The sequence below is a fragment of the Nicotiana tomentosiformis genome, chromosome 9 (assembly GCF_000390325.3).
Source record: "Nicotiana tomentosiformis chromosome 9, ASM39032v3, whole genome shotgun sequence".
Lineage (NCBI taxonomy): Eukaryota > Viridiplantae > Streptophyta > Magnoliopsida > Solanales > Solanaceae > Nicotiana > Nicotiana tomentosiformis.
In genome coordinates, this window is record NC_090820.1 from 12,135,120 (window position 1) to 12,207,208 (window position 72,089).

The 72,089-nt window shown below is 39.6% G+C and overlaps 2 long non-coding RNA genes across 2 annotated transcripts; both read right to left on the reverse strand.

Moving 5' to 3' along the window:
- Positions 1-2,612: 2,612 nt before the first annotated feature.
- On the reverse strand, positions 2,613-11,734 carry LOC138899485 (uncharacterized). Its single transcript, XR_011411156.1, has 3 exons — positions 11,642-11,734; positions 10,702-10,823; positions 2,613-2,982 (listed from the first exon to the last, which is right to left on the reverse strand). It is a non-coding gene; the product is annotated as an uncharacterized lncRNA (long non-coding RNA).
- Positions 11,735-14,592: 2,858 nt separating this feature from the next.
- LOC104088834 (uncharacterized) lies at positions 14,593-16,826 on the reverse strand. Its single transcript, XR_011411155.1, has 2 exons — positions 16,668-16,826; positions 14,593-15,300 (listed from the first exon to the last, which is right to left on the reverse strand). It is a non-coding gene; the product is annotated as an uncharacterized lncRNA (long non-coding RNA).
- Positions 16,827-72,089: the final 55,263 nt, after the last annotated feature.

Here is a 72,089-nt window from a genome sequence, read left to right on the forward strand (position 1 = left end):
ATCGCCTCTAGGTCTTCTAGTTTTGAAATTTTTGAAAGAGTGGCAAAATCCCGTAATTGGGACTGTTTTAAGTCACTGGCGTCAGGTGTTCATCGCGTTCGCGTGAAACCTGATGCATTCGCGAAGAGCATGACCCAACTGGCTTACGTAATCACGAGTAACTCCACACGTTCGCGAAGGTCTAGCCCGCCTCACCTCCGCGTTCGCGAGACTGGGCTCACGTTCGCGTAGAGCTACCTCAACTCCCCTGCCCCGGCTATCTAACGCTACGCGTTCGCTTGTGCCTGGTCGCGTTCGCGTAGAGCAGGCCCTCCAATGCTCCGCGTTCGCGACCAAGCTTTCGCGTACAACAAAACCTCCCCCAACCCATTTTACCCTTCGCGATCGCGAGAGTATATTCGTGACCGCGAAGAAGGAAACACCAGAAACCAGCAGAAGTGAAAACCAGCAAACTTTCTAAGTTCAAATCATCCCATAGCCTATCCGAAACTCACCCGAGCCCTCGGAGCTCTAAACCAAAAGTGCACACAAGTACAAAAATATCATACGAACTTGCTCGCGCGATCAAATCGTCAAATAACACCTAGAGCTACGAATCAGACACCAAATCAAATAAAATTTTCAAGAAAACTTTAAAACTTCTATTTTCACATCCGAATCACGTCAAATCAACTCTGTTTCTCACCAAATTCGACAGACAAGTCATAAATATTATAGTGGACCTGTATCGGGCTCCAAAACTAAAATACGGACCTTGTATCAACAAAACCAAACATCAGTAAATTCATAAAATCATTAAACTTTCAACTTTTAATTTTTCATCAAAATTTCATATCTCGAGCTAGGGACCTCGGAATTCGATTTCGGGCATACGCCCAGATCCCAAATTATGATACGGACCTACCGGGACCGTCAAAATACGGATCTGGGTCTGTTTACTCAAAATGTTGACCAAAGTCAACTCAAATAGTTTTCAAAGCAATATTTCATATTTTTCACAGTTTTTAACATAAAAGCTTTCCGAAAACACGTTCGGATCGTGCACGTAACTCGAGGTGGGTAAAAATGAGATTTTTAAGGCTTCAGATCACAAAATTAGATTTTAAAATATAAGATGATCTATCGGGTCATCACAATGAGTGCGACAATTATTAGAGCATATTATAAATGATTCACTAACGGCATATCAAAACAAATAAATAATACAATTAATTAAAGCAAGATGATATGCAAGATCTCATAGTTTATTTTCGATTGAAATAGATGTATGTAGTTAAATTTTAAGAGAGAACTCATGCAATGAAGAAAATTATCTGTAGAAAATTTGATAACCCAACAATAGATGCGGCAATTTAAACAAAAACGTGATCCGTCATATAAAGGGAATAGGAGGTGTGTATGGCTACAAAACTTTAAATTTCTTACAAAAGGACAATATTTTCAAAGAATTAGAAGTTTGAAAGGTATTAGAAGTTCTTGCTAATTCGTATAAGGCAAGGGATTTATATAAGTAATATTTTGGTGGATTCTAAATTACTTAATATTAGAAGTTTTTACATTTTTTAAATAAGGAAAGATATTATGGTCAAATTTTTTAATTAATTTGAAAGTCTTAAATATTAAAAACATTAAATAAGAAAAAATTTAATAGCGATAATTGTAGTTGATTTAAAACTCCTAAATATTAGGAAATAATAATTAAAAGACTATTTTGTCTAGCATGAAATCTATTTTTAAAGGGTAAAAAAAGGCGAACGATATTTCGCTAATTAAGGATTTTCGTGCTTTTAGTATAGTATAAATATAGAAGATAGATAGATATTCTACCTATATCACTAAACTTAAGCACTAATATTTGCGAGACTTCTAAAAATGGTCGGCGTGGTGGATAGTAAAACCTGCTGAAATTATTGCCGGTTATTGCTGATATTTGGTAAAACAATGGATGAAAGAGATATTAAGAATTAAGTAATGTGAATTAATAAATTGTGAAAATGATTGTACATATTAGGCGATAAGAAGAATTCCAATGTAGTCTATGTCAAATATAACTATGTACAATATAGGCGAAAAGCCTGAGTTATGTGGCTAACTTCGAGAAGAAAAGTTCAAGCTATGACTGCTTCTGGGTTCAAGTCACACCGGAAGGGAAGTGTGAAAACACTATAATTTTTTTTAATTTTGTAAAGGATTTTAAAAAAAAAATCTGCTTCATAGGATGTTCATTTGAAACCTTTGTCCAATCAATACGAGGAATCTTGGAGACAACTTTTATAGAAACATAATGATGACATTTGACAAACAAAAATATGGTAGGCAATTCACCTCACTACCATAGACGGATGGATTTACATGAAGAGGTATGGTTTCACTTAAACCTATGCTTCCGTCTTTAGATTGTGTATATCACCGTAATTCTTCTGATCTAATACTTAAATATATTTGGGCGAATTCATGTACAAGACACCACTTTGGTCCATTGTAATTTCTGATTATTCAAGCACATTAGTAATTATTTGCATATATAGTTAACGAGAAAGAGGGAAGTATTCTAGTGCAAGTAAATGTCATTACGAAAAAGTGCATGCAGTTTTAAATGGGAAACACCAATCTGGTTAAAGATCTTGAAAACAATTTTTATCCAATTAACATGAAGATGATGAAATTTGGCAATCAAAATTTGAAGGTGGTTAATGGTTTACCTCACTGAACGTAGAGGATGGGGCTTAAGCATCTAAACATTTTTTCCCAATAAATAATCAAAAAGTAATCCTTACACAGTGAAATCCCACAAGTAGGTTTGGAGAAGATAGTATGTCCCTCGGCTCAAGAACAAAATCGATCGATGAAAGTATCTTGAGTTAATCTTATTCATCTTCTTTTTCCTTTTTAACATTTACCGGAGAATCTTTCAAATTGATCAGCTGGGAGGCCTTCACATAGATCCCCATACTCTCAATATCATTATATGTACCCCCAAGACTGCAGGAGGAAGCATCTAGAGAATATTAAAAGCTTAATTTAAAGATTTTCAATCCTTTTGCTCCAAAAAAAGGAATATCTTAGGAGTGAATGAACTAAGATTGGGAATCTAGGAATATATAGATGCTATTAGAACATTTTTCTTTCACTGGTTTACACAAAGTTAGCCATTTTAGATATTCGAAAATGGATTAGAACATTACGTCAGGATTTTAAATAAAAAAATTAATATATATATATATATATATATATATATATATATATATAGTAGGTTAGTCAAACTGCGAAGGATCTAAAACAGCTCAAACTAAATATGGGAGAGCTCTCTCATAGAGTTTGATATCTAAACCAAAGAGCTTAATTATGCATTGCCTGCAATTAATCCACAATCTATAAAACAATTCCAAATACTCTGTCGTTTATGTGCAAGTTCTGTGTTAGTTTTAACTTTTAACAGTGTTTTTGGGTGGTTTCTGTTACTTGACAAATAATGCTCAGAGGACAAAGTTAAAACTTCTTTAGAGATTACTTTGGCCAATAACTGTTAAAATGCTATAAAAACCAGTTTGACTAAATTAAACGATCTTGAAGACAGTTTTTCTCGAAACATGAAGATGAAATTTTGGCAATCAAAATTGGAGGTGATGTACCTCACTATCATAGTGGAAGGGGGTGTAGCATCTTAACTAATTTTAATAAAAAACTTAGAAGTTAATGTTGAGTTTAGTAATTGTACTGATGTGAGCTAGTTAGTATACTTAGTGTATTTGGGCTTGGCCCACATTTTATTTATAGCTTTAGTGGACTGAGTCGGGTCATATAAATAGTGGCCCACATTCTATTTTGTATAGAAAGAAACATTTTATTTTTACAGAGATAAAAAATAAAAGATCGGCTCGTTCTTTCTCTTTCTCTATGAAACTTCAAGCCCTAGTTAGCCTATTCTCAAATCCATGTCGATTCCAGCTTGTAACATGGTATCAGAGCTTGGATTATGATAGAGCTCGTCCTTGGCTATCGTCCGATGTTACCCCTATAATTTCTCGCTGGAGTTTTGTTTGAGTTCTCTCATCAGAGGCATTTTCTGATTCCTAGGGTGCTTCTCTCTCTTGTTCCTTATCTGGTTCCGACCAGTGACTTGGAAGCAAGCTACCCCCGCTATATAAAGGGAAAAGAGTAGCAGGATTGAAGAAGCTGGTTCAAAGCTAAGGTAGCAGGAGTTAACATAAATCACTCTATGGAAGTCCTCTCCCACTTGAAAGTTAAATAAGGAGAAGAAGTGCCCCAAATTTTCGGTGTTTGGTACTTCAAATTTTTCATCTGTTCGTTGATATCTCGTCTTATCCTTCTGATTCCTACAAGCGATTGAGACAGTAAGGACTTATCAGTTGGACTCTCATCGGATTCTAGGGTTTTGGCTTCCGCTTGGTATTTCCTTCGTTTTTTTATCTCAAGGCCGTGTCTTTCCAGTTGCGAAAGAATTGGTAACATCGTTTCATCTCTATTTTTGTTTTCATTGTCAGATTCTATGATCTCACTTGCATGTCTATCTAGTTGATATTGTTCGAGTAAAATGACAATTGGTACTGTTACTCTTGTTGCAACCAAAAGTGTTTCCGAGTCCTCATTTGTTCCAATTAACTCCTCTGCTCGCTACACTGCTTTTCATCCTGATGATTTTACTCATCCCTGTCACCCTCTCTATGTACATCCCTCAGATACCTTAGGAGCTTATTTAGTCTCTATTCCTTTCGATAGTACCTGTTATGGTAATTGGCGAAGGAATATACTGGTTGCCTTATCTGTGCGCAATAAACTAGATTTTATAAATCGGACTACTGAGAGACCTCATGTTAGTTCTCCTTTTGCCAGACAGTGGCAACGTTGTAATGACTTGGTGGTATCCTGGCTAACCAATTCTCTCACTAAGGAAATCTCTCGTAGTGTTGAATACTCAGAACTTGCCAAAGATATCTGGAATGAATTAGAAGAGAGATATGGGAAAGCTGATGGTGCTAGAATTTTTGAATTAAAGAAAGATCTAGCACATACTTCCCAGGGATCCTTGGATATTGCCTCCTATTTTAATAAAATCAAACAGCTATGGGATGAAATAGCCTCTATCTTTGTCAACCATCCGAGTGTTTTACTTGTGGAGGAAATAAAAAGGCTGAAGAGGAGCAAAAGGTGCATCAATTCTTGATAGGACACAATGAGACCTACCTTAAAATTAGGAGCAACTTCATTATGTTAAAGCCTCTTCCTTCCATAAACATTGTATACAGCATATTGCTGAGTGATGAAAAGCAGAGACAAGTTTCTTCTGCCTCTCACTTTTCCTCAAGTTCTGCCTTATTTAATGTTGGTGTCTCCAAGCAGAATTTTCATTCAAAAGTCAGCTTTGATCCTCCTAAACCTTCTCTTATCTGCAAATACTGTAAAAAGCCTGGCTATACTATTGAAAAGTGCTACAAATTGCATGGTTTTCCTCCAAACTTCAAATTCTCCAAAACTGCTTGTCCAAGGAAAATGGTTGCCAATACTGAAGTGGACAGATCTGGTTTACTTGGTGCTTCTGGGGGTTCTGTTGACCAGCCCAAATCTCAATCTGAATAATTGTCTGCAGTGCATGGTTTGACTAAAGAGAAGTATTCCCAATTAATGATGTTGTTGCAGCAGTCACACCTGTCTAGTTCAAGCTCCACTCTAAATCTCTTGGCTTCAGCCAACTTTGCCGGTGAGTTAATGCCTGAAAGTAGTCTGTTCAAAACCTGTTTGCTTACTAAAATAGAGAACATAGTATGGATTATAGATTCTGACAAATCTCTTCTTTTCAATATTCAAACTCTTCCAATTCCTTATCTTGTCTCACTTCCCAATGGGTATAAAGTTAAGGTCACTAATATTGGTTCTTTGACTTTGTCCCCTGATTTAATACTCCACAATGTCCTATATGTTCTGTCATTCCATTATAATCTAATTTCTGTTTACAAATTAGTTGCTAGACTTGGTCATCTTGTTCAGTTTACCAATGTTGGCTGCACTTTTCAGGGCCCTTCACTGAAGAAGCCAGTGGTACTTGGTAGACCAGAAAATGAACTTTACAAGCTCTTTCAACTTCCTGCAACATCCTTCTCTTGTGATTCTTCTACTTCTTGTATAATCCTTTGTTCCATTCCTTGTAATGTTTCTCCTGTTGAATGTTCCAATGTTTCTCCTGTTGATGCAAATATGTTTTATGATGCACATGTACATAGTGATCATGCACTACTGAATAAAGTCAATAAAAAGGATGTTGTTTGGCATTATAGACTTGGTCACTTGCCTTTATCTAAGATGAAATGTATTTCTGATTGTAATGCCAAATTGTCTTCTAAACAATCTTTTACTTGCCCTGTTTGTCCACTGGCTAAGCAAACCAGATTATCATTCCCTGATAGTTTAATACAAACTGTTGCACCATTTCAATTAATCCACATTGATACCCGAGGCCCTTACCATGCCCCCACTTATGATGGATCAAAATATTTCGTGACCATTGTTAATGACTATACTAGAGCTACTTGGACTCACTTACCGGGTGCCAGGAACAATGCTTTTGGACTTTTAAAGGCTTTCATTACCATGGTAGAAACCCATTTTCTTTCTAAGGTGCAAACTGTTAAGAGTGATAATGCATTGGAGTTACGGTCTAGTTTATCTGGATCTCAACTTTTCTCTGCTAAAGGCATTATGCATCAAACTTCTTGTCCGCACACTACACAATAAAATGGAGTGGTGGAAAGAAAACATAGGCATTTGCTTGAAACTGCCAGGGTCCTACTCTTTCAATCCTACCTACCTATTAAATTTTGGGGAGATTGTGTCTCGACTGCTACTTATTTGATCAACAGGTTCCCCTCTCCCTTACTAAATCACAAAAGCACTTATGAACTCTTATATGGTAAACCTCCTAGTTATTCTCACCTTAGGGTATTTGGGTGTCTTTGCTACTCTACTGTTCCTAAAACATATAAGGACAAGTTTCAGCCTAGAGCTTTGTCTTGTGTATACTTGGGGTACCTTTTTGCTAAGAAAGGCTACAAACTGTATAACCTGGAAACTAACTCTTGCCTTGTATCTAGAGATGTTGTTTTTCATGAGCACATTTTCCCATTTCTTCAATCTTCTTCTGGTACTCCCAGCATTTGTCCTTTTCCTTTTTCTGCATGTTCTGATGATTTTCCCTCTACTTCATCTTATGTTCCTTCTTCATCTCCTACTTCATCACCCACTGGTCATGGTTCTCCCTTGCTTACTCTTGTTTATACTTCTTCTTCTTCTCCTATCTCTCCCCTTTCATCCTCTTCTGTCTCTTTAGCTTTTCCTTCTTCATTTGTTTCTGCTCCTTCCTCTTCTCCTCCTCTACCTCCATGTCCCCATTCTCCTCCTACACTCAGAAGATCTACTAGGGTGCATAAGCAGCCTTTTTACCTTAAGAGTTATGTATGTCACTCTTCATCCTTAGACTCCAGTTTTGTTTCCTCTAATTCTCATTTTAGTCAGCAGTATGTTCCCAAGCCTTTCACTTATTCTCAGGCAGCTCTTGTCCCTGAGTGGCATGATGCCATGAGGAAAGAGTTTGAGGCTTTAGAAGCAAATCAAACTTGAAAAATTGTTGAATTGCCCCATTGTAAGAAACTCATAGGCTGCAAATAGATGTACAAGGTTAAATATAAAGGTGATGGCACTAATGAGAGGTACAAGGCTAGGTTGGTGGTTAGGGGCGATACTCAGGTTGAGGGGGTTAATTTTCAAGAAACTTTCTCTCTTGTTGTGAAAATGCCTATTGTTAAGGCTCTTATTGCTATAGCAGTCAAAAGGAAGTGGCATCTTTTTCAACTAGATGTCAACAATGCATTCTTGCATGGTGATTTGGATGAGGAAGTGTAGATGAAACTTCCTCTTGGTTTATTTGTTCCCTCCACTTCTTCATGTGATACCCTTGTGTGTAAGTTGCAGAAATCTCTCTATGGGCTAAGGCAAGCTTCCAGGCAGTGGTATGCCAAACTTTCCCATGCTTTACAGTCTAGAGGTTATGCTCACTCCTTAAATGATTGCTTTTTGTTTACTAAAGGGTTCGGGGATTCTCTTGTTATCTTGGTTGTTTATGTAGATGACATAGTTCTTACTGGGACTTATTTAGATGAAATTTATTCTTTGAAAGACTTCTTGCATAATCAGATCAAAATCAAATACTTAGGATTGTTGAATTATTTTCTTGGTATTGAGGTTTTGTACACTCCATCAGGTGTCTTACTCTATCAGAGAAAGTTCCTTCATGATCTCCTGAGAGAATTTTATTCTGATATATCTTCTCATGTGGTTTGCCATCTTGAGCTATATGAAAAATTGAAGGCTAGTGTGGGTGATCCTTTACCCAGTCGTAAGTTGTATAGGAGTTTGATTGGCAAGTTAAATTGTTTAACACATACCAGACCAGATTTGTCATTTTCTGTACAACATCTGAGCCAATTCATGCAACATCCTTGTGTTCCTCATATGAAAGTTGCCTTGCACCTCTTGAGGTACTTGAAAGGGGCTTCTGATTTTGGGTTGTTCTTTAACAACTCCTCTGATCTTTCTCTTCAAGTTTATTATGACAGTGATTGTGGTTTTTGTCATGATAGTAGACGGTCAGTGACTGGTTTTTGTATCATCCTGGGTGGCAGTTTGGTCAGCTGGAAGTCCAAGAAACAACCTGTTGTATCCCTATCCTCAGCTGAGGCTGAGTATAGGTCCTTGAGCAAAGTTGTGGCTGAGGTTACCTGGCTCTCTAAACTCTTATCTGACTTTGGGCTTACTAATCTTTCTTCTATTCCTGTTTACTGTGATAACCAGACTGCCATATACATTGCTAAGAATCTTGTTTTCCATGAGCGGACCAAGCATATAGAGTTGGATTGTCACTTTGTGCGCACCAAGCTGGGTGATGGCTTGATCTCTCTACTGCACACTTCCAACTCTACTCAAATGGCTGATATTCTCACCAAACCTCTACCTCGGACAGTCCATCATCTACATATCAGCAAGTTGGGTGTGTTACCACCTTCCAATTTGAAGGGGGTGTTGAGTTTAGTAATTGTACTGATGTGGGCTAGTTAGTGTACTTAGTATATTTGGTCTTGGCCCATGTTTTATTTATAGCTTTAGTGGACTGAGTCGGGTCATATAAATAATGGCCCACATTCTATTTTGTATAGAAAGAAACGTTTTATTTTTGTAGAGATAAGAAATAAAAGATCGGCTCATTCTTTCTCTTTCTCTATGAAACTTCAAGCCCTAGTTAGCCTCTTTTCAAATCCATGTCGATTCCAGTTTGTAACAGTTAATCCTTACATAATAACTATGCACCAATCAGTAGATCGACTGTGCAAAAGTAAAACCAAATAAGCAGAGTAAAATAAGACACTAGAAAGTGTTCCGAGTCTCCCCCACAGTCCTTACTCGAGTCTTAGCTCCATCATACATGTTCTTGATCACCCTAGTGCAAGCTACATTAACACATCTAGCTTCCAAACATCCCCATAAGATCTCCCTTGGGACTTTCTCGTAGACTTTTGCTAGGTCAATGAACACCAGAACTATATCAGTTGGAAACTAATAACTAGAAGATGAGTTTATATCATGAGTTAATCTTCTTCCTTTTCAACCTTCACTCATGGATTCTCAAGTTGATCATGGAGGGTATGATGGGCTTCACATAGATCCCAATACTCTCAACACCATAGCCATTCTCGCTGCCATGAAAACCACCAAAAAGACGACGGTTTTCCATCTGAAAGTTGAAGTCCCTGGCATCAGTTGAAGGTCGGGTACACCCAAATGGTCCATAGGAACCCTTATTGGTGCTAAATTTTATAGCTTTCAAAACTCTAGGGTCGTGGCTCAATTTTCCGTGGTAACCACTTATCGAAGTAAGAAACTCTGATGGATAATCAAAGACAACTGCATAGTATGATTCAAAAATGACTTATTCAATTGGCAGTATTCTTGACAGTTGGTAAAAGGATTCACAGTTTTGTTGGATAAAGCATTCTACACGACTCAGGGCAAGTTTTCATTTTTTTCATCTCCACTCAACCCAACAACGACACACATAAAAGGGAGCACTCATTTTTCATTTTTTATATGATAGAAAACAACCTCATGTCCACACATTGAGCACTCATTGATGTTACTACTCATTAAGTGAACGCTGTCTTCACTCTAATTTCCAGGGATCATGTATTAGTTATCCATTCAGTCTTCTTTCTACTGTTTTGAACTACTACTCCATCCGTTCCAGTTTATGTGAACCTATTTCTTTTTTGGTCCGTTCCAAAAAGAATGACTCATTTCTAAATTTGGAAACACTTTAGCTTAAACTCTCAATTCTGCCCTTAGTGAAAAGCTTTTAAAACCACACAAATACTCTAGACCCCTTTTTGACTTGTTTAGGACCACAAATTTCAAAAGTCTTTATTTTTTCTTAAACTCCGTGCCCAGTTAAACAGGTTCACATAAACTGGAACAGAGGGAGTACTATATATGCAAAAAAGACCCTTTTTTGTGTTGCTCCCTAAAGAAAGAAAAAAGTACTAATACAGTAAAGTTTTTTTGAGTGTGATAAAAAACACCATGTTTGTTTGACAGAACTAAGTTTCCACTCTCATAGAATAGGAACTGAAGTGACTCAACTGCGTTTTTGTTGTAGGAAACAAAAATCCCAGCAACTTGGTCTCGTCCCTTTTCATCCCAAAATGATCCAGCTTGTCCGCCCACTGGGCCAACTTTGATCAAATCCATATTCTCTCTTCTTTCTGAGTAGTCATAATTGGAAGATCAAGTCAAACAGATAAAGAAGTTCATTTCAACTTCTAAAAGTTTTTGAGAACTCGGACACCATTCGGAAAGATTCAAGAGTGCAGGATGGAGCTTAAAGAGAAGTTTAAAGCTAATTTAATTTATTTTTTAGTTTATGTTCTGTACGCACTGCTACAAAGTTAAAAAAAACTTTTATAATATTAGATTAAGTTGACCTACAATAACATACAACATTTCATATCAAACATGATATAAGTTGCTATAGCTATAAGTTGCTATAGCTAGTAAGACTATAAGCATATATAGCTTAAAACTCTTTATTTAACGACCAAAATTAAGTTCCCAAATAGCTTACATTTCAAAAATGGTAGTTACACTAGGGTACTAATTGAATCGTTGGCATCGGGAATTCATTTAATTTTCTCCATCAAATAGTTCTTAATTAGGAATGAATGCAACTGAATTGGGACGATATATGAATCTAGGATTTGGATATTCTGCGTGCCAACTACTTTGAATGTTGACATTTAGCTATTTACATGGTCCAAATAGGATATACAAGAACTAGAAACACTTTACTACAAGTTATAAGTTCAATTGAATTCGGATGACATGCACATTTTCAAGTAGAAATTTGAATTAAATTTGAAAATTTAAACTTCAAATGAACACCCATCAACAACAATCACAGAGCAACAAAAAGCTTTAAAAGCTTATTTTGATCATGAAAGAAGTAAAGTTTTGATTTTTAAGAGAAACCCAAGTACGAAGATTTTGAATTAAACAAAGAGAAAGAATTAGAAGAGAGACTTACAGTTACAGTGATTGGTGGCTGCTGCAGCCAGCAGCGGCAAGGCGATGGGGAAAGTAAGAAAGGGGAGGGGCTTCTCTTTTACGGGAGAGAGATGATTTTGGGGAAAGTAAGAAACTTTGTTATACTATTTAAAGTAAGGGGCTATTTGGCTGAACAAACTTTTTCATTTTTTTTAAAGAATAAATTCACTTTTTCTAAATCAGTACCATAAAATTTTTAATTTTCGCTTGAAGATGAATTTCGAAATTTTTTCAAAAATTTGAAAAACTCCAAAGGATGTTTTTCAAACTTTTCACTTCAAATCATACACAAAAATTCAAAAATAACCCAAAATTGTATTCATGTCCAAACACAACTTTAACTTTCAAATACAATTTTCACTTAAAAATATTTTTTACTTTTATCCGGATTTTACAATTCTTATGTCCAAACGCCTGCTAAGTCAGCAAGAAGCAATAAAAGAATTAAATAATGAAAAAAAGGAGAAAGGTGAACTATCGTCCCCACTCCCCATTAATTGTTCAGTGCAACAAATAAAATTAGAAATTTCTTTTGTTTGAATTTTAAAGGTTAATTATAACTAATAAGCCATCCACGGAGATCGCTTAAACGATTTTAAATAATATATGAACGATTTTTATAAAACACATAGGCCATTTATGATTTCATCGGGATCTCAAACTTTATAAAAAAAATAATCCTGGTAATGATTAATGAGAGATCAATCGGACATTACTTAGATGATTATAAATAATATATAAACGATTTTTAAGGTAATATGTAGACATTTTATGATCTCATCAGGATCTCCATCACTCTATAAAAAAAAATGATCCAATCAATCGATGAAAATAGCACGGGCAAGTCAGTTTTCGGACTGGTAATTGGAAAATAGCCAGCGTTTGCAAAGTCATTAAAAAATAATCACTATTTTGCTGCAACACGGAAAGTTCCAGCATAATATACTGGAGATTGATGCACATGTGTATTAACTTCCAGCATATTATGCTGGAATTCCAACACACGAAAAGTTCCAACATAATATACTGGAGATTGGAGCATCTGTTTATGAACTTCCAGCATATTATGCTGGACCAATATATTATGCTGCTTAGGGCGACTAATATTCGGTAAAATATGATGGATGAAATAAATACTACCAAGAATTAAAAAATGTGAATTGCTGGAATAAATTGTGATAAAAGACATCGTACACTACCCTTTTTTTTTCTTTGTAATAACAAAACTGGATCTAGGAAATAAAGCGTACATAATAACCAAACACCAATCAGATGCTCTATTACGTAAACGTAAAACCAAATGAGTAAACAATACGAACATAGTTAATCTTCTTCATCTTTTTCCTTTTTAACATTCACTGTAGAATCTTTCAAATTGATAATAGAGGATGGGATGGCTTTGACATAGAAACCAATACTCTCAATACTATCGTCATTCTGACTTCCATAAAAACCACCAAAAAGACGATAATTTCCTATCTGAAAGTTGAAGAAATCAGTCTTATCCACATTTTCAGTAGAAGGTGTACCAAATGGTCCATAAGAACCTTTGTTGGTGCCAAATTTAATTGAACTCAAAACTGTAAGCTTTTTATTCATTTGTTCGAAGGAACCACCGATCGAAATAAGAAATTCTGATGGATAATCAAAGACAATTGCGCAATAGTCTCCGCGCTGATTATGGGATCTACTACCATGTTTTCCAGGCATAATTAAGTCGCCATTCTCATAGAACATGAACTGAAGTGAAAAAACTATGTCTTCGGCGTAGGAAATAAAAATTCCAGCAATTTGGTCACGTCCCTTTTCGTCCCAAATGTGTCTACCACATTTTCCCACTGGGCTAACTTTGATCATATCCATATTCTCTTGTAATAATATCTGAATTGGAATAGTTGGAAGATCTTGTAGTACTTTTTATGTTCATATATAAGATCAAGTTATATATATAGAAGAGTTTCAACTCCTACTTAAGAAGTTTTTGAGTCGTATTAATTAGCACTCAGAGCCTTTTCATTTGTCACACGTTAGGACTTTTGTTCTTCTATATATCTCGAAATAATAGGAGTACTTTGACGCTTTGTTTCTTTTTCACTTTAATTTTGGAAGTTCAATGAATTTCAGTTTTCATTATCTTAAATTCTTCTTTTGATAATTAATATCATTATGTACCCCCAAGACTGCAGGAGGAAGCATCTAGAGAATTTTAAAAGCTTATTTTAAAGATTTTCGGTCCTTTTGCTCCAAAAAAAAAAGGAATATCTTAGGAGTGAATGGGCTAAGATTGGGAATCTGGGAATAGATGCTATTAGAACATTTTTCTTTCACTAGTTTACACAAATTTAGCCATTTTAGAAATTTGAAAATGGAATAGAACATTATGTCAAGATTTGAAATTGAACACACACACACATATATATATTAGATTAGTCCAACTGCGGAGGATCTAAGGGCTCTTTGGCCGTAAAACAAATTTCCTTTTTTTCGAAACTTTTTCCATTATTTTTCGAAATCAGTGTTTGGCTATGAAATTTTCGATTTTTACTTGAAAATAAATTTTAAAAAAAATTGAAAAAAAATTCCAAAAAGCTATTTTTCAAAATTTTCACTTCATATCACTCACAAAAATACAAAAACATCCCAAAGTTATATTCATGTCCAAACACAACTTTAATTTTCAAATATCATTTTATCTTGAAAAAAAACTTATATTTTCGAAATTTTACAATTCTTATGTCTAAACGCCCACTAAAACAGCTCAAACTGAATATGGGAGAGCTCTCCCATAGAATTTGATACCTAAACCAAAAGGGCTTAGCATTACAACAGAATTGACTAAATTAAAAGATCTTGAGGACAGTTTTTATCGAAACATGGAGATGACATTCTGCAATCAAAATTGCAGGTGATGTACCTCACTGACATAGAGGATGGGGCTTTACCATCTTAACTTTTTTAATAAAATACTTAAAAGATAATCCTTACATAATAACCATGCACCAATCAGTAGATCAATAGTGCAAAGGTAAAACCAAATAAGCAGAGAGTAATTAAATAAGACTAATTATTTCAGTTGGAAATTAATTACCAGAAGGTGAGTTTATATCATGAGTTAATCTTCTTCCCTTTTCAACCTTCACTTCTGGATTCTCAATTTTTTCATGGAGGGTATGATGGGCTTCACATATATCCCAATACTCTCAACGCCACAGCTATTGTTGTGGCCATGAAAACCACCAAAAAAACGATGATTTCCTATCTCAAAGTTGAAGTTCATGGCACCATTTGAAGGCAGGGTACGCCCAAATGGTCCATAGGAACCCTTGTTGGTGCAAAATTTTATAGTTTCCAAAACTGTAGCGTACCCCGTGTATATGTAGGAACCACTTAAGGAAGTAAGAAACTCTGATGGATAATCAAAGACAACTGCATAAAAGTTTTGACATTGATCAACACCATGCTTGTTTGACTGAACTAAGTTGCCATTTTCATGGAAAAAGAACTGAAGTGACAGAACTTTGTCTTTGCTGTAGGAAACAATAATCCCACCAACTTGGTCTCGTCCCTTTTCATCCCAAATGGTTCCACAATTTCCTCCCGCTGGGCCAACTTTGATCATATCCATATTCTCTCTTCTTTCTGCGTAGTAGTTGAAAAATCAAGTTATATACAAATAGAGTAGTCAATTACAACTTCTAAAAGTTTTTGAGTCAGATATATTAGCACTCGGATCCTTTTTATTGTCACTCGTTGGTACATTCGTTCTTCTATCTCAAAATAGGAGTCTGATGCCTAGTTTCTCTCTTTCAATTTAGTTTTGGTGGTTGAATTACAGTTTTCAATATTGAATGCATCCCTATTGATTTAATAAAAACAATATCTAGTCCAAGAGTGAAGCTGATAAAAAGGTCCAAGACTGCAGGAGGGAGCTCGAAGAGAAGTTTAAACCTAATTTTAATTTTTATAAGTTTATGTTCTGTATGCACGGTTTCAAAGTTAAAAACAATTTTACACTATTAGGTTATAGGTTAAGTCGACCTACAATAACAGACAACATTTCATATCAAACATGATATAACTTGCTATAACTAGTCAGATTCCGCTGATTGTGTAAAAACTATAAGCATATATAGCTTAAACTCTTTATTTAACGACCAAAATTAAGTTCCCAAATAGTCTTACATGTCAAAATGGTAGTTACACTAGGGTACTAATTGAATCATAGGCATCATATTGAGCGTTTCGCCTCGCTTAACGGACGCTTCAGTGTTGTCATCAACGCTCTAAGGTATACTTTTCCTTGCTAACGAGCGTAATCCGGAAGACGCAGCACTAAACAGTTGATATTTCACTTTATCGTAAATTTTCTTCAATTTCTTGGTCCATATATTTGGTATTCTCATGCTTATAGATATTAGCCTTGGACTACGCATTAATATTTGTAGCTTTTCTCCAATTGCGCCTTTCTTCATTAAAGTACATGCTTCATTTGCGCTTAAAGCCCCCAAAGACCTTAGAGCTTTTTTGCATTTTTTTGCCTTTGATAACACTAATTTACAAGGACTAGAAACACTTTCCTCCAAGTCAATCCAACTCGGATGTCATACATATTTTCAGTAGAAATTTGAATAAAGCTTGAAAAATTAAACTTCAAATGAACACCATCAACAACAAACATAAAGCAACAAAAAGCTTATTTTGACCATGAAAGACCGCTCTAGCACACATTTAAACAAAAATAACAAAAAAAGGCTAACACAAATATAATCATTTCAGAGATACAACAGAACAATCTTCGGATTAACACAATAAAGCATTAATAAAAAATCGCAAAAATAAAAGAAAAATCAAATTTGAATTGAATAAAGGAAAATAAAAAGGATACTAATAGTCTATAATTTACCTGCAGAAAGTTTAGATTTTCAGAGAAACCCAAATACCAAAATTTTCAAATAAACAAAAAGAGAAAGAAATAGCAGCAGAAAATAAACAAGAGAGAGACTTACAGTTACAGTGAAGGACTGAAGATGAAGTGGTTATCGGTGAGCAGCAGGGGAGGGTTTTCTCTTTTACGGGAGAGATGAATTTGGGAAAGGTAAGAATCTTTGTCACTCCATTTAAATTTAAGACAAAAAGGGAGCAAAACAAGGTCAGCAAGAATCAATTAAAAAAATGCACTTTCCCTGTCTCAAATTATCCGTCTTAATTTCTAAAAATAGTTTTCTCAAATTATTTTATTTGACATTTTAGATGTTCAAGATTAAATTAATTATTTTTTTCTATTTTTTCCTTGATATTAATTATTCTCGAAGACTGCAAATATCTCAATTATGAATAAATATTAAATAAAAAGAAATTATATCTAAGACATAAATAAGAGTAAAACAATCAAAAATCTCTCGTATTTAATATTTTCTTAAGAGAAGTATAAAAGGAAAACACGACAGATAATATGCTAACTTGTACTCAAATATATCTTGTAACAATATTCTAATGTCTTATCATGATTTTGACATATAAATTGTGCATTTGCTTTAGTTGCTCGACATGACAGATAATATGCTAACTCGTACTCAAATATATCTTGTAGCAATATTATATTCTTCATGTCTTTAAAGAATAAATTCTATTTGCTCAAATACATAATATAATTTCGTCTTATTCCTTACTGGAAAACAAACTGAACAATACAAAAAATAAAAACCAAGACTCCATATTATTAGGTTTAACTATCATACGAACACTTTTATCGGATGGGTATTGTTTAAACCCAACTACATGTGTTTCTGAAAAAAAATAAAATGATTGTCATAAAAATTAAGGTAAAAAATTAATATTTATTATTATTATTATTATTATTATTATTATTATTTTAACTAACATGAAGGTATCGTTATGCAATATAATTCTCAAAAGGTATAAAAATTATATTAACATTTCATGCAATGTGCATTCAGATAAACTATTATAATAGTGTTTGTAATATCTATTTTTATCTGCATATAATTTTAATATTTTGAATTATAAGAGCGAATTATAGTTAACTAATTAAAAGCTATTCATTGATAATATTTAGTGATGGTACTTGAATTCAACAGATTGGATATTACCTCTTCACGAATAATTTTGCTGACATACGATCTCTTTTATTATTTCGATGGCTTTATCATGAGAATCTTACTATTAATACTGATATTTTTCACAGAGTTTCATAGTTATATTAATAATTAAATATAATCATGAGTCAGAATATACACGAAGTATGACAACAAAAATTTAAAATCAAGGAATTCTTTTTAAAAATTTCAAAACTAATTCTATCAAAATTAAATTCAAAATAAAATACATAACTAATTGCTTTTGGATCTTTTGATTCGAAATTTTGAATAATAAACCTACTCTTTGTCCCTCAAGTGAGTTCCACGCCCATCAAAAAATATAATTTATATTATCTCAATATGAAAAGTATGTTAATTCAAATGAGGAAATAATTTAAATAAGGTAAAAATTTTATTACGTTTAAAGTTCTAAATATTAAGAGTCTTATATATTTTAAATAAGGAAAGATTTCTAGTAATATTAAATGACTATTTTAAATATTAAAACAATAATTAAAATGACTATTTTGTCAAGTGAGAACTCTATTCTTAAAGGGTAAAAAGGGCGAATTAAATTTCGCTAAGAGTGTTCGTGTTTTTAATATAGTACTAGTTTTAGGGTACGCGCTTTGCACGTGTACCTCATACCAATAAATATAATTTTTTTTTTAAATCATACAAACATATATTATTAAAATAGATTTGAGTTATAAAATATATTAAAGATATTAAAAGAATCGGAAAAGTAAGGGATCAAGAGTTTCTTGTTTATTGAGCCTAAAATATCAGTTCTTTCTTAACTCTTTATATTAGAAAAATTATTATTTAATGTGAAATCTATTTTTAATGATAAAAAAAGTCGATCAATATTTTAAATTGGAGAGATATGTTTATATTTTATGATAGAATTATTGTTCAGTAATTAACGATAGCTATTTGATACTGAAATATCTTATTAACATTGATGAATTATCTTCAATGGAGGTTAAAATTGTAAGTCTGTTTTATTTTATCATTATCGGCCATTTATGCGCAAGGGAATCATCCATTTATTTTTCGTCAAATTCCTTACTTTCACATGCAGCATATGATTATGCATAGAGAATCTTTTTTAAAATAATAAAGCATATGTAAACGACAATTAAAAAAAATTTATCCGAAAAGGAAAAATGAATGGGTCTGACCTTGGACGAAATAATTACTCGTATCCGCAAAGCCACGTGGATAAATTCCTATTGGCATGTAACGACCCATCCAGTCGTTTTAAAAGTTGTAGCCTCGTTTCCCTATTTAATGCTCATTCTGTACTTTATAACTGTTATATGACTTGCTGGGGCAATTGGTTCGGGTCCGATGAGATTTTTAGAATAAAGTGGAACACTTAGTTCTAAAGTTTAAAACTTAAGTTGAAAAAGGTAGGCTGGATGTCGACCGATGTGTAAACAATCACGGAATAAAATTTTGATGATTCCAATAGCTCCATATGGTGATTTTGGACTTAGGAGCATGTCCGAAAAATTATTTGGAGGCCCGTAGTTAAATTAGACTTGAAATGGCTAAAATAAGAATTTAAGTTTGGAAGTTTGACCGGGGAGTTGACTTTTTGATATCGCGGTCGGAATCCAGTTCTAAAAATTTTCATAGCTCTGTTATGTCATTTATGACTTGCGTGCAAAATTTGAGGTCAATCGGACTTCATTTGATAGGTTCAGACGTCGTTTGTAGAAATTGAAAGTTTCAAAGTTCATTAGGCTTGAATCTATGTGTGATTCGTGTTTTAGTGTTGTTGGATGTGATTTGAAGACTCGACTAAGTTCGTATGATGCATTAGGATTTGTTGATATATTTGGGTTGAGGTCTCGAGGGGCTCGGGCGTGTTGCGGATGGTTAACGGATCAAATTTGGACTTAGAACAATTGAAACTTCTTGTTGTCTACTGATACAACTGCACCTGCGAAATTCGGCTCGCAGAAGTGAGCGTGGGAGCGCAGAAGCGGAAAAAGGAGGAGTGGAGCAGCGGCCGCAGATGCGAAGGAAAATACCGCATATGTGGGACCGCAGATGCGGACGAGGGATCGCAGAAGCGAAGCTAGCCGCAGAAGCGAGGGAGGCCTTAGCATTTGCGAAAGCACAGATGCGGTCACGTGCATCGCAGGTGCGAATGCTCTGACAGATTGCAAAACAGAGGGGTTCCAACATTTTTGTCATTTTGGACATTTTCAACACGATTTTGGGCGATTTTTCAAAGAGAATTCATTAAGAAACTTAAGGTAAGTCACATGTGATTATTGTTAGTCAATTATATTGGATTATTATTGAATATTTCTAATAGATTACATGTTTTTGAGGTGAAATTAGAGGATTTGGGCCTAGGGATTTCAAAATGAGAATTTGAGATTTGGAGGTCAAGTTGATGTCGAATTTTAGTAAAAATGTATGGTTGGACTCGTGGTTGAATGGGCGTTCATATTTCGTAACTTTCGCCGGATTCCGAGATGTGGGCCCCACAAGCGATTTTTGAGTAAATTTCAGATTTTATTAAAAAATATAGTATTTTCTTATGGAATTGATTATGTAATTTTTGTTGACTATATCGAATTAATTATGACTAGATATGAGTCGATCGGAGTCGGAAAGTCGAGGAAAAGTCATACTACTTGATTAAATTGGAGCAAGTCGAGGTAAGTGACTTGTCTAACTTTGTGTGGAAAAAAATTTCCTTAGGATTGGTATTGATGTGATAATTTTAATGTGTTGAAAATCCTGTACACAAGGTGACGAGTGTATACACGGGCTAAATATGAAAAATTATGTTTTTAAATTATGTAGATCGTTGTTGCGCATTAATGAAATTATTTTATTTTGTTATATTCTTCATCATTGATTTGATTTATATACTTTAAATTTGCTTGACCTTCTCCTGCTAATTGTTTTTACCTGTTAGCTGAAACTTGATTTCTTTTATTCGGTTAATTATTTGAAGGTGAAATTTTTTTAATTTTAAATATTATTAAAAAATAAAGTATTTTACATTTAAAAATTTGATAGTTAAAACAAGGTAGTAAATTTGTGAATTATTATATTTGTTGAATATTTTGTGAGATTTTCGTACTAATTGTGATGGAGCCGTGAGCTCTTTATTGTGGAAAAATATTATCGTGAATTATTTTGGCATGATTCGTGAGTTCTTTATTATGGAAAAATATTGTTGTAGATTTATTTTGGCAAATTAAAATATTTGGGCACTTGAGGTGCAAATTATGATATATTGTGATATTGTTACGCATGTGGTGGTATAAGGTTTGGGTGTTGAAACGCATGCGCTGAGATAAGGGTGGCTTGATACGCGTGGCTAGTAGGGAAAACTACTAGAAGTCATGCGGTGTGATAAGTGTGGCTTGATACGCGTGGCTAGTAGGAGAAACTACTAGAAGTCATGCGGTGTGATAAGGGTGGCTACAATGCGGGATGTTATTTCGGGAAAAAATATTTTCTTTAAAATTAAATGTCAAGGCTCCAGTAGTGATATAAGGAAATAAGATATTGTGAACTTATTTATGACTTGGTACAACGAGGCGTTACCTCGGGAGTGCCCTTGTTGATATTGATTTATGGCCGCAATTGCGTTTGGTTATTGTTGTGATTTTCTTAAAGTTGAAATGAATTCTGTTTTGTTTCCACGAGGTATTAATTACCATTATTTGGTGTAATTAAATAGTGACATACTACTTGATTCATTTCCATTGTCATTTAATCTTATTATATTGTTAAATATTTTACCATGTCATTATTTATTTTCCAGTAGGGTCTGACCTGACCTCGTCACTACTCTATCGAGGTTAGGCTTGGCACTTACTGGGTACCGTTGTGGTGTACTCATACTACGCTTCTGCATATCTTTTTGTGCAGATCCATATACATCTTACCAGTCCAGACATCAATGAGTTATATGTGTACGAAGATTTCGAGGTATATTTGCTAGTGTCCGCAGACTCGGGAGTCCCCTTATGTCATTATCATGTTGCTTCTATATTTTTCTTAAACCTTGATATATAGAGACATTGAGGATAAATTCTTAGAAGCTTGTGACTTATTTCTACCGGATTTTAGGAGTTGTAATTATGTGAATTTGAAGATTATTTATTTCAGATTTCTATTGTTATTCCGCATTGATAGGCTTACCTAATATTAGCGACTAGGTGCCATCACGACTTCTTACGGAGGGAATTTGGGGTCGTGACAAGTTGGTATCAGAGTTATAGGTTCATAGGTGTTATGAGTCACAAGCAGGTTTAGTAGAGTCTTGCGGATTGGTACGGAGATATATGTACTTATCTTCGGGAGGCTATGGAACTGTTAGGAAAATATCCACTTCTTTGATTCCTTATCGTGCGCAATTGTTGACTTCAAAGTTCTAAACCATTATCTTTCTATTCTCTCACAAATGGTGAGGACAAGCACAACTGGATCCGATGATCAGACACCCGTGCCCCCTGTTGGAGCTGCAAGAGGCCGGGGTCGGGGCAGAGGCCGAGCCAGAGGCCGAGTAAAACCATGTGGTGTGGCTAGAGCACCTGCACGAGCTGCTGCACCAGAGCCACCAGTAGCTCCAATTGGAGAGCAGGCACCTGAGACGCATGTTACTACTCCTGCACTTTAGGAGACTCTTGCCTAGTTTTTGAGCATGTTTGGCACTATAGCTCAAGCGGGGTTAATTCCACTTGCTCCTGCCACATCTCAGGCTGGGGGAGGAGTATAGACTCCCGCCGCCCGTACTCCAGAGCGACGGGCCCAAGTTGACCATGCCCAAGAGGTTATACCAGTGCAGCTAGTTGTCCTAGTTCGGCTTGATATTAGGACAACAGTTTCATGGAGGAGGGGGGCAGCTCAGGCTCGAGAGGTACAAGAAGTACCACCCTCCCACTTTCAACGTTTTAGCTTCAGAGGATGCTCAGGGTTTTCTGGAGGAATGTCATTGTATCCTTCATAATATGGGTATTGTGGATTCCAGTGAGGTTTCTTTCACGGAATTCCAGTTTAGAGGAGCAACCTACCAGTGGTGGCGAGCATATGAGTTGGATAGTCCTGCTGAGGCATCTTCACTCACTTGGACTCAAGTTTCAGATATGTTCTTAAGGGAGTATGTTCCTCAAAGTCTTAGAGATGCATGGCGCGCAGATTTTGAGCAGCTGCACCAGGGTTCTATGACCGTGTCAAAGTATGCGATCCGATTTAGTGAGTTGGCTAGGCATGCGCCAGCCTTAGTTTCTACTGTTCGAGAGCGGGTTCGTAGATTTATTAAGGGTCTCCACCTTAGTATCAGATTCAGTATGGCCCGAGAGCTAGAGATGGACATCACATACCAACGGGTGGTGTCAATTGCTAGGAGATTGGAAGGTATGCAGACTCGGGAGAGGGAAGAGAAGGAAGCTAAGAGACCCCGAGATTCTGGCATATATAATAATTCTCGTGCCCTAGTTACAGCCCGTCATGGTAAAGGTTATGTAAGTCATCCTATTCATTCAGCACTTCCAGCATCCAGTGGTATTCCGGCTACTCCCAGACCTCAGGTTCCATATTATGCACCGCCAGTGTCTACTGTACCTCCTGTATGGGGTGCTTTCAGTAGGTAGTCTAGTTGATCAGGCCCGAGCCAGCCCCAGTAGCCATGTCCTCTGAGGGCTTATTTTGAGTGTGGTGACACTCATCATATCATGAGAGATTGCCCCAGATTTAGGAGGGGTGCACCTCCACAGATTTCTCAGGCCCCACCCATTCCACAGGGCCCTCAGGCTTCTCATGCCATGATTACTGCACCAGTTGCCACTCCACCTGCACAGCCAGCCAGAGGTGGAGGTCGGACAGGTAGAGGTCTCCCTAGAGGGGGAGACCATGCCAGATATTATGCCCTTCCTACTAGGACAGAGGCTGTTGCATCCGATTCTGTTATCACAAGTATTATTCATATTTGTCATAGAGATGCATCAGTCTTATTTGATCCAGGCTCCACTTATTCTTATGTGTCATCTTATTTTGCCCCGTATTTGAGCGTAACCCGTGATTCCTTGAGTTCTTCTATTTATATATTTACACCCGTGGGTGAATCTATTATTGTGGACCGCGTGTATCATTCGTGTTTAATTATTATCAGTGGTTTTGAGACCAGAGCTGATTTATTGTTGCTTAGTATGGTGGATTTCAATTTTATTTTGGGCATGTACTAGTTGTTGCCCTATCACGCTATTCTTGATTGTTACGCCAAGACGGTGACGTTAGCTATGCTAGGTCTACCGCGGCTAGAGTGGAGAGGTACCTCGGAACATGTTCCTAACAGGTTTATTTCATTTCTTAAAGCTCAACGAATGGTTGAGAAGGGGTGTGATGCGTATTTGGACTATGTGAGAGATGTTAGTATTGATACTTCTATCGTGAAGTCATTTTTTGTAGTAAGGGATTTTCCTGATGTATTTCCAGTGGATCTTCCAAGTATGCCACCCGACAGGGATATTGACTTTGGCATTAATTTGTTATCGGGCACTTAGCTCATTTCTATTCCACCATATCGTATGGCCCCAGCAGAGTTAAAAGAATTAAAAGAACAGTTACAGGAGTTGCTTGATAAGGGCTTCATTCAGCCCAGTGTATTGCCTTAGGGTGTTCCTGTCTTATTTGTAAAGAAGAAGGATGGTTCTATAAAGATATGTATTAATTACCGCCGGCTGAACAAGGTTACAGTGAAGAACAGGTATCCATTGCCATGTATCGATGACCTATTTGATCAGCTTCAAGGTGCCAGAGTGTTCTCTAAGATCGACTTACGTTCAGGCTATTATCAGTTGAAGATTCGGGAGCCAAATATCCCGAAGACTGCTTTCAAGACTTGGTAGGGTCATTACGAGTTCATTGTGATGTCATTTGGGCTAACCAACGCCCCAACAACATTTATGCACTTAATGAATAGTGTATTTCAGCCCTATCTTGATTCTTTCGTCATTGTGTTTATTGACGACATTCTGGTGTATTCCCAGAGTTGGGAAGATCATGAGGACTGTGCTTCAGACTTTAAGAGAAAAGAAGTTATATGCAAAATTTTCAAAGTGTGAATTTTGGCTTGATTCAGTGGGAATTTTGGGTCACATAGTTTCATGCGAAGGGATCAAGGTAGATCCGAAGAAGATTAAAGCAGTGCAGAGTTGGTCCAGACTATCCTCAGCTACGGAAATCCGGAGTTTCCTTGGTTTTCAGGGTATTATCGCCTATTTGTAGAGGTTTTCTCTTCTATTGCTGCATCTATGATCAAATTGGCCCAGAAGGGTGCTCCGTTCATGTGGACCGAGGAATGTGAGGGGAGCTTCCAAAATCTCAAGACAGCTTTGACTACATCCCTAGTATTGGTATTACCTATAGGCTCAGGGTCTTATACCGTGTATTGTGATGCGTTGCATATTAGTCTCGGCGTAATGCTGATGCAAGACGGTAGGGTGATTGCCTACGCGTCCACACAGTTAAAGGTACATAAGAAGAATTATCCGGTCCACGACCTTGAGTTAGCAGCTATTGTTCATGCCTTGAAGATTTGGCGGCATTATTTGTACGGTGTCCATTGTGAGGTCTACACCGATCACTGGAGTCTACAACATCTGTTTAAATAGAAGGATCTTAATTTGCGGCAGCGGAGATGGTTAGAGTTGCTTAAGGATTATGATATTGCCATTCTTTATCATCCTGGAAAGGCCAATGTAGTAGCCGATGCCTTGAGTCGTAAGACCAAGAGTTTGGGCAGCTTAGCATATTTACCGGTAGCAGAAAGGCCTTTAGCCTTGGATGTTCAGGCCTTGGCCAATCAGTTTATTAGACTGGATGTTTCTGAGCCGAGCCGAGTTTTGGCTTTTGTGGTTTCTCTTTATGATCATATCAGGGAGCGTTAGTATGATTATTCCCATCTGCTTGTCCTTAAGGACACAGTTCAGCACAGTGATGCCAAGGAAGTCACTATTGGAGATGATGATGTATTACGAATGTAGGGCAGGCTATGTGTGCCTAATGTAGATGGTTTGTGTGAGTTGATTCTCCAGGAGGCTCACAGTTCACGGTACTCCTTTTATCCGGATGCCGCGAAGATGCATCAGGACTTGAGGCAACATTACTGGTGGAGGAGGATAAAGAAAGACATAGTGAAATATGTAGCTCGGTGCCTAAATTGTTAGCGGGTAAAGTATGAGCATCAGCGGCCAGGTGGGTTGCTTCAGAAGTTAGAGATTCCGGAGTGGAAATGGGAGCGAATCACTATGGATTTCGTTGTTGGACTTCCACGGACTCGGTGGAAGTTTGATGTAGTTTGGGTTATTGTGGATAGGCTGACCAAGTCAGCTCATTTCGTTCATGTGATGACTACCTACTCTTCCGAGCAGTTGGCTTGAATCAATATTCGCGAGATTGTCAGACTTCACGGCGTACCTGTATCTATCATCTCTGACCGGGGTACGCAGTTTGCATCATGGTTCTGGAGGGTAGTACAGCGTGAGTTGGGTACTCGGGTAGAGTTGAGTACATCATTTTACCCTCAGACGGACGGGCAGTCCAAACGCACTATTCAGATACTAGAGGATATGCTTCATGCGTGTGTGATAGATTTTGGGGGTGCTTGGGACCAGTTCTTACCACTTGCGGAGTTTGCTTAAAACAACAATTACCAATCGAGCATTCAGATGGCTCTGTATGAGGCTTTGTATGGTAGGCGGTGCCGGTCTCCAGTGGGTTGGTTCGAACCGGGCGAGGCTAGGCTATTGGGTACAGACTTGGTTCAGGATGCCTTGGAAAAGTTTAAATTGATTCAAGGTCGACTTCGTACAGCACAATCTAGACAGAAGAGTTATGCAGATCGGAAGGTTCATAATGTTGCATTCATGGTTAGTGAGCGGTTCGTGCTCCTGGTTTCGCCTATGAAGGGTGTGATGAGGTTCAGGAAGAAGGGCAAGTTGAGCCCTAGGTATATTGGGCCTTTTGAGATTCTTGAAAGAGTTGGAAAGGTGTCTTACATACTTGCACCACCACCTAGTATAACGACCCGGCCAGTCGTTTTGAGAGTAATAGCCCCGATCCCCTATTAACTGCTTTCCCCAAATCTTTTTCTGCTATTGTGACTTGCCGGGATGATTGGTTTTGAGTTTCGGAGTATTTTGCGACACTTAGTCCCTAAATGAGAGCTTAAGCCTTAGGATTTGGACCGAAGCCAGAACTATGTGAAGACGACTCCGGAATGGAATTCTGTCGGTTCCATTAGCTCTGTTAGGTGATTTTGGGTTTAGGAGCGTGTCCGGATTGTGTTTTGGAGGTCCGTAGCTCATTTAGGCTTGAAATGGCGAAAGTTGAATTTTTGGAGTTTTGGGCCGGTAGTGGAATTTTTTATATCGGGGTCGTTTTTCAATTCTGGAAGTTGGAGTAGGTCCGTAATGTTGATTATGACTTGTGCGCAAAATTTGAGGTCAATCGGACGTGATTTGATAAGTTTCGGCATCGATTGTAGAATTTTAAAGTTTCAAGTTCTTTAAGTTTGAATTGGAGGGTGATTCATGATTTTAGCGTTGTTTGATGGGATTTGAGAGCTCGACTAAGTTCTTATGGTGTTTTAGGATTGGTTGGTATGTTTGGCCGAGGTCCCGGGGGCCTCGGGTGTGTTTCGGATGCTCAACGAGTCATCTTTGGACTTAGAAAAGTGGCAAATTTCTGGTGTTTTATTGCAGAAAAATCCTTCATCGCGTTCGCGAGAGGTGCCTCGTGATCGCGTAGTGCATCTGGTAAAGGCAACGAAGTTGTTCTTCGCGTTCGCAATGTTGTTCCCGCATTCATGAAGGTGTGGGACCTTAAGCCTACGCGTTCGCGATATGGTCCTCGCGTTCATGTAGAGGAACGGTGCTGAGGAAGCTTCGGGCATTAAGCCTACGCGTCCGCGAAGAAGTTCCCGCGTTCGCGAAGGGTCCGTCAGTGGAAGGTACGCGTTCGCGAGAGTCCCCTTGCATTCGCGAAGGAGTAATTTTGGGCCAGTGGAAGATTGTTCATCGCGTTCGCGATCGTGATGTCGCGTTCGCGAAGAAGAACGCACCTGGGCAGAATTTAAGGTTCAAAAATGAGGGTTGAGTTCATAATACAAAAATTTGATTGAGAGCTCGGTAGAAGGCGAAATTTGGAGAGATTTTCGGAGGAAGTTTTTGGGTAATGATTTCTAACTCCTTTATGGTTATATTCCACTAATCTATGGTTGATTTCATCATTTAATTTCGGATTTGGGGTGAAAAATTGAGAAAGATTCTTAGGCCGAATTTTGGGATTTTGATCGAGATTTTGGTAATGGATTTGAGCAATTTTGGTACGAGTAAACTCGTGAGTGAATGGGTGTTCGTATTTTGCTACTTTTACCCGATTCCGAGACGTGGGCCCGGGGTGACTTTTTGGGCTTTTTCCTAATTTAATGCTTTATCTTCGAATTAATTAGCTAAATTAGTTACTCTTAGTTATATTTACATTATGCAATTTATTTGAATAGATTCGGGCCATTTGGAGTCGGATACTCGTGGCAAGAACGTGTTATCGAGGTGATTTGAGCATTTCGAGGTAAGTGGCTTGCCTAACCTTGTGTTGGGGACTTCCCCCTTAGGATATCTTGATATTATTTGGTGTGTGGGCACCGTGTACGTGAGGTGACGAGTACATATACGGGCTATTCTTTCAAAAATCCTATTTAACCTTTTTAAATCATAAATTGTTTCTCTTATTAACTCGTACTAATATGTTTAATTGTGTAGTTTAGACTAGAAAAGCATGTTTACGTGTTTTAACTGCCTAATTGACATTCTGTGCGTCATGTTTAGCTAAGTCCTCATTTGCCTTATCTGTGTCCAGTATAAACTGTATAACTCGATGTCATACCTGTCATTTCATCTTGCGTTGCATATTTACTTTAGGAGTACAGACTTATTCCGGGAGATCCCCCAGCACTGCATATTTACTTGGGACTACGGACGTATTTCGGGAGATTCCCATGTACTGCATATTTATTTTGGGACTACAGACGTATTCCGGAGATCCCCCTGTACTGCATATTTACTTTGGGACTACATACGTATTCCGGTAGATCCCCCTGTACTGCATATTCATTTGAAACTACGGGACGGTATCCCGAGAGATTTTCCCACTGTGTTTACCTTGTTTTGAGCCGAGGGCTCCCTTAACTGTTAAATTTTCGAGAATTTCTCTAACTATGTTACCGTAAATTTCACTTATATCTTTTACTGTTTAATTTATTATATTTACTCCGGTAGGGCCTTGACCTGACCTCATCACTACTCGACCGAGGTTAGGCTTGGCACTTACTGGGTACCATTGTGGTGTACTCATGCCCTTCCCTGCACATGTTTTCGTGGGCAGATCCAGGTGCGAGCTATCAGCCTCAGGGTTAGTACGTGCTGCTGATTCTAGGAGACTTCAAGGTATTTCTGCTTGCGTCCGCAGATCTTCGGAGTCCCCTTCTACTCCCTCGCCTAGATACTTTCTTTACTATCCTCAGACTTTTGTATAGAGCTACATAGATTATAGCAGCTTGTGACTTAGTGATATTCCGGGTCTTAGGAAATTATTTTGTATATGCCGAGTGGTACTACTCTTGGCTATTTATAATATGTTGTTTATCTTTAAAATATTGTGTTTCTTTATATTTTTCGCAATATTAGGCTTACCTAGTCGTAAGGACTAGGTGCCATCACGACACCTTAAGGAGGGATAATTTGGGGTCGTGACAAGTTGGTATCAGAGCACTAGGCTCGTAGGAGTCGCGAGTCACAAGCCGGTTTATTAGAGTCTCACAGATCGGTGCGGAGACGTCCGTACTTATCTTCGGGAGGATATGTAATTGTTAAGAACAATCATATTTCTTTGATTTCCTTGTCGTGTGAGTTATTGACACCAAAAATTCTAAGATTCTATTCTATTCTTTCTCACATATGGTGAGGACCCGCAATGGGAGGACTGACGATCAGGCACCTGAGCCCCTTGCCAGAGCCGCCATAGGCTGGGGTCGGGGTAGAGGACGACCATGCGGTGCAGCCCGAGCACCTGCGAGAGATGCGTCAGAGGAGCCCTCAGCAGGTCCAGCTGGAGGGACAGTGCCGGAGATCCCTATTGCTACTCCAGCCCTCCAGGAGACTTTAGCTCAGTTCTTGAGCATGTTCAACACTCTGGCTCAGGCTGGACTATTTCCGATAGCTCCCGCTACATCTCAGGCCGGGGGAGGGGCACAGACTCCTGCAGCCCGTACTCCTGAGCAGAGGGTCCAAGTTGATCAGGCCCCAGAGTATATTCCTATACTCCCAGTGGCTCCGGTTCAGCATGAGATCAGGGTAGCTACTTCTGAGGCAGAGCAGCTCAGACTTGAAAGGTACAAGAAGTACCACCCACCTACTTTCAGCGGACTAGCTTCAGATGATGCTCTAGTTTTTCTTGAGGAGTGTCATCGTATTCTCCGCACTATGGGCATTGTGGATACGAGTGGAGTTTCTTTCATCGCTTTCCAGCTCAGGGGAGCAACATATCAGTGGTGGCGTGCCTATGAGCTGAGTAGGCCGGACGAGGCAGCCTCACTCACTTGGACTCAATTTTCAGAGATGTTCTTGCGTGAGTATGTTCCTCAGAGCCTCAAAGATGCTTGGCGCACATAGTTTGAGCAGTTGTGTCAGGGTGCTATGACTGTGTCGGAGTATGTAGTCCATTTCAGTGAGTTAGCTCGCCATACGCCGGGTCTGCTTGCTACAGTCAGAGAGGGTTCGTCGCTTCATTGAGGGACTCCACCCCAGTATTCGGACCAGTATGGCCAGGGAGTTGGAGATGAACATGACTTATCAACAGGCAGTGAGCATTGCCAGAAGGGTGGAGGGCATGTTTTTCCGGGATAGAGAGGAGAGAGAGGCCAAGAGGTCTCGAGAGATTGGTCATTATTAAGGAGCTCGTGCACCAGCAGTACGCTATGGTAGGGGTTTTGTGAGTCGCCCTGTTCATTCAGCTCTTCCAGCAGCCAGCGGTGTTGCAGCTCCTCCTAGACCTCAGGAGCCCTATTAGCCCTATTGTGCTATTATCGGCCAGTCCAACAGGCCAGGTCCGAGTCAGTCTCAGCCGCCGCATCCTTCGAGAGGTTATTTTGAGTGTGGTGACACTCGTCACCTGGTTAGAGATTGCCCCAGAGCTAGGAGGGGTGTACCTCCACAGACTTATCAGCCTCCACGTGCTCCACCGGATCCTCCGGCCATTCTTTCAGCACCAGCTGCTACCCCACCTCCTCAGCCAGCTCGAGGTGGAGGTCGGGGAGGTCAAGGTCGCCCTAGAGGGGGAGGCCAGGCCAGGTACTATGCCCTTCCAGCCCGTTCAGAGGTCGTTGCTTTAGATTCAGTCATCACAGGTATCGTCCCTGTTTGTTATAGGGATGCATCAGTATTATTTGACCCAGGCTCTACGTATTCATATGTGTCTTCTTATTTTGCTCCACATTTGGGGATATCTCGGGATTCTTTGAGTTACCCTGTTTATATATCTACTCATGTGGGAGATTCTCTCGTTGTGGACCGCGTATATCGGTCATGTTTGATTGCTCTTAGTGGTTTTGAGACCATAGCCGATTTGTTATTACTCAGTATGGTAGATTTTGATGTTATCTTGGGCATGGACTAGTTGTCACCTCATTATGCTATTCTTGATTGTCATGCTAAGACCGTGACGCTGGCTATGCCAGGTTTGCTAAGATTAGAGTGGAGAGGTACCTTAGAGTATACTCCCCGCAGGGTCATTTCATTTCTTAAGGCTCAACGAATCATTGAGAAGGGGTGTGATGCGTATTTGGCCTATGTGAGAGACGTGAGTATTGATACCCCTACAGTCGAGTCGGTTCCAGTAGTGAGGGACTTCCCAGATGTGTTTCCAGCTGATCTTCCGGGCATGCCGCCCGATAGAGATATTGATTTTGGCATTGATTTGTTGCTGGGCACTCAGCCCATCTCTATTCCTCCATACCGTATGGCTCCTCCTGAGTTGAAGGAGTTGAAGGAGCAGTTGCAGGAGTTGCTTGATAAGGGTTTTATCAGGCCCAGTGTATCACCTTGGGGTGCTCCGGTCTTATTTGTGAAGAAGAAGGATGGTTCTATGCATATGTGTATTGATTATCGGCAGCTGAACAAGGTCACAGTGAAGAACATGTATACTTTGCCTCGCATTGATGATTTATTTGATCAGTTACAGGGTGCCAGGGTGTTTTCCAAGATTGACTTGCGTTCTGGCTATCATCAGTTGAAGATTCTGGAGCCGGATATCCCGAAGACTGCTTTCAGGACCAGATATGGTCACTATGAGTTTCTTGTCATGTCATTTGGGCTGACCAATGCCCCAGCAGCCTTTATGCATTTGATGCACAGTGTATTCCAGCCTTATCTTGATTCCTTCGTCATTGTGTTTATTGACGACATCCTGGTATATTCCCAGTCTCGGGAAGATCATGAGCAGCACCTGAGGACCGTGCTTCAGACTTTGAGGGAGAAGAGGTTGTATGCAAAATTTTCTAAGTGTGAATTCTGGCTTGATTCAGTGGCATTCTTGGGCCATATAGTGTCTTGTGATGGGATCAAGGTAGATCCGAAGAGGGTGGAGGCAATGCAGAGTTAGCTTAGACCGTCATCATCTACGGAGATCCGTAATTTCCTTGGTTTGGCGGGGTATTACCATCGCTTTGTGGAGGGATTTTCATCCATTGCAGCACCTATTACCAGGTTGACCCAGAAGGGTGCTCCGTTCAGGTGGACCGAGGAGTGTGAGTAGAGCTTTTAGAAGCTCAAAACAGCTTTGACTACAGCCCCAGTATTAGTATTGCCTATAGGTTCAGGGTCCTACACTGTCTATTGTGATGCCTCGAAGATTGGCCTTGGAGCAGTATTGATGCAGGACGGTAGGGTGATTGCCTACGCGTCTAGATAGTTGAAGGTGCATGAGAAGAATTATCCAGTTCATGATCTCGAGTTAGCAGCTATTGTTCACGCCCTGAAGATCTGGCGTCATTATTTGTATAGTGTTCCTTGTGAGATTTACATTGACCACCGGAGTTTGCAGTACTTTTCCAGGCAGAAGGACCTTAATTTGCATCAGCGGAGTTGGTTGGAGCTACTTAAATGATATCACTATATTGTACCACCCAGGGAAGGCCAACATAGTGGCCGACGCCTTGAGTCGCCGGGTAGAGAGTTTGGGGAGTTTGGCATATCTTCCGGCAGCTGAGAGGCCCTTAGCCTTGGATGTTCAGGCCTTAGCCAACCAGTTCGTAAGATTGGATATTTCAGAGCCTCTCCGGGTATTAGCTTGTGTGGTTGCTCGGTCTTCTCTTTATGATCGTATCAGGGAGCGCCAGTATAATGATCCTCATCTTCTAGTTCTTTAAGACAGGGTTCGGCGAGGTGATGCTAGAGATGTGACTATTGGTGATGACGTTGTGATGAGGATGCAGGGCCGGATCTGTGTGCCCAATGTAGATGGGCTTCGGGAGTTGATTCTCGAGGAGGCCCACAGCTCGCGGTACTCCATTCATCCCGGTGCCGCGAAGATGTACCAGGATTTGAGACAGCACTACTAGTGGAGGATGAAGAAGAAGGATATAGTTGGGTTTGTGGCCAAGTGTCTCAATTGTCAGCAAGTCAAATATGAGCACCAGAGGCCGGGTGGATTACTTCAGAGGTTAGAGATCCCAGAGTGGAAGTGGGAGCGGATCACCATGGACTTTGTAGTTGGACTTCCACGGACTTTGAGAAGGTTCGATGCTATTTGGGTGATTGTGGATCGGCTGACCAAGTCAGCTCATTTTATTCCAGTGTTGACCACTTATTCTTCTGAGAGGTTGGCTGAGATTTATATCAGAGAGATTGTCCGCCTTCATGGTATTCCAGTATCCATCATTTCAGACAGAGGTACATAGTTCACATCCCGGTTTTGGAGAGCCGTACAACAGGAGTTGGGTACTAGGTTGGAGTTGAGCACAACCTTTCACCCTCAAACGGACAGGCAGTCCGAGCACACAATTCAGATTCTTGAGGATATGCTTTGTGCCTGTGTGATGGAGTTTGGAGGGTCATGGGACCGATACTTGCCACTTGCAGAGTTCGCTTACAACAACAGTTACCAGTCCAGCATTCAGATGGCACTGTATGAGGCTTTGTAAGGTAGGCGGTGCCGGTCCCCAGTGGGATGGTTTGAGCTGGGCGAGGCCCGATTGTTGGGTACAGATTTGGTCCAGGATGACCTGGATAAGGTGAAGGTGATTCAAGAGAGACTTCGCACAGCCCAGTCCAGGCAGAAGAGTTATGCAGACCGTAAGGTTCGTGATTTGGCATTTATGGTTGGTGAGCGGGTCTTGCTTCGGGTATCGCCTATGAAAGGTGTCATGAGGTTCGGGAAGAAGGGCAAGCTGAGCCCGAGGTTCATTGGTCCTTTTGAGATATTGCGGCGAATTGGGGAGGTCGCTTATGAGCTTGCCTTGCCTCCCAGCCTAGCAGGAGTTCACCCGGTATTCCACGTGTCCATGCTTCGGAAGTATCACGGTGATCCGACTCATGTATTGGATTTCAGCTCAGTCCAGTTGGACAAAGATCTATCTTATGTTAAGGAGCCAGTAGCCATTTTGGACAGGCATGTCAGAAAGCTCAGGTCAAAGAATATTACTTCAGTAAAGGTCCAGTGGAGGGGTCAGCCGGTCGAGCAGGCGACTTGGGAGACCGAGCAGGATATGCGCAGCCAGTACACTCATCTTTTCACAGTTTCAGGTATGTCTTTATACTCGTTCGAGGATGAACGATTATTTTAAGAGGGGGAAGATGTAACGACCCGACCGGTAGTTTTGAGAGTAATAGCCCCGATCCCTTATTAACTACTTTCCCCAAATCTTTTTCTGCTATTGTGACTTGCCGGGATGATTGGTTTTGAGTTTTGGAGTGTTTTGGGACACTTAGTCCCTAAATGACAGCTTAAGCCTTAGGATTTCGTCCGTAGCCGAAACTATGTCAAGACAACTCCGGAATGGAATTCTGTTGGTTCCGTTAGCTATGTTAGGTAATTTTGGGTTTAGGAGCGTGTCCGGATTGTGTTTTGGAGGTTCGTAGCTCATTTAGGCTTGAAATGGCGAAAGTCAAATTTTTGGAGTTTTGGGCCGGCAGTGGAATTTTTTATATCGGGGTCGTTTTTCAATTATGGAAGTTGGAGTAGGTCCGTAATGTTGATTATGACTTATGCGCAAAATTTGAGGTCAATCGGACGTGATTTGATAGGTTTCGGCATCGGTGTTAGAATTTTGAAGTTTCAAGTTCTTTAAGTTTGAATTGGAGGGTGATTTGTGATTTTAGCGTTGTTTGATGGGATTTGAGAGCTCGACTAAGTTCGTATGGTGTTTTAGGATTGGTTGGTATGTTTGGTCGAGGTCCCGGGACCTCGAGTGTGTTTCGGATGCTCAACGAGTCATCTTTGGACTTAGAGAAGTGGCAGATTTCTAGTGTTTTATTGCAGAAAAATCCTTCATCGCGTTCGCGAGAGGTGCCTCGCGATCGCGTAGTGCATCTGGGAAAGGCAGCGAAGTTGTTCTTCGCGTTCGCAATATTGTTCCAGCGTTCGCGAAGGTGTGGGACCTTAAGCCTATGCGTTCGCGATATGGTCCTCGCGTTCGCGTAGAGGAACGGGGCTGAGGAAGCTTCGGGCATTAAGCCTACGTATCCGCGAAGAGGTTCCCGCATTCGCGAAGGGTCCGTTAGTGGAAGGTACGCGTTCGCGAGTGTCCCCTCGCATTCGCGAAGGAGGAATTTTGGGTCAGTGGAAGATTGTTCATCGCGTTGACGATCATGATGTCGCGTTCGCGAAGAAGAACGCACCTGGGCAGAAGTTAAGGTTCAAAAACGAGGGTTGAGTTCATAACACAAAAATTTGATTGAGAGCTCGATAGAAGGCGAAATTTGGAGAGATTTTCGGAGGAGGTTTTTGGTAATGATTCCTAACTCCTTTATGGTTATATTCCACTAATCTATGGTTGATTTCATCATTTAATTTCGAATTTGGGGTGAAAATTGAGAAAGATTCTTAGGCCGAATTTTGGGATTTTGATCGAGATTTTGGTATTGGATTTGAGAAATTTTGGTACGAGTAAACTCGTGAGTGAATGGGTGTTCGTATTTTGCTACTTTTACCCGATTCCGAGACGTGGGCCCGGGGTGACCTTTTGGGCGTTTTTCCTAATTTCACGCTTTAGCTTGAAATTAATTAGCTAAATTAGTTACTCGTAGTTATATTTACATTATGCAATTTATTTGAATAGATTCGGGCCATTTGGAGTCGGATACTCGTGGCAAGAACGTGTTATCGAGGTGATTTGAGCAGTTCGGGGTAAGTGGCTTGCTTAACCTTGTGTTGGGGACTTCCCCCTTAGGATATCTTGATATTATTTGGTGTGTGGGCGCCGTGTACGTGAGGTGACGAGTACGTACACGGGCTATTATTGTAAAAATCCTGTTTAAACATTTTAAATCATAAATTGTTTCTCTTATTAAGTCGTAATAATATGTTTAATTGTGTAGTTTAGACTAAAAAGGCATGTTTACGTGTTTTAACTGCCTAATTGACATTCTGTGCATCATGTTTAGCTAAGTCCTCATTTGCCTTATCTGTGTCCAGTATAAACTGTATAACTCGATATCATACCTGTCATTGCGTTGCATATTTACTTTGGGACTACGGACGTATTCCGGGAGATCCCCCAGCACTGCATATTTACTTGGGACTACGGACGTATTCCGAGAGATTCCCATGTACTGCATATTTATTTTGGGACTACAGACGTATTCCAGAGATCCCCCTGTACTGCATATTTACTTTGGGACTATAGACGTATTCCGGGAGATCTCCCTATACTACATATTCATTTGAAACTACGGGTATCCCGAGAGATTTTCCCACTGTGTTTACCTTGTTTTAAGCTGAGGGCTCCCTTAACTATTAAATTTTCGAGAATTTCTCTAACTATGTTACCGTAAATTTCACTTATATCTTTTACTGTTTAATTTATTATATTTACTCCGGTAGGGCCTTGACCTGACCTCGTCACTACTCGACCGAGGTTAGGCTTGACACTTACTGGGTACTATTGTGGTGTACTCATGCCCTTCCCTACACATGTTTTCGTGTGCAGATCTAGGTGCGAGCTATCAGCCTCGGGGTTAATACGTGCTGCTGATTCTAGGAGACTTCAAGGTACTTATGCTTGCATCCGCAGATCTTCGGAGTCCCCTTCTACTCCCTCGCCTAGATACTTTCTTTACTATCCTCAGACTATTGTATAGAGCTACATAGATTATAGCAGCTTGTGACTTAGTGTTATTCTGGGTCTTGGGAAATTATTTTGTATATGCCGAGTGGTAGTACTCTTGGCTATTTATAATATGTTGTTTATCTTTAAAATGTTGTATTTCTTTATATTTTTCGCAATATTAGGCTTACCTAGTCGTAAGGACTAGGTGCCATCACGACACCTTATAGAGGGATAATTGGGGGTCGTGACACTTAGTCTCTCTGCAGTTCATCAAGTATTCCATGTTTCTAATGCTCTTGAAGTATCATGGCGATCCGTCTCATGTGTTAGACTTCAGTTCAGTTCAGTTGGACAAAGATCTATCTTATGTTGAGGAACCAGTGGCTATTTTGGACAGGCAGGTTCGAAAGCTGAGGTCAAAGGACATTGCTTCTGTGAAGGTTCAGTGGAGGGGTCATCCTGTCGAGGAGGCGACTTGGGAGACCGAGTATGATATGCGCATTTGTTATCCTCATCTTTTCACCACTCCAGGTATAATTCTAAACCCGTTCGAGGACGAACGTTTGTTTAAGGGGGGAGGATGTGACGACCCATCTAGTCGTTTTAAAAGTTGTAGCCTCGTTCCCCTATTTAATATTTGTTCTGTACTTTATAACTGTTATATGACTTACCGGGGCAATTGGTTCAGGTCCGATGAGATTTTTAAAATAAATTGGAACACTTAATTCCAAAGTTTAAAACTTAAGTTGAAAAAGGTAGGCCGGATGTCGACCTATATGTAAACGACCCCAGAATAAATATTTGATGATTCCAATAGCTCTGTATAGTGATTTTGGACTTAGGAGTATGTCCAAAAAATTATTTGGAGGCCCGTAGTTAAATTAGGCTTGAAATGGCTAAAATAGGAATTTAAGTTTGAAAGTTTGATCGGGGAGTTGACTTTTTGATATCGGGGTCGGAATCCAGTTTTGAAAATTTTCATAGCTCCGTTAAGTCATTTATGACTTGCATGCAAAATTTAAGGTCAACCAGACTTGATTTGATAGGTTCCGGCGTCGTTTGCAGAAATTGAAAGTTTCAAAGTTCATTAGGCTTGAATCTATGTGTGATTCGTGTTTTAGTGTTGTTGGATGTGATTTAAAGACTCGACTAAGTTCGTATGATGTATTAGAACTTGTTGATATATTTGGTTGAGGTACCAAGGGGCTCGGGCGTGTTCCGGATGGTTAACGGATCAAATTTGGACTTAGAACAATTGAAACTTGCTGTTGCCTACTGATACAATCACACCTGTGGAATTTGGCTCACAAGTGCGAGCTCGCAGAAATGAGCGTGGGAGCGCAGAAGAGGAAAAAGGAGGAGTGGAACAGTGGCCGCACATGAGGACGAGGGATCGCAGAAGCGAAGTGTAATAACCCAACCGATCATTTTGACTTTTAGAACCCCGTTCCCTAAAATAAAACTTCTCGTATGTACTTTTAATGATTTATGATTTGCGGGGATGGTTGGTTCGGAATTTGGAAGTGTTCGGGTTGAAATAGTAACACTTGGTTCCTTAAATTAGCCTTAAAATGACAAGTTTGACTTCGGTCAACATTTTGAGAAAACGACCCTGGAATCGGGATTTAACGGTTTCAATAGGTTCGTATGATGATTTCAGACTTGGGCGTTTGTTCGAATCCGGTATTGGATAACCCGAGAGCGTTTTGGCGCTTAATAGTAAAAAATCAACTATTTGAAGGTTTAAAGTTCTTTAAATTTGGTTTGGAGTAGGTTTTTGAGTAATTGAAGTCCGTTTGAAATTCCGAGTTTGGGAATAGTTCCGTGTAGTGATTTAAGACTTGCACGTAAAATTTCGTGCCATTCCGAGTAGTTTAAGTATGTTTCGGCGCATTGGAAGTAAATTGAAGAACTTGAAGTTCATAAGTTTGAATCAATTTGGTTTGGGGTATGATTCTTAGATTTGATGTTGTTTTACACGTTGTTCGAGTTCGAGCAAGTCCGGTTTATGATTTCAAACCTGTTGGTATGTTCGCGCCCTCCGGGGGCCCCGAGTGTTAACCGGACGAGGCTCGGACCAATTTTGGAAATTCGAGCCAAAGCTGAAGCTCCCAGCTACTGTCAGAATCGCACCTGCGCTTGGCTAGCCGCAGGTGCGACCCTCGCAGATGCGAGTTGTATGCGCAGAAGCAGAAAAGGGAAGGGGGCAGTCGACCACAGATGCAGATGTCTTTGCATACCTGCAAAAGTGCATGTGCGAAGCATTTCGCGCAGATGCGAGAGGGGCCAGCTAATTGAAACTCACACCTGCGAGGCATTTTCCGCAGGTGCGAAAATCACTGCTTGGCAGAATGGTTAAAAATCGGGGCGCACGTGGGCCCGGGGTAAATTTTAGGAATTTTACTGTTTTGGTTAGGGTAATTTATTTAATAGCCTAAATTCGAATTATTGAACATGTATTAATTATTTTGTATAATATTTGGATAGCTTCGGATTTTTCGGCACCAAATTGTGAATTTAGCGCAACGTGGTAATCGAAAAGTGGACTTTGAGACAAGGTAAGTCTCTTGTCTAATCTTGTGAGGGGGAATTCACACCAAAGGAGATTAAATTAAATAATAGTGCTAATTTCGGGGGAGGGGGGGGGGCTACGTACGCACGAGGTGACGATAGTCCGTGCGTAGCTACTATTTTATGCTAAAAGTCCGGGTAGTTTAGGACTCAAATCATGAATTACTTGTGTAAATTGTATTCTTTGTTTAATTAAAGATTATTTGATATATATATATATATATATATATATATATATATATATAGAGTCAATTGTTAGGTAAAAATATTAAAAGATGAAAATCTCATATGCTTAATTTTCTATTTAAATTAATTAATTGTTAAAAGAAATTATTCATTCTTCTCAAATTGATCTTATAATAAATATACTCTCCTTACGGAGGTACATAAAAAAATGTCCTCTTGTGGAGCGGGACGAACGTCTCGGCAGGATAGATGCATCTATGGATCGCGCTGCACGTCACTCGGCAGTGTACACGACACTCTGGAACGGGCCGTACGACCTCGGTAGAAATCATGCCTAATAATAAAAATTACAAGATTCCTTGATATCTTAATTGCAGCTTGTGAATTTAATTAATAGATTAAAAATTGTTGCATTTGAAGGAATTTAATTATTTCTGTTTGGTTAAATACAATTGCTGTTAACTCTCTGAATCGTGTTGATTTAGATATTTTATTTTTATTTTAATTATTATTATTGACCCTTAGTGAGTGTCAAAGTCGGCCATATCGTCTCTACCACTTTGAGATTAGGCTTGATACTTACTGGGTACACGTTGTTTACGTACTCATGCTGCACTTGCTGCACTTTTTGTGCAGGATCTGAGACAGACACTTGTGGAGGATCTATCATCGCACATCCACATTATCCAGAGGCGTAGTGGTGAGCTGCCTTTCTGAGCCGTTCTACAACTATCAGTGCCTCTTTTTGTATTTGTATTCTGGCTATTTTATGTCAGACAATGTTTGAGATTTTTGTACAATCTACTAGATGCTCATACACTTGTGACACCAGGTCTTGGCACACACACTAGTAGAATTTGTTTTTTGGACTTGATTATTTTTAATTTACCAGAATCTTTTCATATTGTTTTAAATTCCCTAAATTAAGAAAAGTTTAATTACTCGGTTAATTTTTGAAAGAATTGAATATGGGTTTAAATTACTAGTTGGCTTGCCTAGCTGTAGTGTTGGGCGCCATCACGACCTATAGGTGAAATTGGGTCGTGACAACATGGTATCAGAGCACTAGGCTCACGTAGGTCTCATAAGTTATGAGCAACCCTAATAGAGTCTTGCGGATCGATACAGATACGTCTGTACTTATCATCCATAGGCTATAGGGTGTTAGGAAACTACCCTTTTCATATTTCATCGTACAATTGATGTAGTACTAAATATCCTTCTCTTATTCTCTCACAGATGATGAGAACACGCTCTAATGAGGTTCCAGACCAGGGAAAAGCTACTCCCCCAGTTGCTAGAGGCCGAGGGAGGGCTCCAACCTGTGGTAAAGGGCGAGGACGTCCTAGGATCGTTCCAGTTATGCTGCCAGTGGGTCCAACAGAGAATCCCATTATTGAGGAACATGGTGAGGTGCCAGTGGCAGAGCCAACTCCGATGGATTTCGCATCTGCACCGGGATTCCAGGATGTCATATGTCGTATGCTGCGGTTCATGGACACTATGACTCAGGCCGGTTTATTTACAGCAGACCCAACCACATCTCAGGCGGGTGGGTGAGCACAGACTCTGATCGCGCAGGCTCATGGGCAGGCAGCTGCTGTATATCAGACCCAGGGTGAGCCAGTGGCAGCAGCTACACCTGAGCCCAGGCCAACTGCAGTCGCTGATCCACAAGAACTATTGGACAGATGGACTAGACTACATCCTCCTGTCTTTTGGGGTGAGAGACATGATGATCCCCATGATTTTATTGATCGGTGCAGGGATAAACTATACAACATGAGGATATTGGAGTCTCATGAGGTTGACTTTGCTACTCTTCAGCTAGAGGGCAGGGCCCGTAGATGGTGGAAGTCTTATGTTATTGGCAAACCAGCAGATTCTCCTCCCATGACTTGGGACAGGTTCACCCGTATCTTTCTGGACAGGTATATTCCACACTCCCGGAGGGAAGAGTTGCGGTTTCAGTTTGAGCAGCTCCAGTAGGGTCAGATGTTAGTGACCAGTTATGAGGCGAGGTTCTCTAAGTTATCTCGCCATGCACTTATGATACTCCTTAGTGAGGCGGAGAGAGTGCAGATGTTTGTTGTGGGTTTACATACTAGCATTCAGGCCACTATGGCTCGAGAGGTTGAGATGGGTACTTCTTATGAGCTAATCATGGAGATAGCCCGCATAATTGAGGGTGTACGTCAGTGGAGCCGAGCGCAGGTTATGAGAGATAAGTGGTTCAGGTATTCTGGAGAGTTCAGAGGTGCTCTGTCTAGGGGCGGAGGTCAGTTGGTGAGAGGGAAGTCCAGCAGGCCCCCATATCCAGCACCACAGCCTCCTCGGGGTGCTCCAGTGCGACCTTATTTTAGTGCTATACCAGAGAGTGCTTACCGCCCACCAGCTATTCAGTGTCCTTCCAGTGGGTATTCAGTTCCCCAGGGCCAGACTCTTAGTCAGCAGCCCATCGTACAGAAGCGTTGTTACGAGTGCGGGGATCCCAGTCACATACGGAGATTCTGCCCCAGGCTTTGGGGTAAACTAGTGCAACAGGGTCAGCAACCTATGATTACCGGACTAGTTGCTCCACCACTTGTCCGACCACCAAGAGGTAGAGGATAGGTGGGTAGGGGCCGTCCTAGAGGTGGAGGCCAGCCAGTTGGTGCTCCAGCTCAGTTCAATGCTTTTCCGGCTAGACCAGATGTAGAGGACTCAGATGTCGTGATTACAAGTATTATTTTTGTTTGCGGCAAATATGCCTCAGTATTATTTGATTCAGGATCTACGTATTCATATGTGTCATCTCTATTGTCTCCATTCCTGGGTGTTTCTCGTGAGTCCTTGGGTACTTCTGTTTATGTGTCAACTCCTGTGGGCGATTCTGTTATTGTGAACCGAATCTACTGGTCCTGTATTATTGCATTCAGTGGTTATGAAACTAGAGCAGATCTTATACTTCTTGAGATGACCGACTTTGAAATTATTCTGGGCATGGACTAGTTATCTCCATATCATGTTATTCTAGATTGTCATGCCAAGACTGTTGCCATGGTTATTCCAGCGTTTCCTAGGCTGGAGTGGAAGGGTTCATCTATTAGTTCATTTAATCGAGTTATTTCCTTTATAAAGGCTCAACACATGGTTGACAAGGGTTGTTTAGATTATCTAGCCTATGTTCGGGATACTACTGTAGAGATTCCGGCTATTGATTCTGTGCATGTAGTTCGGGAGTTCTCCGATGTATTTCTTTCAGATCTTCCAAGTATGCCACCTGATCGTGATATTAATTTCTGTATTGACTTGGCTCCAGATACCCAACCTATATCTATCCTATCGTATTACATGGCTCCGAAAGAATTGAAAGAACAACTTGAAGAGTTACTAGCCAAAGGGTTCGTTAGACCGAATGTATCACATTGGGGTGCACCAGTATTATTTGTGAAGAAGAAGGATGGAACAATGCGAATGTGTATTGATTATCGCCAATTGAACAAAGTCACTATTAAGAACAAGTACCCGTTGCCGCGTATTGATGATCTATTTGACCAGTTGCAGGGTGCTAGGGTGTTCTCTAAGATCGACTTGAGGTCGGGGTACCATCAATTGAAGATTCGGGATTCGGATGTTCCGAAGACTGCTTTTCGGACTAGATATGGTCATTATGAGTTTCTGGTGATGTCATTCGGTTTAACTAATGCCCCGGCAGCGTTTATAGATATGATGAAGAAGATATTCAGGCCATATATTGATTCGTTTGTCATTGTCTTCATTGATGACATCTTGATCTACTCGCGCAGTAAGAAGGAGCACGAGCAACATATGAGAGTGGTGCTTTAGACGTTGCGAGAACAAAAGCTATATGCTAAGTTCTCTAAATGTGAGTTTTGGCTAAAGTCTATAGCATTTTTGGGGCATATTGTATCAGGCGAGGGCATTAATGTTGGTCCCAAAATGATTGAGGCAGTTCAGAATTGGCATCGTCCTACTTCGGCGACTGAGATCAGGAGTTTTCTGAATTTAGCAGGTTATTATCGTCGGTTTGTGGAGGGTTTTTCATCTATTGCAGCACCTTTGACCAAATTAACCCAAAAGGGTGATCTGTTCCGATGGTCCAATGATTGTGAGGTGAGCTTTCAGAAGCTCAAGACAGCATTGACTACAACACCAGTGTTAGTGTTGCCTTCCGGTTCGGGGATGTATACAGTGTATTGTGACGCTTCACGCATTGGCTTGGGTTGTGTATTGATGCAGGAAGGGCGAGTTATTGCATATGCTTCACGTCAGCTGAAGCCCCATGAGAAGAATTATTCGGTATATGATTTGGAGTTAGCTGCGATTATTCACACTCTAAAGATTTGGAGGCATTATCTTCATGGGGTGTCTTGTGAAGTTTACACTGATCATCACAGTTTGCAACATTTGTTCAAGCAGAGGGACCTAAATCTGAGATGACGCAAATGGCTTGAGTTACTAAAAGATTATGATATTACTATCCTGTATCATCCGGGTAAAGCAAATGTGGTTGCTGACGCCTTGAGTAGAAAGGCAGAGAGTATGGGTAGTTTGGGTTTCATTTCAGCAGAGGAGAGGCCATTAGCTTTGGATATTCAGTCCTTGGCCAATAGACTTGTGTGACTGGATATTTCAGAGCCCAGCCGAGTTCTTACATGTGTTGTAGCCCAGTCTTCACTATTTGAACAGATCAAGGCTCGTCAGTATGATGATCCATACTTAATGGTTCCTCGAGAAATGGTACTACGAGGTGGTGCCAAGGAAGTTACTATTGGTACGGATGGTGTTCTGCGACTCCAGGATCGTCTATGTGTTCCTAATGTGGGCGAACTGAGGAAAACGATCCTGGGGGAGGCACCTAGTTCTCGATATTCTATTCATCCAGGTACTACAATGATGTATCTTGACTTGAGGCAGCATTATTGGTGGCGGCGAATGAAAAAGGACATAGTTGAGTATGTAGCTAGTTGTATGAATTGCTAGCAAGTTAAATATGAACACTAGAGGCCAGGTGGCCTACTTCAGCAATGACTATACCGGAGTGGAAATGGGAACGCATTACTATGGACTTTGTTGTTGGGTTGCCGCGGACCTTGCGGAAGTTTGATGCAGTTTGGGTGATTTTTGATAGGTTGACCAAGTCGACACACTTTATTCCTATTGTGACTACATATACTTCAGAGAGGTTGGCCTAGATTTATATTCAGGAGATAGTTCGGTTGCACGGTGTGCCAATTTCCATTATATCAGATAGAGGCCCTCAGTTTACTTTATATTTTTGGAGGCAGTACAGAGTGAATTGGGGACCCGTGTAGAGCTCAACACATCCTTTCATCTGCAGACCGACGGGCAGACAATTCAGATTTTGGAGGATATGCTCAAGGCATGTGTGATTGACTTTGGAGCTCAGTGGGATCGTTTCTTGCCTTTGGCCGAGTTTTCTTATAACAACAGTTACCAATCCAGCATCGAGATGGCTCTGTTTGAGGCTTTATATGGTCGGCGATGCCGTTCACCCATTGGATGGTTTGAGCCCAGTGAGGCTAAATTATATGGTACTGATTTGGTGAAGGATGCCTTGGAAAAGGTAAAGTTGATTCAAGAGAAACTTCGTATAGCATAGTCCAGACATAATAGTTACGTGGATCAGAAAGCGCGTGATATATCATTTATGGTAGGTGAAAAAGTCCTCTTGAAAGTTTCGCCGATGAAAGGAATCATGAGATTTGGGGAAAAGGGGAAATTGAGCCCAAGGTTTATAGGCCCATTTGAGGTGTTGAGACGAGTTGGGGAGGTTTTGTTATGAGCTTGCATTGCCTCCCAGTCTATCAGGAGTTCATCCGGTGTTTCATGTATCTATGCTCCAGAAGAATCATGCTGACCTGTCACATGTGTTGGACTTCAGCACAGTTGAGCTAGATAAGAGTTTGGGTTATGAAGAGCAGCCAGTTGCCATTGTTGATAAATAGGTTTGCCAGTTGTCCAAGAGAATCTTTGTAGTAAAAGTCCAGTGGAGGGGCCAACTAGCCGAGGAAGAGACTTGGGAGGCCGAAGAGGACATGCGGAGCAAATATCCACACTTATTAAGCACTCCAGGTATTATTCTAAACTCATTCGAGGACGAACGTTTGTTTAAGAGGTGGAGAATGTAATGACCCAACCAATCATTTTGACTTTTAGAACCCCGTTCCCTAAAATAAAACTTCTCGTATGTGTTTTTAATAATTTATGACTTGCGGGGATGGTTGGTTCGGGATTTGGAAGTGTTCGGGTTGAAATAGGAACACTTGGTTCCTTAAGTTAGCCTTAAAAGGGAAAGTTTGACTTCGGTCAACATTTTGAGAAAACGACCCTGGAATCGGGATTTAACGTTTTCAATAGGTTCGTATGATGATTTCAGACTTGGGCGTATGTTCGAATCGGGTATTGGATAACCCGAGAGCATTTTGGCGCTTAATAGTGAAAAATCAACTATTTGAAAGTTTAAAGTTCTTTAAATTTGGTTTGGAGTAGGTTTTTGAGTAATTGAAGTCCGTTTTGAATTCCGAGTTTGGGAATAGTTCCGTGTAGTGATTTAAGACTTGCATGCAAAATTTCGTATCATTCCGAGTAGTTTAAGTATGTTTCGACGCATTGGAAATAAATTGAAGAACTTGAAGTTCATAAGTTTGAATCAATTTGGTTTCGGGTATAATTCTTAGATTTGATGTTGTTTTACACGTTCTGTGAGTTCAAACGAGTCAGTTTTATGATTTCAAACCTGTTGGTATGTTCGCGCGGGGCTCCGGGGGCCTCGAGTGTTAACCGGACGAGGCTCAGACCAATTTTGGAAATTTGAGCCAAAGCTGAAGCTCCCAACTACTGTCAAAATTGCACCTGCGCTTGGCTAACCGTAGGTGCGACCCTCGCATATGCGAGTTGTAAGCGCAAAAGCGGAAATGGGAAGGGGGCAGTCGACCGCAGATGCGGATGTCTTTGCGCACCTGCGAAAGCGCAGGTGCGAAGCATTTCGCACAGATGTGAGAGGGGCCAGCTAATTGAAACTCTCACCTGTGAGGCTTTTCCGCAGGTGCGGTACACCTTCCACATGTGTGAAAATCACTGCTTGGCAGAATGGTTATAAATCGGGGCTCGGACATTTTTGAGCCCATTTTTCTCCATTTTTCAGACGATTTCAGAGATTTTGAGAGGGGATTTCAACTAGAAACTTTAAGGTAAGTTAATTCAACACACCTTTAGTTAAATACATAGATTATGGGTAAATTATAACTAGTAAATCTTAGAAATCAAAGGTTTAGATGAAAAACCTGGATTTTTATTAAAACGAGATTTCAACCATGCAAATGGTTATAAAACTGGGTAGAAATTATATATTTGAGTACTTGAGATTATGGGTAACGTTTTCATATGAATAGTTTCAGAATCTGGGCAAGTGGGCCCGACACCAAATTGTGAATTTAGCGCGACGTGGTAATCAAAAAGTGGACTTTGAGACAAGGTAAGTCTCTCGTCTAATATTGTGAGGGGAAATTCACCCCATAGGAGATTAAATTAAATAATTGTGCTAATTATGGAGGGGCTACGTACGCACAAGGTGAGGAGAGTCCATGTGTAGCTACTATTTTATGCTAAAAGTCCGGGTAGTTTAGGACTCAAACCATGATATATATATATATATATATATATATATATATATATATATATTGTCAATCGTTAGGTAAAAATATTAAAAGATAAAAATCTCATATGCTTAATTGTCTGTTTAAATTAATTAATTGTTAAAAAAAATTATTCATTCCTCTCAAATTGATCTTATAATAAATATACCCTCCTTCCGGAGGTACATAAGAAAATGTCCTCCTTTCTTGTGGAGCGGGCCGAACGTCTCGACAGGATAGATGTATCTATGGATCGCGCCGCACGTCCCTCGGCAATGTACACGACACTCTGAAATGGGCCGTACGACCTCGGCAGAAATCGTGCCTAATAATAATAATTATACGATACCTTGATATCGTAATTGCAGCTTGTGAATTTAATTAATAGAATGAAAATTGTTGCATTTGAAGGAATTTAATTATTTCTATTTGGTTAAATAAGATTGTTGTTAACTCTCTGAATAATGTTGATTTATATATTTTATTTTTATTTCAATTAATATTATTGACCCTTAGTGAGTATCAAAGTCGGTCATCTCGTCTCTACCACTTCGAGATTAGGCTTGATATTTACTGGGTACACGTTGTTTACGTACTCATGCTACACTTGCTGCACTTTTTATGCAGGATCTATGACAGGCACTAGTGGAGGATCTATCATCACACATCCACGTTATCCAGAGGCATGGTGGTGAGCTGTCTTTCTGAGTCGTTCTGCAGCTATCAGTGCCTCTTTTGTATTTGTATTTTGGCTATTTTATTTCAGACAGTGTTTGAGATTTTTGTATAATCTACTAGATGCTCATACACTTGTGACACCAGGTCTTGGCACACACACTAGTATAAATATTTTTTGGACTTGATTATTTTTAATTTACTAGAATCTTTTCATATTGTTTTAAATTTCCGAAATTAAGAAGAGTTTAATTACTCGGTTAATTTTTGAAAGAATTGAATATGGGTTTAAATTACTACTTGGCTTGCCTAGCTGTAGTGTTAGGCGTCATCACGACCTATAGGTGAAATTGGGTAGTGACACGAAGCTAGCCGCAGAATCAAGGAAGGCCTTCGCATCTGTGAAAGCGCATATGCGGTCATGTGCATCGCAGGTGCGAAAGCCCTCACATATTACAAAACAGAAGGGTTCCGACATTTTTGTCATTTTGGACATTTTCAACACGATTTTGGACGATATTTCAGAGAGAATTCAAGGAGAAACTTGAGGTAAGTCACATGTGATCATTGTTAGTCAATTATATTAGATTATCATTGAATATTTCTAATAGAATACATGTTTTTGAGGTGAAATTAGAGGATTTAAGCCTAGGGATTTCAAAATGAGAATTTGAGATTTGGAGGTCAAGTTGATGTCGGATTTTAGTAAAAATGGTATGGTTGGACTCGTGGTTGAATGGGAGTTCATATTTCGTAACTTTTGTCAGATTCCGAGACGTGGGCCCCACGGGCAATTTTTTGAGTAAATTTCAGATTTTATTGAAAAATATAGTATTTTCTTATGGAATTGATTCTATAATTTTTGTTGACTGTATCGAATTAATTATGACTAGATACGAGTCGATCAGAGTCGGAAAGTCGAGAAAAATGCATAATACTTGATTAAATTGGAGCAAGTCGAGGTAAGTGACTTGTCTAACCTTGTCTGAGGGGGAATTTCCCCTAAGATTGGTATTGATGTGATAATTTTAATGTGTTAAAAGTCATGTACACGAGGTGACGAGTGTGTACATGGGCTAGATGTGAAAGATTATATTTTTAAATTATGTAGATCATTGTTGTGTATTAAATAAATTATTTTATTTTGTTATATTCTTCATCATTGATTTGATTTATATATTTTAAATTTGCTTGACCTTCTCCTGCTAATTGTTTTTACCTGTTAGCTGAAACTTGGTTTCTTTTATTCGGTGTATTATTTGAAGTTGGAATTTCTTTAATTTCAAATATTATTAAAAATAAAGTATTTTACATTTAAAAATTTGATAGTTAAAACAAGATAGTAAATTTGTGAGTTATTATATATGCTGAATATTTTGTGAGATTTTTGTACTAATTGTGATGGAGCAGTAAGCTCTTTATTGTGAAAAATTATTATCGTGAATTATTTTGGCATGAGCCGTGAGATCTTTATTATGGAAAAATATTGTTGTTGATTTATTTTGGCAAATTAAAATATTTGAGCACTTGAGGTGCAAATTGTGATATATTGTGTTATTGATACGCATGCGGTGGTATAATATTTGGATGTTGAAATGCATGCGGTGAGATAAGGGTGGCTTGATACGCATGGCTAGTAGGAAAAATTACTAGAAGTCATGCGGTGAGATAAAAGTGGCTTGATATGCGTGGCCAGTAGGGGAAACTACTAGAAGCCATGCGGTACGATAAGGGTGGCTAAAACGCGGGATACTATTTCGGGGAAAAATATTTTCTTTAAAATTAAATGTGAAGGCTCCCGCAGTGCCCTTGTTGATATTGATTTATGGCCGCAGTTGCCTTTGATTATTATTGTGATTTTCTTAAAGTTTAAAAGAATTTTATTTTATTTCCACGAGGTATTAATTGCCATTATTTGGTGTAATTAAATGGTGATATACTACTTGATTCATTTGCATTGTCATTTTATCTTATTATATTGTTAAATAGTTTACCATGCCATTATTTATTTTCCAGTAGGGCCTGACCTGACCTCGTCACTACTCTACCGAGGTTAGGCTTGGCACTTACTGGGTACCGCTGTGGTGTACTCATACTATGCTTCTGTACATCTTTTTGTGCAGATCCATGTACATTTTACCAGTCCAGATATCAGTGAGTTACCTGTGTACGGAGACTTCGAGGAATATCTGTCAGTTTCCATAGACTCCGGAGTTCCCTTATATCATTATCATGTTGCTTCTTTATTTTTCTTAAAGCTTGATATATAGAGACATTGAGGATAGATTCTTAGAAGCTTGTGACTTATTTCTACCGAGTTTTGGGAGTTATAATTATGTGAATTTGAAGATTATTTATTTCAGATTTTTATTGTTATTCCGCATTGATAGGCTCACCTAGTCTTAGAGACTAGATGTCATTACGACATCCTACGGAGGGAATTTGGAGTCATAACATGGCAACACACTGCACATATTTTTAACTCACTTGCCAATAACTCTCTATCAAGATAATCACATTAGCTTGCTCCATTAAAAATTAGGCTTAATATTTTCATACATAAGAATATAAAACCTAAATGAGCATATTGTGAAGCAAAACGACACTCATGTAAAAATCAGGGCTACAAGTTTGTTTGAAGTAATAAGTGTATTTTTACCTTTCATTCATTGAGTCCCTAAATAAAGAATATGTACATAAGTAACTACATGTCAATAACTTTTGAAATACATCACCATATCCTGGTCGCCTGAAGAACATGTGTATCCACAAAACACATAAAAGGAATTATAGTTTTGTAAATTTAATATTATTTAATATTATCTTCAAGTGGGCCTCTCCTTCATTGGCCCTATGTATTGCTTCATCGGCTCCAACAAGTGGATATCACATTGTCTGATATAACTAAGTTTCCATTCTCATAAATCAGGAACTGAAGTGAAAAAACTGTGTCTTCTCTGTAGGAAACAAGAATCCATATTCTTTTTTTTTCTTCTGAATAATTGGAATAGTTGTTTTTTAAATCCCTCCCAAATTAGGAGGATCTATAGTGTTTCTACACTTCCCCTCCAACGTGACTCGAACCCAGGAGCTAACAGTCGTGGGTGGAGGTGCTTTACCAACAAGAAGTTTCAACTTGTTGCGACCAAAAACACTCACACAAGTATATGTGATCGTCAAGTAATAGAGTAGTGAGTAGAGTATCGTTCCCACGAAGACTTATGATTAACTTTTGACTAATTCAAACTATCGATTCAAGCGATTTCTTACAAAATAGATAATTTCCTAATTTATTACCTAAAAATTATCAAGTAATGAAATACTTGATATCAACCACAACAATTAAACAATTTCGAATAACAATCAATAGGAGATAATATTCCAGGGTCACGGGTTAGCTAAAAATCATGTTGCGTTCTTGGCTTAAAATGACCAATTGATTTATCTAAGTTGTTGATTGACAGGGTTGATATTACTCATAAGAATCTGTCGAGTTCTTACTCGCCTATTCAAGTTAACTTAATGCCTATATGTCTATGGAATCAAGATTAAAAAAAATGTATTTACACTTCCTGTATTTTAACCAAGCAAGACAATTAGGTATATGTCTATCCTAATTGCGAATCCGTTCCCCGATGTCCGGGTTCAAGAACCTGCTCTATTTAATTCTATATGCAATCTAGAATTCTCACTTTCGAGTTCAACTCTAGATTCGTATATAGTATTTCACTGTTAGCTACTCAGCAAAATAATTAAAAACAGAATTAAATAAACAACCCAATATGATAAAATCAACTTCGTCAAATTAAACTTCAAACGTCAATATTCATGTATACCCATTACCCTAGAACAATAGGGTTCTTAGCCACTCATGTTCATCCAATCATTAACAATAAAGTTTTCAAACATAAAATCAATGAGTACTAGGAAAGGGATGGAAAAATTGATCAAATCCATGCTCCCGAGTGTTTAGCGCCTCCCTCCTCTCTCAAAGTCACGTTTTGTTTTCAAAAATAGGTTTAGGTTGGATTTTATATGAGTTGGGGGCGTCTAGGTGTCGAAATAACTGAGTCCTAGTCGAAAAAGGCTACTTTCCTGTCTTGAGCATCCAGGGCAGTGTGGGTCGCTGACCCTGGCGCTCAAAACTTTTAGCTGCTGTAAATTGCGCCACAGCCAGCGCTCCACGCTGGCTGTGGCCCTCAAATTACATCCGAATGATCCCTACACATAGAAATACCAAAATTTAGCACAAATAATCATATTAAGCATCTCAAATCGTCGATACATGAGCAAAATGTGAGGCGATATATATCAAAATATGCATACATTCAGCCGATTATCAACACCCCACACTTAGACTCTTGCTCGTCCTCGAGCAATGGAACTATATTAACACCCCCAACACATACTTAGAACTATGAAAGAGGACTTCACAATTAACTCAATCAAACACCTTACCTTTTGACTACGATCGATGTCGGCAATTAAGCATGAACACACAAATTTCACATTCTTCACGTTTTTAAATAGCCCAAGTATACTCAATGTTATTCAACCAACTCAATCAACTAAAGCAACCTCTCCACAACCACCTTATCTCAAGAGATGACTCGTTACCACTAAGCATCCTCAACTCACGCACTCACCCAACACAAGAAAGTGTACAACATCACCAATCCGTCATGAGATCAAGTGCCCCTACCACACGCAAAAGAGTGAATATCAAAGTAGTCCACAAATTCAAATATGTCATTGAACATAAATTAAGGACATCACACAATTGAACAACATTCACTCACTCTCACAAAGAATTTATGTGCATCCCGTGGTCGTACCATAAGCTTGCACGTAGTGTACATCTCTACTAATTTAAGCTAGTTAAATCTAAGATCAATTATGACTTTAAGGTTATAATGTAGGCTAAGGGACGGGTAGGATGCATTTAGGAATAGTGACTAACCCTCCTAAGCACTTTAATATACTACACTAACAATTCAAGCGCAATTTCTTCTCAACCCATTCACTTGTCATACACCATAACTAACACAACCTTCTTTTCTATCAAGCACCTCTATGGTTTCACTAGCACGAGTGAGAAGGATTTGGAGGCGTCTCTTTCTACATTATTTGAACTTTTGTTTGCTTTTTCTTGCAAAAGTTTTCTTTCTATTTTTTTTTCACACACTCCATACATTGAAGTTCATAAGCTACCTTAATTCACAATTTTAGTGCACCTTAAGGGCCCTTCCATGGTTCCACTCGAAAGCCACTTCTCAATCTCTCACCTTACTTCTTCTAACGACTAAGTGCCTTAGGAGGTAAATGTTCAACAATCTCACATTAAGAACAAAGTAGGAGTATGATTTGTATTGTGGGTGCCAAGGAAACGGTCTATAGACTCAAAGGGCTAGCAATGGGAAAAATTTATTTTTCAGTGATAAGCACCTTTATGGTCAAGCAAGAAATGCCTACGTCATCTCCTAGACTAGCACAACTTAATGATTTTGCGTTGATTAACACACGGGGAAAGTTCTAGACTACATAGGATAGCACAGAATATCAACAATTCTTACATACACATGGCACTTGACTCACTCAAGACGGTTCTATGTAACTCTCAAGTCAAGCAAGCATATCAAGTTGAGAATTTTTAAGCAACAATGCACTAGGAGGCATACAAGTCAATCAACTGAGAAAAAGGCGTCAAAGAGTAGGCTACTTAATTTACTTGGGCATTACAATTCAAATCATATATGCAGGAAGACAGAGCGCATGCCCTAACTTAACTTGCCAATACCAAACATGTCAACAGGTACCTCAGAGCAATCTCAGTTTTTTCCCTTATCCTACTCCTAAAAAAAACTAAGCACCCGATTCGAGCTGCACCCTTGGAAAAGAACTGGCGTCCAAAAAAAAACCAAGGGATACTACCCAACTATCCTAAAAAAACAAAAGAAAATCTTTTTAGTATTTTTAATCAGACTTTAATCCCTCAAGAAAATTTTCCAACAGATCCATCGTCGGGGAAAGTTCAAGTTTTTTTTAATGTAATCTAGCTAATTAGACTATGTTAGTCTTAAACTAAGCTAAAAGGTAATAACACTAAAAAAAACAAATTTATACAATTCAAGGAGTATTCCCCTACCCCACACTTAAACAATGCATAGTCCCCGATGCATAATAAATTCAAAAATAAAGTAAGGTGGAAAGAAAGAACTCCCTGCTAGTCGGAGTCTGCCTCATCAGGATGCCAACCAGCTGCGGAAATGGGCTCATCATCATCTCCTAAGGGTACCAAAGCCATTGGTCCTATAACTTCATCATCATCCGCATCCTCATTATCAGATTCCTTGTCAGTGTTTTCATCCTCAGATGGATAAACGGGACTGCCTGGTGCTATGCCCAACATCTCCTTGGAAGAACTGGAGAGATCACTTCACAATCGCGTACGTTCCTCATCTGACACCCCTAGCCTGCTCATAATAACATTGAGGGATTTGTAAAGATACCTATTGAAATTTTCGTCCCTCTCATTCCTAGTAGCTTGGGTGAGCTTGGATGTGGACTCTAGCATGGATGTGATGTCTAACAATGTTGTGGGTGCCTCCACTACCTCATCATAGCCAGGGTACTCTGGTACCCCCCGAGAGAGCATGTATTGTGTCAGGATGTTGTCAAAAAAAACCGTTTGATCCTTCCTCCAAAACGGGTACAGGTCATCTTCCCAAGCATGAGCTCACCCTCATTTATGGGGCACCCGATCATCAAAAAGTAGATCACACACACTCGAGCTCAAGTGCACTCACTATTATGCTCAACGGGCATTAATATAGCTTGCACAAAGTTTTGCCAGAACTTGGTCGTTTTGTTGAAGTCGAACCGGAGCATTTCAAGGTGAATATTTCCCTTAGTTCGCATCCACTTTGCATTAGAATCAACGCCACAAAGTATGTGACGTATTGCTTGGTAGCATGGACTTTTGACGAACTTTCGAAGCCTTCATGGGTTTGGGCTATCAAGTCCCAAAAAATGATACAAGGCTTCCCTATTCATTGGAATTTCCTTTCCTCTAACCCACGACTCTTCATTTTTCTTGTTCCAGTTGGCATATAACTCTCTTACCATGCTTAGATTTGGCGGGCCCGGACATTTGAGGAGCTTATCCATCTTCTTTTCGATCAATGTAGCAAGTACATCTGGGAAGTTCCGTTCTAAAGCCTTCACATTTATCCCCATGTCAGACACATATCTCCCATATGGAACAAAAGTATCATGCCATTTGATGGCGTCATCCCGAACAAGTTCCACCCGAGGCCGTGGTGGCCTCGTAGACCCGCTAGCCACTTTCTTTCCCTTGGCTTGTCGGGAAGAGCTCTTGCCTTGCTTGCATTTCTTTGGAGGGGGAGCAGTAGTGGAGGACTTCCCCACCCCTTTTCCTTTAGCGGTACCATCACGAGCCATAGCAATATACATATGATAAACACAAAGATGAGAATGAATCAAGAGATGTTGCCTAAGGTCATCGTGAGAGGCAAGATAACCCCACACTTAAAACCGAAGGCTATGTATAATCGAATCATAATATTGATTCAACGTGCACCAATGTTTCATCACAAGGCTATAGGTACTCAGACTTCCCTATGCCATAAAATTCAATTAGTCTAACATGGCCGTAACTTAACTATGGTGCAAGCATAATAAATCAGAAGTCTACATTACTACACTAATTTAGTAGACTAACTACGGCTTATAAGAGTTTACAACAAGATACAATACCCCCAAACACCCCACACTTCGCCCAACCTCATATACAACTACACTCTGCTACTTAGACTTCACCGGTGTTCAAATTTACTCTCTTAAGCATTTTAGCAAACACCTTGTGGGCATCAATTTTGTTCTTTTATTTCAACAATGGTGGAATAAGGTGACCCTCCCAAATTTACATGAAGTAGAGGTAATTATAGTTTACTACTTCAAACACAACTTCACAATCAATTTTTGGCACCAATTTCGTGTACCATAAGTCACCCACAATAACATCAAAGTATGATTAAGAGACTTAGGGGATTTGAAGATTGGGGGAGAAAGAAGACTACAAATACTTTAAGACTTCCAAAATACAAGAAAAGAGATAACAAGAAGATCATACCTTTGAGTCTTGAGATTAAATTGAGCAAGAAAATTTTTTGAGTTTTAGAGCAAGGCAGAAACGAGGCAGAAGAAGAAGAGAAGTTCAGTCAATTTACGTGAGAGAGAAAGGTGAGGGGTATTGGGTTTTAGTTATTTTAATTTAGGCGGGGGATGGGTTTGGGTAATTGGGTATGGGTTAGGTTGTGTGTGTATATGGGTAATTGGGTAGGGTTATGTGGGTTTGGTATTTTAAATTAAGAAAGAGAAAAAAAATATATATATATATATATATATATATATATATATATATATATATATATATATATATATATATATATATATATATATTGTGTGTGTGTGTGTATATATAATACACATACCCGAACCCCATCCCAGCGCCCCACGCTGGGCCTGGTGTTGGGGTTCTTCAGCATACTGTAACGTGCGCCCCAGCCAGTATGGGGCGCTAGGTTGGGCGCTCATTTCGCTCTTTTTTTTTCTTTTTGTGATAAACAATCCCGACTACCCGAGCACTCAATACCCACATTACATACACTCAACACCATTTCCACCTAAGATTTGTTTTTGCAACTACAAAGAAAACATTAGCCTATTCTAACTAAAAGAAAAACAAAAAACTATGCTACGAAAATAATAAAAATTGGGTTGCCTCCCAACGAGCGCCTGATTTAACGTCGCGGCACGACTCAACACGTGTTTAAGCATCGGCCAAGTCCACCGAGGTCTTGTGACGTGCAATGTCACCACCCCAATAATGTTTTATTCTCTGGCCATTTACCAAGAAGGTACCACTTGAGCTCGTATCACGTAATTTCACCGCTCCATGAGGCCTCACACTTACCACAACAAAAGGACCTGCCCAACGAGACTTAAGCTTTCCAGGGAATAGCTTCAACCTCGAATTGAACAAGAGAACTTCCTGACCTGGATCAAACTCTCAATGTTAGATGTGTTTGTCATGCCACCTCTTCGTCTTTTCTTTATATAATTTGACATATTCATATGAGTGCAATCGAAACTCATCAAGCTCATTGAGTTGCAGCAACCTCTTCTCACCAGCTGAGTCCATATCCATATTTAGCTTTTTGATCGCCCAATAAGCTTTATGTTCAAGCTCGACGGGCAAGTGGCATGCCTTCCCATAAACCAACATGTATCGAGAAGTACCTATGGGAGTCTTGTATGCAGTTCGATATGCCCATAATGTGTCGTCTAGCTTCCCGGCCTAGTCTTTTCTATTTCCACTTACTGTTTTCTCCAAAATCTGCTTTACCTCTCTGTTTGAAACTTCTACTTGACCACTCGTTTGGGGATGATAGGCAGTGGAAACCTTGTGATTAACTCCATACTTTAAAATAACATTATTCAGCAATTTGTTACAAAAGTGAGTTCCTCTGTCGCTTATCAACACTCTTGGAGTCCCAAAGCGCATGAAGATGTGCTTCTTTACAAAGCTTACCACTACCTTTGCGTCATTCGTAGGAAGAGCAATGGCCTCCACCCACTTAGAAACATAATCGACCGCCACCAAGATGTAGCTGTGACCATTAGAATATGGAAACGGTCCCATGAAATCAATCCCCCAAATATCAAAAAGCTCTACTACCAGAATATTTTGCAAAGGCATCTCGTGCTTCCTCGTGATAGTTCCGGTTCTTTGGCATTTGTCACAATTTTTAACAAAGGCATATGCATCCTTAAATAATTTTGGCCAATAGAAACCTGATTGTAGCACTTTTTGGGCGGTTCTATCCCCACCGTGATGACCTCCATATGGCGAAGCATGACAACCATGCAATATTGCATTCATCTTTTCCTCAGGAACACACCTTCGCATGCATCCTTAAATAATTTTGGCCAATAGAAACCTGATTGTATCACTTTTTGGGCGGTTCTATCCCCACCGTGATGACCTCCATATGGCGAAGCATGACAACCATGCAATATTGCATTCATCTTTTCCTCAGGAACACACCTTCGCACCAACTAATCTCTGCACTGCCTATATAGGAATGACTCATCCCACATGTAGAGCCTCACATCATGTAGGAATCTTCTTCTATTGTCATGTGTCAATTCTAGTGGCGTCACCCTACTTGCAATAAAATTCACATAATCTGTATACCATGGGGATTCACCTAAGGTGACTGCTAATAACTGCTCATCAGGAAATGTTTCTTTAATTCACCCTCCTTCAGTTACATGGCTCTGATTTTTAAATCTGGATAAGTGATCAGCCACTTGATTCTCTGTCCCTTTTTTATCTCGGATTTCTAAGTCAAATTCTTGCAAGAGGAGGACCCAACGAATCAGCCTCGGCTTGGCGTCTTTCTTTTCAAACAAGTATCTGATAGCTGAATGATCTGTGTAGACGATGACTTTGGTTCCCACTAGATAGAATCTGAACTTGTCAAACGCCCACACCACTGCAAGCAACTCTTTTTCAGCAACTGTATAATTCATCTGAGCTGGATTCATACTTTTTCTCGCTTAATAAATGGAGTGAAAGATTTTATCCCTCATTTGCCCCAAAACAGCTCTGATTGCTATGTCACTTGCGTCGCACGTCAACTCAAATGACTGCGCCTAATCTGGGCCAATGATAATTGGTGCAGTCACTAACCTTCCCTTCAGCTCCTCAAATGCTTTTAGACAGGCATCATCAAACTTGAAGGTGACATCTTTCTCAAGAAGCATGCACAAAAGGGAAGAAATTTTTGAGAAATCTTTAATGAAACGACGATAAAAACCTGCATGGACCAAGAAACTACGAATGCCTTTGACGGATGTTAGTGGAGGTAATTTTTCAATCGCTTCTACCTTTGCTTTATCCACCTGCAAACTATTTTTGGACACCTTGTGCCCCAAGACTATACCTTCACGTACCATGCAATGGCACTTTTCCTAGTTTAGTACCAAGTTTGTCTCTTCACACCTAGCAAGTACTTTATCAAGGTTCATTAAACAATTATCAAAAGAACACACAAACACAGAAAAATCATCCATGAACACTTCTACAAATCTTTCAACCATGTCAGTAAAAATGGCCATCATACACCTTTGAAAAGTCGCAGGTGCATTACAGAGACCAAAGGGCATTTTCTTGAACGCATACGTGCCATAGGGACACATAAATGTGGTTTTCTCTTGGTCCTATGGGGCTATAGCAATCTGATTATAACTCGAATGACATCTAGGAAACAATAGTATTCCTGGCCAGCTAACCTATCAAGCAACAACAACAACAACAACAACCCAGTGAAATCTCACTAATGGGGTATGGGGAGGATAGTGTGTATGCAGACCTTACCCCTACCCCGAAGAGATAGAGAGGTTATTTTCGAAAGACCCTCGGCTCAAGAGGACAAAAAGATAAAATAAGACAATATCAGTATCACCACAGAAATCATAGAAAAAATAGGAACAACATGAAATCCAGAAGAAAGATGCAAAGAAAAAACAAAAACGATAGCTAGTAAATAGGTCCGACACTGAAACGCAAAATAGTAAGACACGACATTACCACTAGCTAACTTAGACAAAAACCCTACCAGACTAATCTCACAATAGTACGAAATAAGACAAGACTCAACTACCTCCTAACCTATAACCCTAATACTCGACCTCCACATCTTCCTATCAAGTGCCATGTCCTCGGAAATCTGAAGTCTCGCCATGTCCTGCCTGATCACCTCTCCCCAATACTTCTTCGGCCGCCCTCTACCTCTTCTCGTGCCCTCCACAACCAGCCGCTCACACCTCCTTACCGGGGCATCTGGGCTCCTCCTCTGTACATGCCCGAAGAATCTGAGCCTCGCTTCCTACATCTTTTCATCAATAGGATCCACGCGCACCTTCTCCCGAATATCAACATTCCTGATCTTATCCATCCTAGAGTACCCGCATATCCACCTCAACATCCTCATTTCTGCTACTCTCATTTTCTGGATATGTGAGTTCTTAACAGCTCGACACTCAGCCCCGTACATCATGGCCAGTCTAACCACCGCTTTATAGAACTTACCTTTGAGTATCGATGGCACTTTCTTGTCACACAGGACTCCAGATGCTAACCTCTACTTCATCCACCCTACCCCAATACGGTGTGTGACATCCTCGTCGATCTCCCCTCCCCCCTGGATAACAGCCCAAGGTACTTGAATTCCCCCGGCTCAGCGCTGAACTTACACTCTAGGTATTCCGTCTTCGTCCTGCTCAGCTTGAAACCCTTAGACTCAAGAGCCTGTCTCCAAACCTCCAGCCTCTCGTTAACACCGGCTCGCGTTTTATCAATCAAAACTATGTCATCGGCGAATAGCATGCACCATGGCACCTCCCCTTGAATATGGTGTGTTAACGCGTCCAACACAAGGGCGAATAGGAACGGGCTGAGCGCAGAGCCTTGATGTAGCCCCATAAAAACTGGAAAATTCTCAGAGTCTCCTCTTACTTTCCTTACCTGTGTCTTAGCCCCATCATACATGTCCTTAATCACCATAATGTAAGGAACCGATACACCTTTTGCCTCTAAGCATCTCCAGAGAACTTCTCTAGGAACCTTGTCATATGCTTTCTCTAGGTCAATAAAAACCATGTGCGAGTCCTTCTTCCTATCTCTGTACTGTTTCACAAACCGCCTAACAAGGTGTATAGCTTCTATAGTAGAACGATCCGGCATGAACCCGAACTGGTTGTCGGAAACAGACACCGATATCCTCACTCTCGCTTCAACCACCCTCTCCCACACTTTCATGGTATGACTCAGTAATTTGATACCCCTATAATTATTACAACTCTGGATATCACCTCTGTTCTTATACAATGGAACCACCGTACTCCACCTCCACTCATCCGGCATCCTCTTTGCCTTAAATATAACATTGAACAACCCAGTCAACCACTCCAAACCTGATCTCCCCACACACTTCCAAAATTTCACTGGAATCTCGCCAGGCCCTGTCGCTCTGCCCCTACTCATCTTACTCATAGCACCCACTACCTCCTCCACCTTGATACGCCTGCAGTACCCAAAGTAACGGTGACTCTCGGAATGCTCCAATTCACCTAGCACGATATCCCGATCCCCTTCTTCATTCAGAAGTTTATGAAAGTAAGTCTGCCATCTCTTCTTAATATGGGAATCTCCCATCAATACTCTACCATCGTCGTCCTTGATGCATCTCACTTGGTCCAAATCCCGAGCCTTACTCTCTCTTAACTTGGCCAGCCAGAATAGCTTCTTCTCTCCGCCTTTTTCCCCTAGTTCCTCGTACATACGACCATAAGCTGCAGTCTTAGCCTCTATGACCGCCAACTTAGCTTCCTTCCTAGCTACCTTTTACCTCTCAGTGCACGCACGCCTCTCATCCTCACCTATGCTCCCCACTAACTTCAGGTACGCCGCTTTCTTGGCTTCCACTTTACCCTGGACCACTTCATTCCACCACCAGTCTCCTTTGTGCCCGCCAGCGACGCCCGTCGAGACCCCTAACACCTCTCTCGCAGCTCCTTTATACAGTCTGTTGTCATTGACCACGTAGTGCTCACGTCACCACTGCTCCTCCAAGCTCCCATAGCTGATAACCGCCCCTCAAACTCTTGGGCTTTATCCTTAGTTAAGGCTCCCCACCTGATTCTCGATCTTCCTCGAGCAGACCTTTTCCCCACCTGATTCTTGGTCTTCCTCTTCCTCCAGCTAACCTATCAAGCATTTGGTCAATAAAAGGGAGGGGAAAGTGGTCCTTTCGGGTGGCATTGTTCAATTTTCTATAATCTATGCAAATTCTCCACCTAGTGACAACTCTTGTAGGAATTAAGTCATTATTTTCATTAACCACTACAGTCATCTCCCATTTCTTAGGCACACATTGACCGAGGCTTACCCATTTGCTATCAAAGATTGGAAATACAATACTTGCATCAAGCCACTTAATCACTTCTTTTCTTACCACCTCTTTCATGATTGGATTTAGGCGGCGTTGTTGCACTACACTTTGCTTGTATCCGTCCTCCATGAGGATTTTATGCATGCAGAAAGCAGGACTAATGCCTTTAATGCCAGACATCGTCCACCCAATTGCTCGCTTGTGCTCATGTAGCACTCTCAACAACTTTTCTTCCTGCAATTTAGACAAGTCAGAAGAAACAATAACAGGTAAAGTGTCAGAACTACTCAAATAAGCATATTGAAGGTGAGGGGGTAGGGGTTTAAGCTCCAATTTTGGAGATTCTTCAATTGCCGGCTTTGGATGAGACCCACTTGGCCTATTCAAGGGCTCAAACAGGTGTATTCCCTGCATGTAAGCACATGATGCATCTAGGATATGCATTATCTCCTCAACCTCATCATCAATCTCCAAGCTATTGAACAACGTGAGTGCTTTTTCTAGAGAAACGTCTAGATATACACTCATGTCAAGAAGTTGCTCATCCACCTCAACAACAGATATCATAGAGAGCTCCTCATAGTGGCGGGGAAGTTGGATCGCTTTGTAGACATTAAAAATTGCTTCCTCGTTGTCCACCCTCATAATCATTTTTTCCTCTCTCACTTTAGGAGTAGTCTTCCATGACTATGCCTATTTTCCTGGATTCCTTGTATTTGTTTGCTATATATGCTTACATATGTTCCTCTGTTAGTATCAGCTCTTTGTTTGTTTGATCATTAGCTAAAATTTAGATTGAAACCACCTCTCAAACTAACTCAGTTGCTAATCATAATCAGTTATCCTACTAAATCAATAATGCTTACACGATCGATGTCACGACCGGTCACGAGATCCTCACTTTTCTCGATGCCTACTCTGGGTATAATCAAATCCAGATGAACCCAGAGGACCAAGAAAAGACTTCATTTGTCACCAAATATGGAACATACTGTTATAATGTGATGCCCTTCGGGCTAAACAATGCAGGGGCTACTTACCAACGCTTAGTAAATAAAATGTTCGAATAACAAATAGGTCAATCAATGGAAGTTTATATTGATGACATGCTAGTTAAATCCCTGCGCGCAGAGGATCATCTGACCCATTTGTAGGAAACATTCGAGATTTTGAGGAAATACAACATGAAGCTCAACCCCGAAAAATATGCTTTCGGAGTCGGTTCGGGCAAGTTCCTCGGCTTCATGGTGTCAAATCGGGGAATCGAGATTAACCCAGATAAAATCAAAGCCATCGAAGACATCACCATCGTGGACAGCGTGAAAGTTGTACAAAGGCTAATGGGACAGATTGCGGCCTTAGGCCGATTCATTTCGAGATCATCAGATCGAAGTCACAAATTTTTCTCCCTACTCAAAAAGAAGAACGATTTCGCTTGGACCCCGGAATGCCTACAGGCATTAAAAGAACTAAAACAATATCTGTCGAGCCCACTACTACTTCACACTCCAAAAACAGACGAAAAACTTTGCTTATACTTGGCAGTATCGGAAATTGCAGTAAGCGGTGTCCTAGTTCGGGAAGAGCAAGGTACGCAATTTTCCATTTATTATATAAGTCGAACCTTAGGAGAAGCAGAAACTAGATATCTGCACCTAGAAAAATTGGCACTTGCACTGATAAGCGCCTCTAGAAAGTTACGACCGTACTTTCAATGTCACCCCATATGCGTATTAACGACTTACCCACTTCGTAATATTTTGCACAAGCCCGAACTACCAGGCCGATTGGCCAAATGGGCTGTCGAACTCAGTGGGTACGATATCGAATATCAACTCCATACGGCCATCAAGTCTCAAATTTTAGCAGATTTCGTGGCCGATTTCACGCCAACCCTCGTACCCGAAGTCGAAAAAGAACTCCTGTTGAAATCGGGTACGTCATCGAGGGTATGGACCCCTTTTTACGGACGGGGCTTCGAACGTGAAGGGGTCCGGGCTAGGTATAGTTTTAAAGTCACCCACAGGTAACACTATTAGGCAATCTATTAAAACTACTAGGTTGACTAACAACGAGGCCGAGTATGAGGCCATGATTGCAGGTCTCGAGCTAGCTAAAAACTTGGGAGCAGAAGTCATTAAAGCCAAATGTGACTCTTTGTTGGTGGTAAGTCAAGTAAACAAAACCTTCGAAGTTCGAGAAGATAGAATGCAAAGGTATTCGGACAAATTACATGCCATTTTGCACCATTTCAAATAATGGACTTTACAGCATGTTCCACGAGAGCAAAACAGTGAGGCTGATGCACTTGCGAATTTGGGATCATCGGTCGAGGAAGGTGACTTGAGCTCGGGGACTGTCGTTCAACTCTCGAGATCCGTGATCGAAGAAGGACACCCCCAGATAAATTCTACGAGCTTAACCTGGGATTGGAGAAATAAGTATATTGAATACTTAAAGAACAGAAAGCTCCTATCGGACCCTAAATATTCAAGGGCCCTACGGACTAAAGCTGCTCGATTCACGTTGGCTTCAGATGGAACGCTATACCGAAGGACATTCGATGGACCATTAGCAGTATGCTTGGGTCCAGGAGATACCGATTACATCTTACGTGAGGTGCACGAGGGCACTTGTGGGAATCACTCTGGTGCCGATCCATTAGTCTGAAAAATAATCAGGGCAGGGTATTATTGGATCGATATGGGCAAAGATGCGAAGGAATTTGTTCGAAAATGTAACAAATGTCAAAGGTTTGCACCAATGATACATCAACCCGGAGAACAACTTCACTCGGTCCTATCCCCATGGCCATTCATGAAATGGGGAATAGATATCGCCGGCCCTCTGCCATCAACCCCAGATAAAGCTAAATTCATTTTATTTATGACTGACTATTTTTCTAAATGGGTTGAAGCACAGGCGTTCAAGAAAGTAAGAGAGAGAAGTTATAGACTTTATCTGGGATCATATCGTATGCCGATTCGGGATACCCGCCGAAATAGTATGTGACAATGGGAAACAATTTGTGGGCAGCAAAGTGACGAAATTCTTCGAAGATCACAAAATAAGAAGGATATTATCAACACCGTATCACCCCAGTGGGAACGTACAGGCCGAATCAACGAACAAAACTATCATTCAAAACCTAAAGAACAATGATATACTTGTATTTTCCTGACTATGCCTATTTTCCGTGAAAAAAAAGGCATAGTCATAGTCTTCCATGACTATGCCTATTTTCCTGGATTCCTTGTATTTGTTTGCTATATATGCTTACATGTGTTCCTCTGTTAGTATCAGCTCTTTGTTTGTTTGATCATTAGTTAAAATTTAGATTGAAACCACTCTCAAACTAACTCAGTTGCTATTCATAATCAGTTATCCCACTAAATCATGCTAGTAGTCAACATTTAAACCTCTCATGATGTTATCAGTCGTGTAATTATTGAGCTCATGAGGATATGTACTAAATATGTTGTTACTGATGTACTGAACATGAGAGAATGGAGGTTTTCAAAGCATGAGGAATTGCAAGCTGGTGTTTGGAATTTATTTGCTGAAATGCAGTTTTAATTTTAGAAATGGAAGTTTAGTACATAGAAATGGATATTGTTGTAAGCAAAATTTGAGTTGCGATTTCTGTATTGTGATGTAAAATTAATTGATTGTGTATTAACAATTGAGATAATTTATATCCGATTTAAAATTTGAATGATCGTGTATTCAATTCTGAAAAGCATGTAATTGTCCCCACATTATCATGTTGTGTGCTAGTCTTTTTTAGCTTTGGAATTGAATTAGTAAACTGCAGAAGTCCAAACCTTCAAAAATCACATATTTGGACTTGATTTGAATGAGTCCAAATGGGCCTGACTGGACTACACCAGCAGGCCCAATCACTGGTCAACCCACTTGCAATATTATTCAATGGGCTCAAATTATTATCAACCATCTGTTAAGTGATTCAAACATTTTGAGTTACCATACAACTGTTTAATTAAAGTCCTTGAATAAGTTAACCGATTTAAGTCACATGCCTCCTAATAGTTTCAACCTGTAACCAGGATATGTTTATATTTAGAAGAAATTGATAAGCTTTGTGCCAAACCCATTTGTCAAGAGTAACTGAATTGACGGTTCTCCTTCTGTATGGATATGCGTAATAATTGTCAAATTGGTTCGATCAACCAATGGTGCCAGTTTTCCTTAAGTTAAAATATACATCTTTTCCCATTGTCAAGACATAATTTTGGACCTTTATTACAATGATCTCAAAGACTCGAACAAGCCTTAGGAAAAATAATTACTTTACAAATATGGTTGTTGCTTTGGGAACGATTTTAATTTACTATCGTGATTATGTACACGTCTGCGTGATATAATTATGATCTCAAAATAAATCAAGGTACGCGTTCGCGCGACCTTGGCCAAACAATCTTAACAAATAATAAAGTGTTATTAATTGTGTACACCTACGCGTGACATGATTTTTAGCACACTAAATAAAAACGGATTCACACACACGTGGTTCGTTTCAAGATAATTCATACCGCCATAATCAAGTAATTAAAAGCGGTAAAAGATAAAATGCACATAGGTTTGAAAATACGTAATTAACAAATAATCAAGTCAAGTTATGATTGTAAAGTGACCGTGCTAAAATCACGGAATCTGAGAGTGCCTAAAATCTTCTCCCGGGTTTACAGAATTTCTTACCCGATCTTATGTGTTTCGCAGATTTAAACAAAGTCAAAATTTCCTTGATTTGGGATTTAAAATTAATGGTGATTTGGGACATCGTAAATAATTATTCTAAGTGGAGACTCTATTTAATTAAAATAATCTCATTTCAATAGTGTCACTTTAATTGAAAAAATTCATTTCCCCGTAAAAAGGAGGTGTCACAGCTCTGGCGAGTCTGCTAGGGATAAGAACCCAGAACTTTTAGTTCAGGGTTCATAATTCAAGCTTGTAATGTGATCTATACTTGGATTTATTGATTGTATGATATTACTGTGTTTATGGGCCTAATATGCTAATTGTCGCTCGTTTACCGCTTTGATATTATCTTAATTGTATAAACTGTCTTCTTACACCTCCCTTCTGAGTCTTCTGAATTTATGGTGCACACGTGCGCGTGGCCCACTTTTCTGTTATAGATCATAACAATTAGAACAAGGTTGGGTCAGTAACTAGGTCGGGTAGATTTTTGTGCTCCCGGTACGTTGCTCCCACCTCGGCTCGAGCTGTCCACTTAGGTAAGCCAGGTTTAAAACACTCCCCCATGATTTAAACCTAGAATAACATAATCTCATGCCGGATTCCTAGTAGGAACGTTTGTTTGCATCACGTGCATTTGACTTTGGAGACTCAACATAGGGGTTGGGTCCGTCTAGGACAGGTGTACCCAAAATTACAAGACCATCCTGATGCATCTTACGTGCTACTTGTGCATTTTGTTTGATCCGATTTGCATGTTGACCGGTTTCTAGAATATGGACAAAAAAATTTATAAAAAAAAAAAGTAAGAGTGAGAGGTAGGAGAGAGAAAATTCATCTGGTTTCCAAAACTCCATGTATTTGAAAAATCCCGAAACTCAGTTGAATTTTTGAAAAAGAAAAGAAAGGTCATTAAAAAATTGGCCAAAAATTGCAAAAAAGTCATTTTCCCTTGTTTTGACAAAACTGACCAAATTACGCAGGTCTGATTCTCACTAGATGTGAGATACTTAACAACCTTAATTTGATCCAGTCACAATTTTTAAAAAATTCAAAAATATCTTCATTTTCCTTAGAAAATTCAAAAAAAAAAATTAAACCCAAAAAAATATTTTCATTCTTTCTGAAGTCTTTCATTAAAAAAAATCTTAGCTCTTCCCAGAAGTTTGCTTTCGAAAATAATAAAGGAAAACTCAGAAATCCAAATTATTTTTGTTCTTCTTTAGAAGTCTTTATGTTAAAAATTCCCCCCGCCCCCCCCTCCCCCCCCAAAAAAAGGATGTATATTCCCTCTTATTTAGAAATCTTTTTTTTGAATAGTTTTCAAAAAAAAAAGAAAAAGAAAAAAACAAACAAATCATAATTCGAAAAAGTATTTTCTTTCTTATTTAGAAGTCTTCGTTCAAAAATTTCCAAAACCAAATTGAAATTCAAAAAAATACTTTTTCCTTTTTTTTAGAAGTTTTTCTTTCAAAATTTCCAAAAATTTGAAAAAATATAATAATAAAATAAACCAAACAATTTTTTTTAAAACAAATTCAAAGTCCAAAATATTTTCCTTGTTAGAAGCTTTTTGTGGTACAATTTTCAAAAAAAATGAGGAATAAATTAGAAAAAGGGTTAGCTCATTTACTTTGTTTCCGGTATCCTTGAACTACGTAATGATCTGATTCATGTGGCGTCATAATACATAGGCAATCCCCATCGGATGCGATCATAGCCATAAATAAAATAAAAATAAATTGAGTGAGAAACAAACAAACAAAGAAAAAGAAAATACAGAGTGACAAAATATGAGGAGAAAACTCAAGAGAAAGAGAGCGATAAAACCAAAAGAGAGCCAAAAATGGAAGAAAAGAGTTGCAGAGTGGAAAGGGACATTTAAAAGTCGGGATGAAACACGCAACCGTTCAAACACATGATAGAAACATTGAAGTGCTAGGTGCATTGCATCCTAATGTGTGATTTTCTATCTATTAAATGCTTTGAACTAACAATTTTGTTGTATCTGCCCAAAACCTAGGTTCTGTTTTAGGTGGTTAGTTTTGTTGGTACCATGATGTTGCATCTGCCGTGGCACCATCTCACTATGCGGCGATGAATGCGCAACCTGACTCGCGGCCACAGTCTTATACACAAAACAGAACTCCACCCCCTTCCCAGAAATATTTGTCCCTACCGAGCTCCGTATAATCCCCAATAAAATATTCCTCAATACAATCCTCGCCCAAGAGAGTCTCTTATAAGGAATCAGTTCACCCCTGTTGGTGAATCATATTCAAGTTTGTTCCAAAAGCTAATCAGGCTAGGTCTGTTACGGCCAGTGGTCCCGAACCGACCAAACCCCGAGTCCCCCTTGCATCGAGCTGATGCTAGATGTGAATACCACTCCGGATTAGTGGAACACGATATTGAAGACTGTTGGACTCTCAAAAGAGCATCGGAGGACCTCATTGAGGTTAATCAATAGTTCTTAGGGAAGAAGAGGCCCCTAACGTGACGGACAATCTGTTGCCTACTCACAACATTGGGCCGGTCGTTGGAATGATCTTTGATAATGGGGAATTTGATCCAGCACTGAAATCCATAGTAACCATTGTCGCGGTAGAAGAGAAGCCTAAAACAGTCGCCAAACCATGAAAAGTTTCCTATCAGATGGGAATCTCGGTAGTCGCTCTTGTTGTCCTTTCTGTGTTTGGATTATTTCAGGGTGTAATCCGGATGTTTTACTTTTATTGTCTTACTTTCCAATGTAAACTCTTCCATCTTTTTAAAAATCAAACAAAAATAAAATAAAATTCAAATAAATGATATCAATATTTCATCGTCCATGTATCTTTTCTTAATCTTGCCACTTCTTTTATTCTCTTTTTAGTTCTGTTAATGCAGATTTTAATAACAAGACATACTTGTGGACTTCATGCCCAGATCCTAAAACGCTGTCAGACTTCGAAATAATGAATCAGGAAGCATAATGCAATGAAGATAAGGTTAAGGAAATAAAACAGAGAATCGGAACAGTATGCGAATAAGCCTAAGCCAAGTCCGAATGAAACTCGCAGAAGTTAAAATTCCATCTCTTCAGATTATTGTTGAAGCCAAGACCGAGGATGAAGATTGGGTCAAGACCCGATTGAAACAATTTACTTTGATTGATGAAAAATGATTGGCCACAGTCTTCCACGGGCAGTTGTACCAACAAAGAATGGCCCGTGCCTACAACAAGAAAGTGCGGCCTAGGAAATTTGGAAGTGGGGCAACTCATTCTCCCGCATCATGAAGAAGCTAAGGGAAAATTTGCTCCAGTGGAAAGGTCCGTACATTATAACAAGTGTGTTGTCAAATGAAGCATTGTATGTGGGAGACGTCGAAAAGAAATTTCCCTAAAACAACTGTCAATGCAGATGCAGTCAAAAGGTACTATGTTTGACCCCCTATGCAACATTAATATTCTCTAATTGGGATGACGAAGACTTTCATTCTCGCTACCCGAACTCCATTAACCCTTTTTGCCAACCCTTTGAGCTGATTACCTTTCTTTAATTACCCTCTTTGGAACCTGAAGGTGTTATTGAAAACAAAAGAGAGAAAAAACAAGAGAAAAAAAGAGAGAAAGAAGAAGAAAAGAAAGAAAAAAAGCAACCAAAAAAAGAAAAAAGAGAAAAAAAGGAAAAGAAAAAGAAAGAAAAAGAAAACAAAATAGAAGAAAAACAAAACAAAAATCAAACCAAGTTCATGTTCATTGAACTACGTTCGACCTGATTCCGAAAGGATACGTAGGCAGCCTCACTCTGGGGTTCGGTCATACCGAAACAAAAAATTCACATTTTCCTAAAAGTGAAAAGTGGGGCATATGTTACAATGGTTCAGCGATGGTTTCGCCTGAAATGTTCCAAAGTTGTAATTCAATCCAAATTATTTTTACCCAAATCCTTTTCAAGTCCTTCTAATCAATCGGCGAAAATGTTCAAAAATTAGAGGATACATTTACTTGGATCTGATGCAACCAAAATGAGATAAAGAAAATGAGATAGTCTTGTTAGTAAAATCCCGCAAAGGGAACTATAAGGTGATGGTGAGAAGAGAAATGAGAGAGGTCAGTTGGTGAAAATCCTCAAAGGGCACTACTGATCGAAAAGAGGATCCTTACAGCCATGGCATCAACATAGTCCTGTGCAAGGTTTCTTGGTTTCAAAGCAAAAGTTGTGAGAAGTTTCTACGAGGCGGGCGATTTACACAGATCAGGAATCTAGTCCAAAAGACATGTCATGTTCATTGAAGTCCGCATGTACTCCCAGATAAGTCCTTCTGTCCTTTCCCCGAAAGAGACAGCTCTTGTTTTAACTCATTCTCTATTCCATTGTTTGTGTTTTCTTTGAATCCCTTTCGACTAACCTTGCTCCAAAAACTAAGGCAAATAAGAGATGGCAAGGCTTATTTACTGGGCTCTCGTTCGACACGAGCTAATATATTCAAAAATCACCCAGCTTCGTCAATGGCATCAAGTCAACCCCGACTAGTCATGATTGGCTGATATTTCGAAATCGAAAACACCAGGAAGAAGGGAATCAAATTGAAGTGCCTACAAGAGAAAAATGAAGTTGAAAAGGTTAAGTCCCATGTGACTAACCGTCTTGCAAAGTTTGAAAAGCCAAAGGTTCCCCAATGCTCTGAAATTGGAACTTTGAAGAAAGAAGTCAAAAGTTAAATGCCCACAAAGGCAAAATAAAGTTGCAAAGGTTAAGTCTCGCTACGCGACTAGCCGTCATGGCAAAAGTTTGAAAATCCAAAGGTTCTCCGGGGCCATGAATGCAATTAGTATTCAGTAAACAACCAGTTGCAGTTGAAATTATCATCAAAAGAAGATGGGTCGAGATCAAGTGACTGAAATATTCAAGGCCACAAAACCAACCACCGTTTCGAACTAACAATTGTTCTTTGTTGAAAAACAGAAAACATGTGCAATCCAAAGACAACCCCACAAGAAGCAGGTGCAACCAAAAAGGAAACCACGCAAAGAATAAAAGCAGCCCTGCCTAAAAAAGGGAAGTCTTCTCAAAATTCTTTGCCGCATTTTACTCATTCTCTAAAAAAAGAAGGAAGAAAATCAAAA